Here is a 72,089-nt window from a genome sequence, read left to right on the forward strand (position 1 = left end):
CGTATGTCTGATAAATGATTATATGGGAAATTAGCTTCACACCATTCTTTGCTCGCTTCTTCTACTTTGTTCTTTCATAGCTATTATCTGCCTACTGACTCAATTCAACAGGAAAGTTTCTGTTATGCCATATGTTGAAGCAGAAACTCCTCCTAAAAATGCTGTTTCATGTTTTCAACGCTGTTATTTTAGGGATGAAAAGTATTTCATTGTGTGTATGTACCATAGTTTCTGTAGCCATTCTTCCACCGTTGGACATTGGGTTGTTTTTAATTAAATAGTCTATAGATTTTGGAGGATTTGACATAGAGAATTCAAGGCTATTGAGAATTAGTCTGGGTTAGCCATCAGAGATTTGAGACCACTGGGAGATCCTATGGAGAAAGGTGAAGCTTTCTACTCCCATAAAGAGTTACCGTCTTTGAAACGCGTAGGGGTAGTTCTACTCTGTGCTATAAGATCAGTCCGAATCAGAACTGACTCTATGGCAGATTATAATGAAAGCAAGAAGCAGCCCTGGTCGAGTAGTGATTGACACTGGGCTATTAACTGTAAGGACTGAAGGGGATTTCTCAATCTGCTTTATAGTGTCTCTGTGAGTTGGAATGCACTCGAGAGCAATTAGTTGATTTGTGCCTTGAGTTTACAGTTGGAGCACAATAAATATTTGTTGAGTCAATAAATAGAAGAAAATTTTATTCATAATTTAAATAGGAATCAGTGTGGATCAATTGTACTTCCTTGAGCAGCTAAGTAGCTGGATTACATTTGTTTAAAAAGCTTATTTTGGCCGTCATTATAGGAGATGACACAAGAAAGATAATTACACGCACTGTTGATGAGCTTATTTCCATCGGAGATTTCTGCTTGACTCGGCCACCTTTTGAATAGCACATGACCTATGCTTTCAAATGCAAAAACAAAAAGGAAACCCAGCTTTGCAAATACTATCAATTGGATCAAGCTGACATTTATGCCTTATGATATCTTGCTGAGTTATCACAGCATTTGCATTATATATAAGCAGTGAACCAAGAAGGGAAATCTTAGTATCCAGTACATTTGGCAGCAAAGCTAAGACAAATCTGTTCTACATTGATATTCAGGTTGACATGAGTGTGCCTGTGGCCATGCAATATGAAGTGCCCAAAGAGGACCCCTAATCCTATATATGTATATATAGGAGTTTGTTAAGGATATATACATATATCTATATCTCTCTCTCTATTTATATACCTACCTTACATAGTGTGCCACTACATCATAAATATGCTCTTCCATAGTGAGACCATTTTAAAAGAAACAAGAAGAAAAACATTTAACATGCATCTATCTGTTTTGATGAAGTTTGAAAAGTAAAAGTTTCAAAATAAAAAGTTTTCTTAAGTTTCATCTTACCTGACTTTCTTTGTGGTGATGCTTAATGTATGGGTAATCTACGTGTCCTGATTTCACTTTGGATATTATTAATATAATTTAAAGCATTAGCATCATGATATTAGCAGTAATTTGTGCCTCTGTTACTAATAAAAATATCTTTCACTGACATTTACATGAGGGCTCAAAGCACATATATTATTTCAAGTAGCCTCTATAAGGAAGCTGTTGTCTGGGGAGAAAATGTTATTATCTCTATTTTATGAGATATCAAATTATCATAGATACTGACCAATTCATCTAATAATTACAGAACTTATATTTTAAACACCATCATTGTTTTACTCCCTAACACATCTATTCCTCTCACTGATTTGCTACCACATAGGATCCCTTTTTCTTCTTTAATTTCTGGTCAAAGTTAAATTTTATCTTTGAGATACTGCACCTGTCCAATTTAATTACAGACTTAATTGAGAACCAAATTTGTCTAAAACAAAATGGATAAAATTATACTTTCTTTGTAACTTGGAAACAGAAAGACTACACTACACAACTTACTTATTCCTCCATATAAACATAAGCAATATCATATCACTTGATAACATTGATCACGTTTGTGATGATGAACTTAGAAACAAAAGAGATCTACTGGACTACATTCAAACTTTTTTATTTTCCTGGAAATCATCATTTTAACCTCTGTAATACTCTTAGCTTTATTTAAGTAGTTCAGTGCTGTTATAACTAGTAAAAAAGGCAAATAATTAAAATTCATTACATTGTTATTCTCCATTGAAAAGCACCTTTTTTCATCCTGGCCTCCCTCTATGTGAGGAATGTAAGTTCCATTATTGAATATTACCCATGGGTCACTAATAGCAATTTCACAGCGTATTGTCTTCTGTATAACTGGAAGTGTCCGTTTTCTCTTTCAGGCACTGAACAAATTGTAAAAACTGGGGAAAATGAACTCCTCATCCAATAATGATACCCTGACTGATGCAAATGGTTGTGCATTCAACTACCAACTGACAAGTTCATGGCTCACACCTACTCAGAAGTCTCCGAAGATGGCTGCTTGATTTGCTTCTGAAAGGCTCAAATCCAGCCCGAACTCCCTGCCATTGAGGCCACAATGACCCTATAGGACAGAGTCGAAGTACCCCATGAGTTTCTGAGACTGTAACTCTTTACAGAAGCAGAAAGCCCAACCAAGTGGCTGGTGATTGACAGCTGACTTTTCATACCCACTCTGCTGCCAGGGCTCCTTCTGAAAGGTGCCAACCTTACCCAGCCTAGGGAGCAGTTCTCCTTGTGCATGAGGCTAGCAGGAGTGAGACCGTGCCCGTTGGAGTCTCACACACACCACACTGAATGATAATGCACAGAGTCACGTCATGGACAAGCTAAACTACTTCTAAAGATGTAAAATTAATGTAGCAACAGTCAACACATTTATAAAGTAAATAATATAATTAGTAAAACATAATTTCTAAGAGAATTCTACTTGGCTCAGGAAACATTAAGAAAACAAATTCTGAGCATACGAATTTAAGGAGAAAGATACTTCTTGTCTAGTCTTAATGGCAGAAAAATCTAAATGTACTCTGAATATGAACGACAGGCTGTCTGAGTAGAATGATGCTTTTAAACATTCAAATCACATAATGATGTTCCTTATTCCAAGTCTGTGCATACTAAACCCATTTCTGATTGTAATTTAGCTTTTTCTGTCTAATGTACAGGTAGTGTATCTTAGTCATATTTGGGCCTTTAAAATAGCTTGCTGAAGGAATAAAATGTGCAGATCCTTCCTGAGTTCAAGCATTTAACACCTGTCTCTTGAGGCTTGGTTAATGGGAACCTGCTCCCATGAGACAAATCTATTCTTGATATGTTGATCTAGCCAGTCTGTGTGCTTGGGAAGACTAGAGAGCTGACTGCAGGCTGCTTCAGGGAGCACCCAGAACTAATGAGGACAAATGAGGCATCCTGGGGCCAACCGAGACCTTCTTTACAACCCATGTGCCCCAGGCAACTGTTGTTTAAATTCAATATTAATCATTTACTGTGTATCCAAAATCATGCTGATCCTTGATGAGAATTCAAAGTAAGAAAGCCTGGCCTTTTTTCAAAGGAACTTGGATCTAATTTTTGTTCTCTGAAAGTCAATGATTGAAAGTCTTACCTTTCTAACCACTTTTTTGGAGCTCATTTGGTCTTTTCCTGTTTGAAGTCAGCTTCGCTAGAGAAAGCTCTAAGCATAGTGTTGAGCTAAGAAGGTGTAGTGTATAGTTCTCTCAGACTGGCATAGAAATGAAGCACTAAAACTGAACAGAGAGGGGAGTTGAACAGTGATGCATTTACAACAAAGTCCTTACGTGGGTCCAAAAGAAGCTTGGGAGTTCCGTGGTCTTTTAGAATCACCCCAGAATTAAGCAACCCAAATGCATTTGTGCTTCTAGCTCAAGGGACATCTAGTGGGTGCTCCAGAACACCTGCTTTGCTCATTGCTTTGATGAGACCAGCATCTCTCCCAACTCAGGGCTTTCTCAGATGTTTTGCTAACCTTTTGCCTGGAAATAAATCCATCATGCTGTCACCCTCCTCTACTCTTCTTCAATTTGCTACCATTTTCCTAAATATTGTGGTTTATTTTTCAGACCATAATGGAAGTATGAAAGAACTTGAATTTGTGGAAATTCCCATTATATTGTATTTTCATTCCCCCCAAACTTTTTGAAGCATTGCTACACAAATTCAGCCAAAATAGCTTTCTCTGGGGGAAAAATGTCTAATTTATAAAAGCATCAAATGTATGATTACAGCTGCCTTAGGTGATGTTTGATTTGCTATAGGCCATCTTCATTTTACTGTAAGTGCGAAGAGCACAGAGATAGCTAATTTTCTCACACCTACAACTGGAACATCATAGATACCGAATGAATATATGTGAGAGGATGAATGGTTCTTCTTCTGTCTTGCAGTCCACAGCTGTTGCTGCTATTTCTCATTTGCTAGGTCTGTTACACTGCCATCGCTTTCACATCAGTGTGGTACTGGAAGCTAAGCCCCCACCACTATAAATACAAATGGCCACCCATGGTGTACAGGTTTCGGCCCAGATTCCAGACTGAGAGGATATGCAAACCTTGTGCTCTTCCAAAAATTAGCCAGCAAAACTGCATGAACCACAGCAGAAAAATATTAGACTTACTTTTTTTGATATTTAATCAAGAGTGATCAATTGATAAAAGAAGATGTCTTTCGTGATGAGTTAGAAGGTTCATATGGCATGGGGGGGTCTCTTGTAAAATTAATTGGCATTAGTCACGATAGAGACTCAATCTCTGCCAAAATCTTGAGGAGGATGCATTATCAGACAACATCAATTCTACTGTTTATAGGTCACCCTGAAGCAGAGTGGACTTGTTGGCAGCTAACAATATTAATTTTAATTATCTCTATATTCTTATACAACACCTACAAAGTTTCTAAACTTTTCACTTATTTTGATATTAATGTAATTTTAAGAATATAATATTAAAGAAAGTAGAAAAGTGCCCTGATTCTTTTACTTTATAACAGGGTAGGAAGGAAGCTTCCCCATTCTGTGTACTTGGAGAGATAGTTTCCTATGGAAACTTTTTGTAAATAAACACATGAAGTTTGGAAAGAATTTTTATCCTTATAAATCTGAAATATGGGACAGGACATGGACACTTCGATGTTCAAACATATTTCAAATTTGTACCCTATTGAAAATGATTAAAGGAATGAGGTTAAACTGTATATCAAATTTAAAAACAAAGCAACATCAAGGTAAAAAGAGAAGACAGTTCTGATTCTGCTCGTGGAAGACAGGAGAAAAGCCCCAGAAACACATGCACCAGTTGGGCCATCTATCCTAGGCTGTCCAGCAGAGACACCTAAAGAGAGAGAAATTTCAAAAAACAACTTTTAGTAAGGAGATTGTACACATGTGAAAGTGAATAGATAAAAATATGCATAGCAAGATCTTTTTGATAAAACAGCGTGTAAAATAGTGTATCGATCTCCATCTGAAAGGGACTGTGTCTAGACCAATTGATGGGAAACTTTCTGTACATTGTGCTAACATGTAGGACTGACTTCTTTTAGAAAATCTACAGATGACACTAAAATTATTCCTTGTGGTTCTTTGAATTAGAACTGGATTTCCATCTATGTGCTCTAGAGTTTGCATGAGTAATGCACATGCAGATGTTTCAAAAGAATACAATCCCACCAGTCACCTCTTCAAGAAATGAGAGTGTGTCAGTTGTGTGTGTCACACTGTAAAAATCATAAGTAATTTAGAAGTTGTCTGCATCTTCTCCTCCTGGGGTCTCTGATGTCCTATGCCACTCCGCACATGAGCACTGGACATTCGAGAGTTAGAGATAAATTTTGCATTGGCTTCTTCCCTCATGTTCTAATTAAATAATATGAAACATGTCATAGATGCCAAATATCAATTAGAGGAAAATAATAAACTGAAGAAAGTCACTAAGCAGCTAGATTTAATCAATAAGAAAATAGAGTATAGGAAAAGATGGTAATTTTCTTTCACACTGTAGCACTTTCTACTGTAGACTTCTAATGCTTAATTTAAAGGGTCTGGATTTGACTTTTACCTCAAATAAAATCATTTTAACCATATCCTCATTTATTTAAAATTTGTTCCCTAATGGAAAATATTAAATTATAAAACAGAATGTGCTTTAAATGTTACAACCTTCAAATACTTTGCCTACAACTGTGCAAGTGAATGATGTTCTCTAAGGCTGCACGGCAACGGGACCCAAAACAGTGTTTCAAAGACAGGAAGACAAAGATAATGCAATGGAATTAAGAGTGCAAAGAGTATTCTTGGTTTTCTCCACAAATTTGTGAATGAGCAAAAGTTCTTGTGAATCAAATACAAAAATAAGATGGCAAATTTCATGAATTTTATTTACTTAATAGAGAATTCTCTACAGTGAGTAATTGAAAACTAGCTTGGAATATAGACACAGAAACATCTTTTCCAATATTCATTTCACTATAAAATGGAAAATCAAGAAAACTTCTATTATATTAGCTTTATGTCTAGAACCTCATGAGGACAATAGCATTGGAGCAATATGTAACATTTTACATGAAACATATAGAGAAGAATAAAATATGTTATTAGTTGTAAATAATACAGGGAAACAAAGCAGTCTTCTGGGTGCTATGGGTTAAGTGTTGTACTGTTAACTTCATGATGGCAGTTAGAATCCATGGAGCTTCTGAGGGGAGGAAAGATGAGGCTGTCTGCTTCCTAGAGATTTACAGCCTCACAAATCCTCTCAAAGGGTGTCTCTGAGCCAGAATCAACTAGATGACAAAGGAATATAGAAACAAATAATATTTATCAAACAGACAAAGATCTTTTCACTTTGATAATCAAAAAGACAAGGTATTTATAAAACTTGATATAACTACCCAATGTATATTTTCAGAAGTAGCTCTGCACTGTGGAAATTTGTTTTTTTATTTGGGGGGGGTGCTTTAAAAAGCGGAGATATTCCTCCTTAATAATTGTATATATTTCAGATACAAATTATAAATATTATTCTATTAGAGAAACTATTTCAACTCAATCAGTTATGAATGTGAAGTAAGTTACAATAATATAGCAATTCAAGCAGCTTGAAAGGTAAATGAAATTATATTAAAATCTCACAGCTTGCATTCATTTAAAATTAATATTTATATAGTTTAGAAAACTAATAGCTCATCTTAAAATCTGTCACATCACTTATTATTTATGAGGTATTTGACAACTAGTGTTAAATTTTTATTAAATAAGAGATAATTCTTGAAAAAAGCCTCTGTACCAGTAAGTTAAAAACACAGCTACATCAGATTTAATCTACTTTTATGTTAAGTAAAATTTGAGTAGATCGATTTATGATTTTTAAATTAAAATGCAGGAAATTAACTTAGAGTTTTAAGTTTTCACATATGAAAAACTATATGCTGATATAAAAAAACGGTAGAATTCCATCATCCTCAAAATTTCCATGGAAGATCTATAAATTGTATTTACATTTGTTACATTACCAAGTTTTCATAATAGTTTTAATACATTTCAGATAAATATTCGTATAGTTTAGTATATTCATTGGATTTTTCTATTAAAAAGTAGTTTTTTCTTTTTCTAAACCACTATGCAAATTAGACATTTAAGTTAATGCAGATAACAGAGACAACAACATTTTGTTCGCGTGTTCTATTGATGCCCAAGGAGCTGCAGTGGGAGAGTGAGTTGAGCATTGGTCTGCTAACCACACAGCAGGCTGCTCAAACCCCCAGTCATTCCCATGTGGCAACCCACTTCTGTCAAGTTCACAGCAATCAAAAGCCCTGCGCTAGGCAGTGCTACTCTGTCTGTGAGGGTGCTATAAGGCAGAATTGCCTAAGCAACAGTGGGATTGTAACTTTTACTCAAATCTCTTTGTGCAGTACTTGAACACCATATACACTGTCAATTTGCATATATATACATATATATTCTTTCTGTTTTTATATACTTGCTAAGCATCTCTGTGAAATGACAATTGATATGATGTTTGTTGGGTTTGCCATCATGGTCACTATAATGATTGACTAGTTAAATTTAAATGTACTTTCCTCATATTTGATAAAATAACTAAAGCAATTCCTGATCTTTTTTTCATCATCAATATTTCAGTTACATTTATTCATCACTACAATAATTATTTTTAAAAACCTATCACAAATATATCTGAGGCCTTTGGGTCATATCTAAATGGAGCTAGATATTTCAAGTCCTTTTCCTTGACTGGTGATCTTTTTCAGTATCTTTGTTGACAAGGAACTTTTAAAAAGTCTTTATTATTGAATTGCTGCATTATTTCAAGAATAAAAAGCTCTCTTTTTTCCCAACAAAGCAATAAAAGAGTTGTGAAGCCTTCTAGTCTCCTTTGTTTATTTATTTATTTTTAGCTAACACTACTGACTCATCCCGGGCTCTTCCCGTTCCTTTTCTGTACCCCTGCTTAGATCTTAACTTCAAATGCTATTTCTCTCCTTGTAGGTTTTCCAAGCCTCAGTTAACTCTGAACAGTAGTGTTCCTGACATTACCCTTATTGGAATTTACCATCTCTACTTTGTTTGGACATTGGTTATGCGCCCCCTCCCCCCGTTCCAGAGTTTCTTGTTAAAATCTGAATTCAACAGAAAACGTTCTGCTAGGATGACTTTACTGAAGCTTTACATCATCCTCTTCCAGATCCTGCAACTAAATATTCATATGTGCATATGCTAACCACCAATTGTCCGTTTATTTTACTCTGGTAACTTGTATTTTACTGTGTTGCTGGGAGATATGCCACTAGCATTTCAAACACTAATAGGTCAATCATGATGAACAGGTGTCAGTAACACTCCTAGTACTTCAAGATAAATCTATTACATTTCTCTTTACCTATATAGGTCCTGCTGACCACACTTTTCTGGAATGCCTCACCATGAATCAGTTATTCACCTCCTCTCTTGTCAAATTTCATGTTATCTGACATTCACATTCACGATAGTAAAAAATTGACCATCTGATTATTTGGAACAATAAGAGCTTATGTATGACAGCAATAAATACCAAGATGTCTGGAATGGTTAATGTTGACTGTCAACTTACCTGGGTCATGATACTCAGTTGTTTGGCAGTTATATAATGATGCAATATGACAGTTGAGAAATCGTGAAATTTGGAATTTATATGATGATGTAATGTGACTATTATATAATAATAGAGTCAGTTTACATTTTGTATTCTATTATGGTCTTCTTCCAATTTCACACTACGTAAATTTTGGCATAACAACAACATCTCAGGAACCTAATCATGTTGATAAGTGAGGAAGGGGTGTATACAGTTTATTCACTTCGAAAAATCCTTCATAGATTGTATATACCATACCAATAGAGTATTTGCTTCTATTTCTGTGTAATTGGAACCTGTGTCAGTGAGAAATAAGATAGGCATTAGTCAGTCATTTGACATGTTAAGTACATATCAGACAAACGCACCAGGATTTTATCTTAAAATGTACTTACTTAAAATTTGACTTTCTTTTGACTTCTTGTATTTAACTAAAACATAGGAAGAAACAGTTATATCCTTGATAAAATTATTTATTATATGAATTATATGTTATGCTAAACATAAACAATTTCATCATATTTAATAGTTGGCTTCCTTACAGACACTGATATCAAAAATGTTCCTCTCATCAACCTCAAGACACTGGACTTAAAAAATATTAGTGTTATAATTTTATTTACATTATGCATTACATAAAATAAATCATTTTTGTTTTCTTTTTATCTGTATCCATGTTAAAAACCTAAAAAAAGAGCATAAGTCTAGGCATAGCCACATCAATTTTTCTGATTATATAGAAGAGGAAATGCTTATGCATTAACAATTTTAAGAGTACATTTAAATCATTATTCATTTATGGAATTGCATTAATTTCTGAATAATGTGACACATAGATGGATGATTCAAGGCACAGCAGAGTCTTCTAGAGTCATTTAGTTCCTCATTATATCAATCTGTCATTCACAGTTGCCACCCACAGACACAAGTCAATCTGAAACAGTCATTATTAAGTCAGATAATTGGATGGACATTATAAAATAGATACGACAATATTTTAGTTATTTTTGAGTATTACAATCCAAGAATCCCAAAGAAGAAAAACAATGACTTCTAGCTATTTAAGAATGTGAACTATGGAAAATGTAAAACAAAAGTGAACTTGTGTTTCTTCCATTTTTAAGCCATGAAAAATTTCTTTTTTATACTCAGGACAAATTTTACATTTGAAATGTCAGTCTGTATTTATATGTGTGCGTGTTTTCCCTTCACATTGTTGCAGGTAATCCTGACACCAACAAAAAGTTTTCCTCAAAATATCAGAAGACATTTGTCCTGGAAATAAAAAAAATTAATAGAGTCATTGCCTTAGAGTGAAATCATTCATTCTTCCATTAATGTTATAGGCATAGATTTAGATAGAGACGAAAATGTGTTACTTTCTGGGTTATTTAGGGAAAATAAAAAGTAAATATTTATAACAACAACAAAAGCTGACAGCCATTAAAAAAAAAACAAAAACTCATAGTGACCCTATATAGGATTTCCAAGATGGTTAGCTTTACAAGGCCAGACCGTCTCATCTTTCTCCCGTGCAGCAGCTGATGCTGATGTGCCAACGTTTCTACTAGGAGTCTATCATTTCCCAGAGAGAATCAGTCATCCTTTAGTTAGATTGATGTCAACTTGAACAGGTGTAGACATGTAGGGGTGGAGCCCAATCTGATGGTGCCTCCTTGGAGATGTTCCCTTTGGGTGAGAGATCTGGGAATGCCTACATTCTTGCTTTTTTGGCCTTCCTGCTCTCTGGGGCTCTGTGTCTGCCTCTAGGAGTGACCATTGTGGGCCATTGACTCTGGTGGTCAACCTCTGAGCTATCTGTGACCTGCCATGCTCCCACCAAACTTGGAGTCACGTGAATCTGTACTCGCCATTGTGCGATCTCCCTGCTTCCCACTTCACCCCTTGCTGTATCATTAGCCTGCAACTATGAGTCTGAGGAGGTTCTATCTAGCTTGAACCCATGGAATGAAATTGGATTGGACACGGATTCCTTCTTTATATGTGATTACCCCTTCACACAAAATTCTTTCTTATGCTTTTATGAGAGTCATTGGTTTTGATCCTCTGGACAACCCAACCTCACACAATTTGTTACCTTGGGAGTAGGGTTCTAGATAAACAAATCATGAAGACAGAGAGTGCAGGTTTGTCTGATTTCTGCTTCATGGCAGTCAGGGGAAGTTGCCTTTTCTTTCTCCTTTGGATGGCCAGACGAGGTCTGGGTAGGCCACACGGTTTACTCAGTGGCTTTCTGGAAAGGGCATAGAAAGTGAAACCTTGGATTCTTAGATGCTGTCCTTGGTTATTCCTACTTGTAAGAAATGTAATGCATGCTTGGTTTAAAGCTCAGGGAAGGAAAGAGACTTTCAGACTTTCCCAAGGTTAAAACCTTCTGCTTAGAGAAAAATAGCAAGCTAGGCCTGCTGGATTCAACTCCCAGGAAATTAAGACCATATAATATGAATGAGATAGTCTAGATAAGAAAGGATTGAATTTGAGTGTTTCACAAAGAATTGGGTTTAGTATCTGGCTATACTAGGATTATATTCATTTCTACTACCTACTGCTATTGACATAATATGTTTTAGAAATGAATGTTGGAAACTATCATTAGGGAAAATGAGTAAACCCACTCACCTTCAACCTTTACTATTAGATTTCCTAAAATGAGCAATAGGGATTGCCAGCAAGGAAAAGCTTTTTCTTTGAAGACAATGTAAAAGGCTTAGTAAAAGTGAGCCCATGCAAGACCTTAAGTGCCAGGATATTTGCATTTGAAAAACTGGGTTAGCCTGGGTAGACTAGAGAACCAAATCCATAGACACATATATATGTTCAGGAAACAGCTTTATATACAAGAGCAATTGAATATTGAGATACACCCCAGCTCAGTCTGGATCAAGTACATAAGTCCGGTATTAGCCCATATGTCCAATACCAATCTAGGAAGTCCTCTTCAGACTCACGCAACACATGCAATGACACCTAATGCAGGAAGATCACAAGTCAGTGGGTGGGAACTCTTGTGGATCCAGTGGCGTTGTAAGTATCTCAGCACTGGCAGGGGTCTCCACGTGTCTTCTCCAGCTCCAGAGGTCTGGCTCCCTCAGCCTCTCTCCATGTGTATTCTCCATATGGATATCTCAAAGGCAGTGAGCAGAGAGAGAGAGAAAGAGACTCTTGCCTCCAAGGAAGAAATAGAGCTATATTCTGATTGACAGGTTATATTCTACCCCTACACTCTTAATCCTCAAATTGACACCAAATTATGCAGCTACTACAAAAAATCATGCAACTAGAACTGTTTAGAGAGTGAAAGTTATGAAAAAAGAAAGAAAGAAAGGTGACTTTGGTCTTTTGAAGCTTGAACAATAAGTTTGGTCTGCAGATATACCTAAGCTGAAAAAAAATCTGTAACCATCAGAACTCTCCTCTACATTTGAAAGTTCAAGGGAGCCTGTTGAATGGTAGTGGGGGAAAGGAACCAATGAAAAGATGGATTGAGTATGGTCATGGACACCCATGGATCTGGTCCAAAGGGACTAGAGAAGAGATAAGGAAAGCTTGGCTGGTCTGAAGTTGAAGGAGTTGCACAGAACCTGACCTGATGGCATGACTCAGCCTGATGCTGCTGGAGTTCACTGAGAATTAGCGAAGGGTCAGTTGTTTGAAGCAGGAGGGGTCTTGGGAAATTCCTTAGCTTGCTCTAGCACCTATTGAACTAACTTGGAAAGGCTAGGACAGAATGGGCCAGAACGCAATCTGATAAAGAGAAAAGTAGGTGACCCTGTGAGTTGGTGCACATTGTTTGCTGACTTGATGGATGGCCTTCACTCTATTTGATTTTGCTTCTGGATACAGACCCACAAACTTCCAAATAGAGAGAATATTCTTCACATAAAAGAATATACTTGTATTCTGAGAGAACTAGTCTGATAGAAATGGGCAGTTTAAACATTGGATACCTCAATGGAGAGATAATGGCATAAAGTGGCTGACTTACAAACTTTCATGGAGAGAGGAAGATATTGATAAGATTATAGAATTCAAGTGTAACGGTTCACAAAATTGTTAGGCAGAGAATAATTTTGTTTTGTTCACTTATGGAATAGAAGATATAAATGAAGCTGGTGCCCCATCTATTTGTATGGCACATATTTTAGTTGAATGCTGTTAGGCATAAATATGATTTCATTATTATCCTTGTTTAGACTATGTATCATTACAGAGTTATACACAGGTGTTAAGTTGACAAGGGGAGGTCTGTCTGTGGCAGTTAGATTTTATTTCAACTTGTTGCTGTGTGAATGAACCTGAAGGAAAGGAGTATAACCTGTCCATCAAGTCACAGCCTGATGCTACCTCCTCAGGGTTGTGGCCAATTTATAAGAGAGACTCTGGGAACTTGTCCTTTCTGTTCCTGGGCCTCTGTGTCTGCCTCTCGAGGGAACCCATTGTGGGCCACTGATTCTGAGAGTCAATCTTGGAGCTATTTCACCCTTTCATGTTCCCACAAGACTTGGATCAAAAAGACTCTACACCCACTGGCATTAGATCTCCCTGCTTCCCATTCCACCTTTCTGCACCATGTGATTCAGCAGAGGATCCTTCCTAACAGCTGACCTAACAGCTGACTTACCTTAAGTTGGATTGGGCTGAGATGCCTTTTGACACAAAATTCCTCCTTGATATAGAGTTTTTTCTTATGCATATAGGAGTCACTTTTTTTCTTTAGGCACTCAGTCTAAAACATACACTTTGTTCATATAACTCACATATGAAGCCAGAAATGTAATGTGTAATGCAAAAATATATTAATTTGCATGGAAATGCAGTGGAGTGAATTATAGGTAAGAGCATAAATTTATGAACCAAACCATCCTCTGTAAAAATCCAAATTCCTCTTATTGTTATTTGTTACATAAAGAATATTCTTCCTGTACTTCAATTTAGTTTATAAATAATAATAATAATATTTAAATAGGAGCATCGATTTAAAAATATTTAGTATATATATATTGAACTCAATATTAGTTTATTAAATAAAATATAGATTTTATTTGAGTTCAAATTAAAATTGGGATGTTTTTATATCATTATATGTGTGTATGATGCATTTTTTGGTTGTCAGTAAAGGAAATTGTGGAACCTATTTTAGCTATATATACCTTAATATCTGCAGCCCAATAAAAGAACCAATTAAACTCATTTAATGTAAAATTATTTTATAAAATTAATGGCTGATATGTTTTTAACCAACATCTCGAGGACAAAGGTAACTTAAAATAAATATCTGTGGCATTTGTTTTTATAATCTTCTAGTTAAAAATAAAAATAATAAAAAATGCGATTGAATACAGCCTACTTCATTTCTACGTTTTCAGGCCTTGGTTCCATGCTTTATTTAAACCCTTTTTGAGGCTCTCTCAAGAGCTGCTGACATAGAACCCATTAATATTTGGCACCAATATGAGATTTCTATGACTTTAAGCCATTTCATAGATGAACTAGTATTTTGGTTTCAAAGTATGAAATAAAAAATAAAAGCAAGACAAAGTATTAGCAAGATGGAAGAACAGGCAGTTCCCAGTTCCCTCCTCCCTATGGACACATTGAAAAAAATTGGAGGATCAGTCAAAAATCATTTTTTTTTCAGAATTGTGGAAAATAATCAAATATTACAGCAACCAAGCACACAGAAACAAGAAAAAGGTAACTCAAAAACTGTGTGCAAACTTTGTGGCTTTTAATCTTACCCATGTCCCAGCTACTTCCCAATTTGGCATCCAACTTCTAAATTGCTGTTGTGAAATGTATTCCCTTATTCACAAATTACTGAGTTTATCTCTTGTGGCCTGCTTGGTGACTACCTGAAAAATGGACACATGTAATCCCCTATGAATCACCGATTTTGTAACACATTAAAAGAAAAAAAAAAAGACAATGCATTGGGGCAGAAGGGTTAGGAATTAACAGGAAAACAATGAATTCACAAATGCCTGTGACAAAATAATGCACTTGGACTGCACCACAAGATCATTAAGGACTGAGAGTAAAAGCCAGGGAGACAAGACTTTAGGGAAGTCAGACATTCTAAACAGCTTATATAGAAATGGGAATTTTAAAGCCACATGCAGAGCCAGGCAAAATGCCTATTAAAAAAGATGTAAGAAATTCTGAGCTTGGACTGATTTCTGGACTTAATGTATGCCTGACTCAATTTGTGAAAATTCATAGGAGTGTTTTGTTATGGTTGTTTTATAATGGTTTTGTTTTTATGTGTTTACTTGTTTGACTAGTTAGAGTGGATTTTGCTTTTTAGTTCCAAGTGTTCAAGAGATTATTTTCAAAGAATCACTCAGCACAGGAGCAGATGAAGGGGGAGGAGGAGAGAGTGGAGCATATCCTGGCCCACCAGGCCTTGAGAATGATGTTCCCAATTAGAGAAGTCAGTCCACAGAGAGGACCACATGGCCAGTGCCACTATGAGATATGACACCCTTCACTGACCCTCAGCCCTACAGAGGACAACATCATCGATACAGTGTGGGAATTACACCCAATCTGATCTCATCACACCGAGGCAAAACACTATGAGGGTGCAACAGAACAGCAAAAGAATGGAGCAACAAGGTCCCCAGGGAATGCTGAGGGTGGACTTTGGGACAAGGGCGTGGTGCCCCAACAGAGTGGACTGGATAACACTCCTAAAGGCCAACAAACAATCCTTTAACTACAAGCTTCTTTTTCTTGTTTTGTCTTAATTTTATTTTGTCATTAGTTTGTTGGGGGTTTTTGTTTGTTTTTTTTACATTTTATTAGGGGCTCATACAACTCTTGTCACAATCCATACATATACATACATCAATTGAATAAAGCACATCCGTGAATTCTTTGCCCTAATCATTTTCAAAGCATTTGCTCTCCACTTAAGCCCTGTGCATCAGGTACTCTTTCCCCCCCCCCCCAATCCCTCCCCACTCCCCCTCCCTCATGAGCCCTTGAGAATTTATAGATTGTTATTTTGTCATATCTTTCCCTATCCAGAGTTTCCCTTCACCCCCTTCTCTGCCGTCCGTCTCCCAGGGAGGAGGTCACATGTGGATCCTTGTACTTGGTTCACCCTTTCCAACCCACTCACCCTCTACTCTCCCAGTATCACCCCTCACACCCATGGTCCTGAAGGTATCATCCACCCTGGATTCCCTGTGCCTCCAGCTCCCATATGCACCAGTGTACAACCTCTGCCCTATCCAGTCCTGCAAGGTAGAATTCGGATCATGGTAGTTGGGGGGAGGAAGCATCCAGGATCTGGGGGAAAGCTGTGTTTATCATCGGTACTACATCACACCCTGACTGACCCATCTCCTCTCCTAAACCCCTCTATGAGGGGATCTCCAGTGGCCAACAAATGGGCTTTGGGTCTCCACTCTGCACTTCCCCCTTCATTCACTATATATATGTATATATATCATGCAAAATATATATGTATTTTGCATAATGCCTTATACCTGGTCCCTTTGGCACCTTGTGATCGCACAGGCTGGTGTGCTTCTTCCATGTGTGCTTTGTTGCTTCTGAGCTCGATGGCCGCTTGTTCACCTTCAAGCCTTAAAGACTCCAGACACTATCCCTTTTGATAGCTGGGCACCATCAGCTTTCTTCGCCACATTTGCTTCTGCCACCTTAATACTAAACCTATAAATATAGTCTTGTTTTTGTGCATGTTATTGTCTCCACAGGTCTGTTTAAATAAGATAGGCTGGATGAACAATCTGTAGTAGAAAACAACAGGACCGACTGTTCCGGGGGACATGGGAGATGGGGAAGTGGGAGGAAAGGAAATGGTGTTAACAAACCCAGGGACAAGGGAACAACTAGTGATCCAAATTGGTGGTGAAGAAGGTGTGGTAGGCCTGGTATGGCATGATCAAGGGTAATGTAACCAAGAGGAATTGCTGAAACCCTGGTGGGGACTGAGCATGATAGTGGGACAGGAGGAAAGTCAAAGGAAATAGAGGGAAGAGCTGGGAAGTAAAAGGAATTTATAGAGGTCTAGACAAAGACATGTACATATGCAAATGCATTTATATATGAGGATGGGGAAAGAGATCAATGTACATATATTTATAGGTTTAGTATTAAAGTAGCAGAAGGACATTGGGCCTCCACTCAAGTACTCCCTCAATGCAAGAATACTTTCTTCTATTAAATTGGCATTGTATGATGCTCACCTTCCAGACACTACCGCTGAAGACAAAGCGGGTGAATAAGCCAATGTGGTGAAGGAAGCTGATGGTGCCCAGTTATTAAAAAATATAGCATCTGGGGTCTTAAAGGCTTGAAGGTAAACAAGCGGCCATCTAGTTCAGAAGCATCAAAGCCCACATGGAAGAAGTACACCAGCCTGTGTGATCACAAAGTGCTGAAGGGATCAGTTATTAGGCATCATAGAACAAAAAATCATATCATTGTGTGCTCACCTCCATAATGCGATCACTGAAGACAAATGGGTGCATAATCAAATGTGGTGAAGAAAGGTGATGGTGCCTGGCTATCAAAAGATATAACATCTGGGTTCTTAAAGGCTAGGAGGTAACCAAGAGGCCATCTAGCTCAGAAGCAACAAATCCCACATGGAAGAAGCACTCCGGCCTGTGCGACCACAAGGTGTCAAAGAGATATATAAGGCATCATCAAACAAAAAATATTATCCTAGTGAATGAGGAGAGGAGTGTGGAGGGGAGACCCAGAGCCCATTTGTAGGCCACTGGAGATCCCCTTACAGAAGGGTCTCAGGGAGGAGATGAGCCAGTCAAGGTGTAATGTAGCAATGATAAAAATACAACTTTCCTCTAGTTCCTAAATGCTTCCTCCCCCATCACTATCATGGTCCCAGTTCTACCTTGCAAGTCTGGCTAGACCAGAGGATGTACTCTGGTACAGATAGGAACTGGAAACACAGGGAATCCACGGCAGATGATCCCTTCAAGACCAGTGGTGTGAGTGGTGATACTGGGAGGCTAGAGGGTGAGTGAGTTGGAAAGGGGGAACCGAACAAGGATCTACATGTGACCTTCTCCCTGGGTGACAGACAACAGAAAAGGGCCTGAAGGGAGCCATTGGACAGGGCAAGATATGACAAAATAATAATTTATAAATTACCATGGTTCATGAGGGAGAAGGCAGCGGGGAGGGAGGGGAAAAATGAGGACCTGATGCCAGGGGCTTAAGTGGAGAGCAAATATTTTGAGAATGATGAGGGCAATGAATGTACAAATGTTCTTCACACAATGGATGTATGAGTGGATTGTGATAAGAGTTGTATGAGCCCCTAATAAAACAATTTTAAAATCACTCAGAAATTCCAGGGCTAAAACTTGAAATCACTGACATGAAAATTACACAAGGGGCTCAAGAGTGCACCTGAGTAGACAGAGAAGGCGTTCGTAGACCTGGTAGGATCATAGAAATTATCTAAGAGCCAGAAAGAAAAGAGAAGAAAGAAATAGGGATCCATGAAATATCAGCAAGCAGATCAAAATATATTAGATGAGATTCTCTGAAGGGAAAAGGAGAGATAAAATTCAAGAAGACTGAAAAAAATTGAGTCAGAATTGACTTTATTGCTCCATTTTCGCCAGGTTTTTTGAAGAAGGTTTCCACATTTTTCTCCATGTACTAATTTTTGGTTAGTAGACAAGCTTTTAATCATTTAGTAGGTAACTGAGGCACTTCCTAGAAGTATTAATAATTTTATATTTCTGCATATGCATATGAAACATTCCTGAGGTTTTGTCAAAATAATCTTTTACAAAAATTCATATAAGACTAATCTCCATAAGGCAGAGATAAAAGATGTACCAATGTTCCACTTTTTCTAACATACTACACTACTCCCTTATCCCTGACAACCTCCACTGCTTCTCCCTCCAGTATTGTCCCTCAGGTCCAACGGTTCTTCAATTTGCTGCCAAGTCTTACAGAACTTGAAGGAATTCATTCCTATGATTGTGGGTGCTGGTACGCCCCAAATCCAAAGTTCAGAGGTCCATATTTCTCATCCTCAAGGTTTCAAAAGCTGGTAAAATCAGGTCAGGCTTCAACTCAAGTTGCCAAATGAGGCAGAAACAAGCCAAACACAGGTTTCTGAACCAGAAGCAAAGTATCTTCAAGTCAAAGCAAATCTACTTCCTTCTTTCTACAGATGCTCAATTTGGAAAGGCGAGGTTATGAAACGCCTTTGAGGTACGGTTTTTGCCTTTTCCAAACCAGTGTCCTACATTCTCGTACGCGTGCTCCTGTATCCATAGCACAACTGACTAGGCCTTCTGAACGGGGAACACAGTCACCAGTGTGTGGGATACAGTTTAAAATACACACAGAAGAGAGAATGATGGCTAGGAGGGCCTGGTTTCAGGCATTAACGACATATACAGTGTAAAGTAGATTTCTTTCCAAGTATTTTAATTCAATAAATATGAACTAGCATGATAGATAATTCCAAAAAGTGAGTCCACTTCTAATTAATCAATCCACACAATTATCTTAGATCTTTTTAGGGATACCTTTAATCTGAATTATAAAGAGATTATTTCATGTCAAAACACACACACACACACAAACACATCATTGCCTTATTTCTTAGTTGCCAGTTCTTTGCGTTTGTCTATGTGGTTTTAGAAGTAAGCATGGTGGTGTGGCTATCCAAACGGGAGACCTTCAGATGCGTGCTGTATGGTGGCCTGTCTTCTTGCACTCCTTCTAGCCACATGAAAGGCTTATGCTGCAGGTGACCACCGCCCCTTTCACTTGGGCTCTGCAGAGAGGGAAAATAAGTGAAAATGTATACCTGAGCTGCAGTCTGGAGTGAATATTAACTGAGCCCCACCCAGCCCACTTACAGAGACATGATTGGGGAGCAATTGTTCATTATTTTAATCTTATTATTATAGTAATTTTATATATGTATATAAGTACACATATGTATATATTCATTAAACACAGTGACTACAACAATGGGATCATGCATAAGAACAATTGTGAGGATGACACAGTATTGAACAGTGTTTCATTCACTTGTATATAGGATCGCCATGACTCAGACCAACATGATGACATCTAACAATGACAACATACATACCTTCGTAATATTCCTCATGAAGACGGCCAGGAATCAAATAGATTTAGACATCTAATAACAACTTTACTGACTCAGTCATTTTTTGTCCGTTAGGGAATAGAAGTCTCACTCCACACTTCCTTGAAAGCACTATTCATAACAGTTCTAATTTTTCAATTTTCAGATTCTCTTCATTCGTTCCCCATTTTATGACCATCTGTCTGAAATCTCACATTGAGACTAAGAGTTGACTGGGAAAATCAGTCACTTTCCTATATGGAATGGCCTTCTTTGGCAGCGTTTTAGTCTTTATCTCCCTCAGCTGAATCTACACATGGGATTGTTTTCCAAGGATCCTGACTCCAGTATCCACTGCTCCATATTAAACATATTATATCAGAAAAAAATCATGACAGGCTACATAGAACTGATTATGACTCCTGACATCAGAAAGAGATCCCAGGTAAGGTAGATAGTTTGCTTTGCTGAGACCATTCAGCATCAGAGTTGCTTAATTTGAATTGTTTCGGTTTTTTCTTTCAGATTTTTTAAAAAGTTTTTAAAAACATTTTATTAGGGACTCATACAACTCTTATCACAATCCATACATATATCAATTGTGTAAAGCACTTCTGTACATTCTTTGCCCTCATCATTTTCAAAGCATTGGCCCTCCACTTAAGCCCTTGGCATCAGGTCCTTTTTCCTTCCCCTCCCTCCCCGCTTACCCCTCCCTCATGAGCCCTTGATAATTTATAAATTATTATTTTGTCATATCTTGCCCTGTTCGACATCGCCCTTCACCCGCTTTTCTATTGACCATAGCCCAGGGAGGAGGTCACATGCAGATCCCTGCAATTGGTTCCCTCTTTCGAACCCACTCTCCCTCTACCCTCCCAGTATTGCCACTCACACCCCTGGTCCTGATCCTGAAGGTATTATCTGCCCTGGATTCCCAGTGCCTCCAGCTCCCATACGTACCAGTGTACATCCTCTGCTCTATCCAGACTTGCCTTGCAAGGTAGAATTCAGATCATGATAGTTGGAGAGGTGTGTGTGGGGGGAAGCATTTAAGGACTGGAGGAAAGCTGTATTCTTCATCAGTGCTACATCGCACCCTGACTGACTCATCTCCTCCCCTAGACCCCTCTGTAAGGGAATCACCATTGGCCAAAAATGGGCCTTGGGTCTCCACTCTGCACTTCCCCCTTCATTCACTATGGTAAGATTTTTTTTCTTATTCTGATGATGCCTTATACCTGATCCCTTCGACACCTCGTGATCGCACAGGCTGGTGTGCTTCTTTCATGTGGGCTTTGTTGCTTCGGAGCTAGATGGCTGCTTGTTTACCTTCAAGCCTTTAAGACCCCATACACTATCTCTTTTGATAGCCGGGCACCATCAACTTTCTTCACCACATGTGCTTGTTCACCCACTTTATCTTCAGTGGTTGTGTCGGAAAGGTGAGCATAATAGAATGCCAATTAATAGAAGAAAATATTCATGCATTGAGGGAGTACTTGAGTAGAGGCCCAATGTCCTTCTGCCACCTTAATATTAAACCTATAAATATAGGCACATAGATCTATTTCCCCATATATACATATTTGCATATGTACATGTCTTTGTCTAGACCTCTATAAATGCCCTTTGCCTCCCAGCTCTTTCCTCTATTTCCCTTGACTTTCCTCCTATCCCAGTATCATGCTCTGTTCCCCACTGGGTTTAAGCTATACTTCTCCTCTTTTGCATCAGGAATAAGTAGGTAAGAAAATGACTGACTGATGTTGCATCCATTGAAAGCATGTTACCCTGAGAGTTTCAACCTGCTGATCTGGTGGTTAGAAGCCAATACACGACCACTGCACAACCCTGGCTCCTTTAAGCAAAACCACTGGAACATATTTGAGGAGATTATAAAATATTTCTGGAAAAGAAAAGTAAGCCACTTTGTATGGAAGGACAACTAGAAATGCGGCTTACTGCACAGGATTGCATAAATGGTCAGGATTCTTCCTAGAATCCCCTACTTGAAAATAAAAGTAAGCCACACATTACAAGCAAGTTCTCTTTGAAAATTAATTTATTTTTGTGAGTGAATTTTTATTGAGAATGGAAGTTGTCAACTTCAATAGCAGCAAATGGAGAGTGAATAAGAAAACTCCCCATGGCCACAGATGTCCATGACCACAATATATTTGATCAGAGGCATTTCATTGTGTGACCCCAAAGTTTTTTACTAAGTAATGTATAATAATACTACAGCTCCTTCAAAAACTCAAGTAAGACTTCCTTTGTGGTTATTCAGTTATAGCCATACCAACCAGCTATCAATAAAGTAAGTTAACAAATCTTCTGAAGTCTCCTTGACTTCATTTCTCCTGTGATTCAGGAAAAATAGAAATCATTAAAAAGTCAACAAGCACTCATCGAATTATTACTAACTGCTGAACATTATACTGATATTAAAAACAGGTGGGGATGGAGCATGGTAGTAGGGCAGGAGGAAAGTCAAGGGAGATGGAGGAAGGAGCTGGGAGTCAAGGGGCATTTATGGAGGTTAGACAAAGACATGTACATGCAAAGACATGTACATGCAAATATATATGGATGGGGAAATAGATCTATGTGTCTATATTTATAGGTTTACTCTTAAGGTGGCGGAAAGACCTTGGGCCTCTACTCAAGCACTCCCTCAATGCATGAATACTTACTTTTATTAAATTGGCACTCTACGATGCTTACCCTCCTGACACAACTGCTGAAGCCAAAGTGGGTGAACAAGTAAATGTGGTGAAGAAAGTTGATGGTGCCCAGCTATCAAAAGAGAGAGTGTCTGGGGTCTTAAAGGCTTGAAGGGGAACAAGCAGCCATCGAGCTCAGAAGCAACAAAGCACACATGGAAGAAGCACACCAGCCTGTGCGATCACAAGGTGCCAAAGGGACCAGGTATAAGGCATCATCAAAATATATACCATAGTGAATGAGGGGGGAAGTGCAGAGTGGAGACCCAAAGCCCATTTGTCAGGTGAATGAAGGAGGAAGTGCAGAGTGGAGACCCAAGGCCCAAGTGTCGGCCACTGGAGATCCCCTCATAGAGGGGTCTAGGGGAGGAGATGAGTCAGTCAGGGTGCAATGTAGCACCGATGAAAAACACAGCTTTCCCCCAGATCCTGGATGCTTCCTCCCCCCAACTACCATGATCCGAATTCTACCTTGCAGGACTGGATAGAGCAGAGGTTGTACACTGGTGCATATAGGAGCCGGAGGCACAGGGAATCCAGGATGGATGATACCTTCAGGACCATGGGTGTGAGGGGCGATACTGGGAGAGTAGAGGGTGAGTGGGTTGGAAAGGGGGAACCGATTACAAGGATCTACATGTGACCTCCTCCCTGGGAGACGGACGGCAGAGAAGGGGGTAAGGGAGATTCTGGATAGGGCAAGATATGACAAAATAACAATGTATAAATTACCAAGGACACATGAGGGAGGGGGGAGCGTGGAGGGAAGGAAAAAAAAAAAAGAGGACCTGATGCAAAGGGCTTAAGTGGAGAGCAAATTCTTTGAGAATGATTGGGGCAGGGAATGTGCGGATGTGCTTTATACAATTGATGTATGTATATGTATGGATTGTGATAAGAGTTGTATGAGCCCCTAATAAAAGGTTAAAAATTAAACAAAAACATAAGTAAAGAAATCATCATTAAAGGTTATGAGGAGACTGACGTGAAAATAACCAGGATGGTACTGCTTGAAAAAAACCCTCTGAAAATAGAAACTGCTGGATCCACAGGAGAGCTGCATTGCCCAAATTGACAGGAAAGGGGAGAGCTACAGGAAAGAGCGGCTGAGAGGTGTCCTGTATTTCCTGAAAAGAACTCACCCTTTCCTACTTTGGTAGTTTCAAAGAGAGCATGGTTTTAACTTGGGATGTTTTTCATTTCTTCTATTGCAACTAGATTTCACACACTCATTTTGTGTGCTTGCTCTTACTTGATTCTCTGCTTTTGTCCTGCTCCAAGCCCTCCTTGACTTGGTGGGCTTTTCCTGCATGGCTGCATAGAACCTCGTTCAGACCGTTTAGTACTGAACTTCTGCTTCAATCAGGTTATGTGGTCAATGGCCTTCTAGAAATAAACATGTATGGAATTTGAAAATATAGATTCCTAGCCAAACCATTTTGATATTCTAGAAACTAAGTACCTAACGCATAAAGAATGTATTTATCTAACATTTGTAAACCACAGGAAGATAAAGGGAAAAGGAATTGGTATGAAAAATGAGCAAGTCATTATTTTTAATAAACCATGAAAACACTAATATATCACTGTATTACTACCATCTTACCCCCAAGAATTCAGTTTAATCATTTATTTCATTTTCCAACCTTTGAAATAGTGGTAATGCTAATAATAATTGTTCTTCCTTTATTTTTCAAAATCCTGAGTTTATTCAGAGGAAATAAAATTATCTTGAGCTGATTGGAAAATCTTATATAAATCTCAGTAGAGTGATATTATTAGGGTGTTATAATTATTTTTGCCAAAGGGCCTGAAATAATAAATCTTAGAATTGGTCAAATTTCCATAGATTGAATTAAAAATAATGAAAATTTATCTCCTAGGCTTCAAACTCAAGGCTTCTTGATTTGAAAAAAGAAACCAAGGGACTCATGACAGCACCAACTACTAAAACAGGTCAGCTATTTTCATGGCAACACTGTGTTCCATTCTCACTGTAGAAGCCACAGCGCTCATGATTCTGTGTCCTGAGTTCCTCTGCACTCTGATTCATCTCCCTGCTGGAGGATTTTGCCTTTGGTCCAGTTTGTTAGTCTGGATAAATAGAGAAACAAATCCACAGAAACTCATATGAATAAGAGAGAGTTTTATATAAAGGGTAGGTGCACATCAAGACAACATCCCAACCCAGTGCTGCGAAGCCACAAGGCCAACATTAACCCATATATCCAACAACAATCCACAGTCCTCCTCCATCTCACAAAACATATGCAATGACGCCATCTTCAGGAGGAAAGCCGAGTCAGTGAATGTGTAAGCATCTCAGCACTGGCAGGGGTCTCCACACAGGCACTCAAGCACCCAGGGCTGCATCAGGGTAGGTCCGTGTGGCTTCCTCTCAGGGATGTTTTATAGGAAGGGAGTCATTCCAGCTGAAGCAGGAAACTGGCCAAGGCAGCTGCACCCTGGTCTGACCATCAGAAAGCAAGAGACCTGAGAACTCGAAAGGCAAGGCTCACCGATCCATTTATCTCCCAGTCCTTCAATTAACCCCACATGTGTTTATCGGCCAGGTTGGCACAATAAACTTTAACTACATCATCCAGTATTAATATGAATTTGCATGATAAAGTGATGATGTTCTCTTCCATCCCTTATTTCAGGAAACGAGATAAAGGTTAGTGAAAGTTTATGTTATTCAGCTACATCCTAATGAAATTGCCAGAAGTAAATGAGCCAAAAGTGTGGATGGCTTTTGGCTAAATGGGTAATGTGAGAAGACCCATCTCCATGTATTTAGGACACACTTCTATACCATCCGTGGGATTTCTCCCAATGTCTGTGTAAGAGACACATCTTTTGGTGTGAATATAATAAGTGATTATTTATATTTGGTGATAAGAATAAACAAAATACTTGAAGGGATTTTGTCATATGTTCTTACTGGTAGGGTTCACATAAATTATATAAAACGGATGCATCATTTAAAGGTTTGAAATAATTTCCACAACAGAGCTAATCTTCATTTTATAATACAGACTAAAATATGATCTTATTAGCTATTTTCAAGTACATTTCCACCCTTGGCTCCCCTGTGGGTGTGAAGTGAAACAGCACTCCATGGTGTTTTTGAGGCCAAAACCTTTTGGAAGCAGATCACAAACTGAACTTCAAAGGAATATTTGGGTGGGTTTGAACAGCCCATCAGTCTCTTAGTAATCTGGTGTTTATCAATTTGTGTAAATTTGGGATTATGATTAGGAACAAGAGTGGGAAAACCGATGTCTTCTACATTCTCACGAATACAAAGCAACAAACTGTTCTTTTTACAAAAATATTTTATTAAAATGAAGAAATATTTTCATCAACACAAAGGATGACAAGTTTCATTAATCTACCATCCTAAGTACTTAGAAACATTAGAATTGTGTTAAGTTGCATTCTCTAGAGGAGCAAAACCATTTACCCTTTCATGTGTGTGTATAGAAAGAGATTTACACGAAGAAATGGTTTATGCAGTCGTAGAAATAAAGAAGTCTAGCCCCGTTCAGAGCCCATATGTCAGACATAACTAGCTGGAGGCTTCTCCCGACTCATTTAGCTGTAGGAGCTGACAAATAAGATGCAGGAAGACAAAGCAGGAAAGCACGGGCAGGTGAATATAGAGCTGAATGAGTAAGAGGCCAGTCAATGAACCTAAGGTCAGCAGTCAGCTAATGGCTCCTGGGATAAGCAAGGGATGCCAAGGGGGAATCTATGAGCCAGATGCACGGTTCCAGGTGTACCTGCAGGTGACGGAGCAGGAAATAGCTCTCCTCTGCCCAGCATCGCTCTTCCATAAAAGGCAGTGCCACCAGTCGGAGACCTGATGAACAGGTTGGGCTCCACCTCTATTTCCAACCAGGTCTGTCGAGTTGATATTAAGTCTAACAGTCCCCAAAATGATTCTGTATTTTGAGAATTTATATTTTAATAGTAGCTACTGAATAATTACTGAATGTGTGACCGGCTTTAACCTTAGTGACTTATGTAAATACTGTTTACTCATATTAGTTTTCTAGCCTTACCATTAGTTGTGCCCAAATATATATTTCAAACTAACCTGTCTCAGAATCAGCAGATAAATTACAATTTTAGGCATTCGCACCTGATAATAATGATTTATAAGTTGGATAACAAACATGATTTATCTTGTCTCAAAGTTTTCCTTAAATTAAGCCTGTTCCTATTATCTATTAGTAGATAATCTACTCCATAACTGAATAGCTCCACACAGTGACAAATTTTGTTTTCCTCTAGAACCTGCCATTTCAGCAGGCCTCAGTGGCCAAAGCTTATCCCTGCTCCCCGTGGCATCCGAAGCTCTGGGCCAGTGTACTCCATCATCAGAGAATCACTGGGCATGTCTCTGGTACTTCAGGATGCTCCATAATCTGCACTTGCCACCAGAATGACCCACATGCAGCCTTTCTATGTCGTAACCTGGCTTCCTCATGTCACGTGACTTGATCCAAGGGAAAAGCCCCCATGAGAAACAGAATCATGCCAGGCTGAATTGTTTTCTGTGACCTACCTTGAGAAGTCATAAAGTGTCACTTCTGTCACATTCCATGTATTAGGAGAGAGATATTCGAACTACCCTACACAAAGCCACTCACTGTTATTGATTTCAACCCATGGTAGTCTTACATATGTAGAGTAAAATTGAATTATTTTTCTCTTTACTGTGTAATAATTCTGAATTGTTTTAAGTTGTTATCATTTTCTTTTATTTTTAAGTCATTTTATTGGGGACTCATACCACTCTTATCACAATCCATTCATTCATTGTGTCAAGCATATTTGTACATTTGTTGCCATCACCATTCTCAAAACATGTTCTTTCTACTTGAGCCTTTGGTATCAGCTCCTCATTCTTCCCCTTCCTTCTCCCGCCATCCCTCCCTCATGAACCCTTGATAATGTATAAATTATTATTATTTTTCATGTCTTATACTGTCCGATGTCTCACTTCACCCACTCTTCTGTTGTTCATCACCCAGGGAGGGGATTATATGTGATTGGTTTCCCTTTTATCCCCCCTACCTTTCCCTGACCCTCCTGGTATTGCTACTCTCTCTTATTATTAGTCCTGAGGGATTTATCTGTCCTGTTTTCCCTGTGTCTCCAGCTCTTGTCTGTACCAGTGTACATCCTCTGGTCTAGCCAGATTTGTAAGGTAGAATTAGGATCATGATAGTGAGGTGGGAGGAAGCATTAAAATACCAGAGGAAAGTTGTATGTTTCATCGGTGCTATACTGCACCTGGACTGGTTTGTCTCCTCCCTGCGACTCTTCTATAAGGGGATGTCAGTTGCCTACAGAAGGGCTTTGAGTCTCCACTCTGCACTCCCCCTCATTCACAATGATATGATGTTCTTTGAGGCCTGATACCTAAACCTAGGGACACCTCATGATACAACTCAGTGGCATGAAGCAGGGAACCAATAGAGAGGTCTAAGGGGCTGACCCAATCCCAACTACATGGACAGCCCCACTCTGCAGAAGAATTCACTTCAGAGGACAGCACTGAAGCTACAGCTCAGGGAGAGGGACAAGTCAGAATAGAGCACACAGGAACAAATGAAGGGAGAGCAAGAGAGAGTAGAGCACATCCTGCCCCCCCCCATCCCTGAGGAGGAGAAAAATTGAATTTCATAGTGTTTTCAAAATGGTTACATTTTGGAAATTATTTGCTAGACCTCTTTCCCCCCAAACTTTCCAAATACCACAAGGTGTCTTTGAACTACAAAGTTTGGGGTTCTTAGTCAAACATGAGTATAACCTATACTCAAGGGGAAGGGAATTAGCCTTCATGTTCTAAGAGCATGTGTGGTGTGTGTATATATATATATATATACATATATTTACATATATATATAATCTTTGGAAAATATAAACTACAACAATGCCACAATGCCTTTAGCATCATTTTAATCCATTGACTTACTCTAAATATACCTCTACCTTATACATTTTTTAACCTTATTTTTCAATCATTCCGGAGATGGAAAGAAAATTGACCTAGTGTCAATTAGCTAGGGTGAGGAGGAATTGTTTTCAAGATATATTTAATAAAATTATTTGTTTTGTATTAACATTATAAGCGAATTGTTTAACATCTATTGCAAAAGGGCACCAATAAGTGGAACCTAAGAATTAAATTCAGAAGTAGTCCAAAACAATTTCCAGGCTTGAATAGATCAATCATTGTTCTTTGCAGACACATTTTTAGGTGGTACATTTTAAAAAGCTTTACATAAGTGTCTTCTGAGGCTAATGAGGAAGTTGCACTCATGCTGCCATTATTTTCTCTGGAACATTTCAAACCAGCAGTCTCTGCCTCCTTATCACCTGTAGCTGTGGCAAAAGACGGCTTCCATATAAATGAATGAGAGAAGGTATCATAAAAGATTGATTTCAGCTGCCCCAGTTTTCTTATTTATTTCCAACACTCTGCCCATTTACCATGAGCTTCTTCACATTTCAGCAACAGCTCGTCGTCTTTGAGGACAAATTGTGCTATTTACTTCTGTCCTCGGAGAAAACGAATGGTTTAGTGGGTGAGATGCCCAGAACAATAAGGAAAACTTGTGCTGTGTGTTCCCAACAGAATAAATTGATCTTCTGTAAATCACTCCCAGCTCAGTCATGACAGGTCCCAGAACTGCACAGACTTATTTTCTTTTCCCTCGACACAACTTCAAAGCCTTTCACAAGAAAAATCAACAGTGTGATGTTATGCAGGTATGTAGACTCACCACAAAGTCATGGAAGCAGAATATTTATAATAACCAGAATATTTCATCATATTTTATACAACGTAATGCATACATACCCACATGCGCATGGAATTTTAACTTTAATGGCAAAACACTTTAAGTAAAGTAAGTACAAGTAAATATGTCAGAAGAAATTTATGTCCTCCTTAGAAAAATCAGAACAAATTAATTATAAAGTATAATCAAGTATTTTGGTATGTGTTATGATAGTTTTAGTTGCTCAATATTATAGCAGGGTGTAGGGAATTTTTAAATTATATTATCATTTGCAACCTTTATGATTTAGTGGATCCATGTTGACCAACTGACTGCAACATCTTCAAAAAACATCAGATGTTCCAAGGGAGCTAATCCTAGAAAGGCTTATATTCTCAGAATCCGACAGGTGCAATTCAACCCTGTCCTAGAAGGTTGCAATGAACCAAAACAGAATTCACGGTAGTGAATTTGAAGCTGGATTTTTGAACCCAGTTATATATGTTACATAACATATAATGTTTAAAATATTTTTCTATGCTATGCTTTAATCTAACTCATATTCTAGTATTAATTATTTACATGAATGATAACATTGTTACCCTTTTCCCCCCGAAAGTAAGACATCCCCCGAAAATAAAACCTACTTACAGTTTTGGCTCTCACTGAAATATAAGGCATCCCCTGAAAATAAGACCGCCCGGAAAATAAGACTCCCAGAAGCTACCGTAACTCTGTACTCTGGACCATAGTGACGGGCGCTGCACAAGTCACTGTTGGCCGCAGCGCAGCCGGAGCTGACAGGAAGTGCGAGGTCTCTTTTAATAAAACAATAAAACAATAAACAATAAATGTGTACTGTCTTCTTCTTCATGAAAAATTAAGACATGTCCGGAAAATAAGACCTAGTGCATCTTTGGGAGCAAAAATTAATATAAGACACTGTCTTCTTTTCGGGGAAACAGGGTGCCTACCATCAAGTTGGTTCCAACCCAAAGGGACCCTATGCACAGCCGAAACCATGCCCAGTCCCGCACCATCCTCACAATTGTCCCTATACCAGCACCCATCCTTGCAGCCCCTGTATCAACCCATCTCCTGGAGAGTTGACTCTTTTCACCGCCCCTGCACTTTACCAAGCAATGATGTCTCTCAAGGGACTAGGTTCTCCTGACAATATACCCAAAGAATGTAAGACAAAGCCTTGGCTTTCTTGTCGCTAATGAGCATTCTGACCATTCTTCCAAGACAGATAAGTTTGTCCTTTCCGCAGTCCATAGTACTTTCAATATTTACGCCCAGCTTCACATACAAATGCAATGATTCTAATCAGTCGTTATGCGCTGTCCGACTTTCACATGTATATGAAGCCATGGAAAATAACATAGATTGGGTCAGGTACACTTTAGTCTTCGAAGACTTAAAAAATCCTTGCTTTTCAATACTCTAAAGAACGCTTGTACAGCAGATTTACCTAATGCAACTTGTCTTTTTAGCTCTTGACTTAAAATATCATATAATTTTATTGATCTGAAATTCACCTGTCATATATTTCCATACTTATGACCCTTTTAAAAAGAGCTGTAATACATCATTACAATCAATTCGAGGGCTCCCTCTCCTGTCCTGATCGCTTGGCTTTTCTTCCATGAGCATTGAGTGGATCCATTGAGTGAAATCTTTGACAACTTCAAGCTCAAGAGAGCATTTATCATGATGCCATCTAGTGGTTCAGTTGTGAGGATGCTGGTCTTTACAGTGAGTTGGAAGGCATCCTGAAGGCTGTCATTCTTAATCTTCATCAGGAAGTGCTTCAAGGTCTTTTTATTTTCAGTAAGCAAGGCTGTGTCGGTTGAATATCTCAGGTTGTTAAAAAGGCTTCCTGTAATTCTGATGCCACATGATTCTTCACCTAATTAAGCTTGTCTGATGATTTGCATAGCACACGGGTGGAATAAGTATGGTGCGAGACGAAAACCCTGACACAAACTTTCCCTCCTTTTAAACCAAGCAGTATTCCCTTGTTCCATTTCCACGACTACCTCTTGATCCACGTACAAGTTCCACTTGAGTACAGTGAAATATTCTGGATCTCCAATTCTTCTCAAAGTTATCCATAGTTTGTTATGATTCAGACACTCAAATGCCTTGGCATAGTAAATATCTTCTGACATCAGCAATGATATCCCTGGTCCCAAGTCCTCTTCAGAATCTGGCCTGAACCTCTGGCAGCTCCCTGTCAAGGTACTGATGCAACCTTTGTTGGATGATCTTCAGCAACATTTTACTGGCATGTGATATAAATGATATTGTTCTATAAATTGATCATTCTGGTGGATCGCCTGTCTTTGGAATGGGTACAGATATGGATCTCCTCCAGTCAGTGGCCAAATGGATTTCTTCCAGATTCCCTGGCATAGAGAAGTGCTTCCAGTGTTCCATAAGTTAACCTGAATGCGCGCCAATTATAGTGATACTGAAGGGAGATTTAATAGAGGAGTATATACCTCAATGTAAAACTCAATTTCCACTCAATATTTGCTTTTTTAATACATGACTTCTACTGCTTCTAAGTTCTTAAATTACACTATAATCATAAAATATATAAGATTTTCAGAAAGGAGAGTCAACTATTTATTATGCCAAACATATTTGACAAAAAAATACATATTCAAAAGTTTTGTTGTCACAAGTGTTATTTGTTGATAATTTTATTCTCATTGAACAGTTTAAGAGATGAAGCAACTCTTATTTACCCCATCTTTCTCTATATCCAACAAAATACTCTTTTCAATTACACAAATATAAGTGACAATTAAGTGCAGTTAAAAGATAAAATGAACCCTGGCTTTCTAAAACAATGAGCAAAGAGAAGAAATGTGCTCAGTAATATTATCTCAATGATCAAAAATCAGCAACAATATATGTGGTATGAATTTCACATGGGATATTTTAGTTGTATGTTTTTTCACTTTGAATTATAAAATGATCTATTTACCTCCCCTCTATATTTTTGCTGAATACCTCTTCTCAAAGACATTTCTTTAGTAAATCCAATTTTATAAAGCCCATCATGATGTGATTTGACAGACTAACACAGTTCTTGATATTATCAAAAGTATTACAATGATTTTCACGTAGAGTGGTTAAAAAACCCTTATTGATTATTTTGAAAATTTCTTTTTTAGTTATTTATTTTTATATTCTCTCTGTGTTAGAGAAGGATCTCTAGAGAAAGGAAACCAGAAAACTTATGAATATATATATTATACGTATATTTATACAATGAGAAGGAGTATGACAGCTAATTAGTCCACACAGCAGTACAGAGGCTAAGTTCAACTCACTTCTTGAAACAATTACTATAATATACTGGAAGTTCTTCAACTTATGTGGGCTGCCTGGTTCAAGGTCAAAAGCAGACAACAGAGTCTTCACTCAGGCAAGCTGCCCACAGGGAGCAAGCAGCATGGTAGATAATTTTCACCCCGTAGACCCATCCATAGAGCCCCAAAACATCTTAGCAGCTTACACTACGTTCTTGTTGCTGTCACGTTCTTTGGTGTTAGTTCTGACTCACAGAAAACCTATGTACAACCCGAAAAGCACAGCTGGGTCCTGTGAAGTTGTCATAATTGCTGTTATTTCAGAGTCCCTCTTGGAGTCAGTGGGTCAATCCACATGCTCCAGAAGTGTCCTCATTACTGCTGGCCTCTTCCTTTTCCAAACATGTCTTTTCCCAGGGCTCTTCTAGTAACATGCCCCAACTACATGAGACAAAGCCTCACCAGCCACGCTCACGGCTAAGGAGAATCACCACTGTACTTCTGCCTAGACTATTGAAATCAGATGTGAATACACACATTTAATAGTTTCCCAAATCTATAATCCAGGCTTTTCCAAGAATGTGTTAATTATATATAAATTATATTATATTAATATTTAAGTCAATTTATTTTACATATGAATTAGCTCTTGTAGAACCATATAGAACTTCTATTAATGCCTATGTAAAATTCTCTGTGACATTCTAAAGCAAGTTTGTTTGTTTGTTTGTTTGTTTGTTTGTTTGTTTTGATCAGGTGAATGTAATTGCAAAATATTATTGCTTTAGTTGACTCATTGATTTCACCCAAGAGAGCATATCATGTCAGAAATAAAAAGAGTTTAAAAAGAATAATAAATGAATCTTTACTCATCTAACATACATGTCTGTTCTGAATATAATCTATAATGTGTATCATGCTGCATTTCAAGTAATAAAATAGAAAGCTTTGCTCCTTGACAGTATACTTCATGAGCTTTGTCACATCTGTTATATCGTTTCTGGTGGAATTATGAAAAGTGGCTTTAAGTTTATCATACTAAATGACATTATTTTATAAAGGACTGTGTTATTTGGTGTAGAAGAATAGGAGGAATTGTAGGCTTTATCTAACAAATATATCAATATTCATTATATAAGTTTAAACCTCCATATAGGGAAGTATTACAAAAAGAAGAAATTTTCTACCTCAGTTCATGTTTTATTTTATATAAAAGAAAAATAATGCCTCTAAGGTTGAAAAGTACCCATGGTTATAGCAGATGGAAAATTGAAAAGTTTACAAATGATATAAAGCTCTTAAGTCTATAAAAATAAGCTAGTAAAAAAGTTTTTCTAAACATAATTCAGAACTTTTCTGGAACAGTTCAAACTCAAGTTATGTTGCTCCATCCAAAATATGCATGTATTCAACTTATTTTTATTTATAAAATGTAAAATATCCTAAACTATGATTTCATCTGATACAACCATTCTTATCTACCTAGCTCTGTTTCTCAGAATTTTCTTTATTCAAAACTTTGTCCAGTTGCTTAATAAGCAATTTTAGTGATGTTATCAACTTGTAGGTTAAAGTATTCTTAGGTGGAATATCAACAAAATTGCTTAATGTGTAAAACTGTTTCCAAAGTAACATTTTTTCAATCCACATATATCATAAGCGCCTTAAAGACAACAATGGTGAAATATTGTCTCCCACACTTTGGACATGCTATCAGGAGAGACGAGTCCTTGGAGAAAGATATCATGCTTGGTAAAGTGGAGGGGCAGCGGAAAAGAAGGCGCTTGAGAAGAGGGATTGGCATAGTGGCTGGAACAATGGCTCTAATATAAAAATAGTAGTGAGGATGGTGTGGGCCAAGCATTGCTTCTTTCTGTTGTCCATGTTGTCCACATTATAGCAGTAGTGGAAAGTTCCATTTGGCTCTTCCAGCCAAAGTCTCTAACTCCCCTACCAATTGTACATTCTACTTGATGAGATCAAAATTTAGAATGATATGATATATGTACTAAATCCCATCTAATAATAAAAATAAAGATAAAAATAATAAAAGTTTTGTCAAAAAGACCTTTCTCTGAATGGGTCTAGTGGGAAGGTGGGAGAAGATACTGATAGTATTTCCCTGTGCATAATTGTCAACAGCACCTTGCTGTGTATAAATGGGCCCTCTGAGAAGCAGGAGGAGGGATCTCATTACCAGGAAGAGCCAGGAGTGGAGCATGTCCTCTGGACCCAAGTTATCTACACAGTGAACCACCTGCATCCAGATGAGAGCTATACCATCAGAGAAGCAGTAGCAGAACCAGGAGCTAGAGCATGGAACAGGGTCATGAACTTCCCATCCCATGGAGCAAGTTAAGATGACTGCTTTTGTGTAGAAGGCTGGTTTGTTGTGTAGGGTACTTCTGGGCACCTAAATGAGGAAGTTGGACTTGTTGACCCACGACAGTGGTGCTGAGTGCTTTTGGACTAAGGCTTACTGAAGTGGGGGTCTTCTGCCCCACTTTGCTGACCCATGGAGTGTGAGCTGGATGCCTTCAGGGTGAGGCTTACAAGCAGAGTGATCTGCCATTTATTAGCAGACCTGAAACTTTATAGCATGTCCTGGTAAACTACTAGCCCTAGCATTTCTCACACACATTACAACTTGTTAACATCCTCACTAAACCTTTTAATCATGAATTTTAATTGAGTTTTTATGCAGTCATTACAATGGATATTGGAACCCAGAGAGATCAAGTAAAAAATATTAATTAAGACCACTCAATAATGAGTTGGAACCAATTCAAGATCACCTAACCACAAGGCTTAAGTATGGTAATAAATAAGGAATGGGTGCATAATTGTCAGAATCAATGAATTAACACCCTTGAAATAGCATTAAATTACTAAATAAAGCATATTTTAGGGCAGTCAGAAAATGTCCCTTTTTATGAATATTGAAATTAAGGTTTATGAATTAAGAAGAAGTAACAACCAGAGGGTGTCTAGATATCTAAATTCAGTGCTGTTTAATGAAGTATAAAGTAACTGGGAAGAGAGGAGAGAGGTGCATATAGGAATGCCACACCTTAATTACTAACTCCTTTCACCTGTACATACTTTCAACCACTTCTCCTAATCTATTTAAATTGTTCTAATTCTATTACCTGAATACTAAATAAATATTCACAAAATAATATTCAAAGAGCACTTTCCTAAAGCTATGAGTTGGAGACTGCCAGTATATCCAAAGTTTATTGTTTTGTTTGTTCCTGTTAGTCTCGTGAAAAGTCTTAGATAAAAGACACGCGCATGCGCACATGTGTGTGTGTGTGTGTGTGTGTGTGTGTGTGTGTGTGTGTGTGTGTTGTGGCTTAAATGTAGTCAACCATTGTTTATTAGTCAAGAAATGATCAGTAAAAATAAGGTAGATGCTGGTGCCAGAGGAAGACATTTTAAATGACTTGGTGAAGTTATTCTTATTCACCTTGAAAACGAGAAGTACAGAGAAGGCATGGTGTCTCCAGAGAATATGTAGCAACAACCATGAAATAAAAAGGAGAGCTGTAAACACCAATCAACACAGGGAGCACAGAAATCAGTTTACGGTCATATCTGTCAAGAGATATGACATGAGCCATAATTTCTAACGTAATATTGAGTAGAAAGGTCCACATTTCTACTTTCTAACTTATATGGTGTCTCCTGTTCCAAAGTTAAAGTAGGTAAAAGTAGTCTATTAAGTGATTAATGGGAGTAAACATTCCTAATTGTACTGATTACACTTCTAAAACATGTCGAATCAATAACAGCGAGAGCCGGTGGTGAAAAACTTTCACAAAGGTGCTAGTCACGCTCTCCCCTAGGGCGGCTGTTTTTAAACTCCCTGATCAAAAACAGCCCATTGGCTTACTCTGTACAAGACAGAGGATGCAAATCATTTATTCTGAGGCACTTGCCTTCCAGTGTGCGCCTCACAGCCTGTGGGAGAATGTTTGTGCCAATAGCAGCCCTTACCCTTTGAAGAACAGGGACTGCTAATATCATCGACTTTTCCCGGTGATGGCATCTCACATTACACAAGCTCTTCTCAAGGTCGTTCAATCCATTAGTTGCCGGGTTACACCGCCCAGTTACAAAGTGTTTCATGCTTTAGAAAGTCAGGTTTTTCTGACTCTTTTGCCTTTCTCTTACTACTACACTAAAATATCATTGAACCAAAAAAAATGTTTTGAGGTCCGTTTCTTTTCATGAGGAGTATTATATATTTATTCAAAATCATCTGGTTTGAACTTGACTCTATCTTATTAAGTTCTGCATAAAGATCTTGTCTGTACTCTACAGAGCCCAAGATGAAGTGCTCTTCTATTGAGTAGATTTAGCGAACACACTACAGATAACGTGCCATACTTTAACCTAATATTTGGCATCTGGGAATAATCAGTAAAAATATGACAAAGGTATTGCCAATGAGATCAATTATGATCAAACATCATAACATGTGACTGGTTAGTGGGGAAGAGGTATGTCATAAAACTAACGCATCAAACCTAAATGTGGTAAAGTAAAATCAACAACCTGAAGAAGCAGTCAGTTTACATTTATTTCTGATTGATTATCCATTTTATTTTCCAGGACTTACTTAGTTTACAGTGTCCCAAAGTCTGGCTTATTTGTTCCATGTAGATGACAAGTGCTTCAGTACATTGTATGGATCAAAGTATTCAGTAATTTCACCTAAAAATTTCTTTGCATTTTTTCCCTCATAAGCTTTCCAAATCGATGTTTTCTAACATTTTATGATTTCCCCTGAATATAATTTTATTAATTATTCACTTCATTTATCTTTTACATTTTTAGTTCATCTAGTAAACCTTTTTCAAAATTCAGCGTTTCTGGGTTTGCTTTTTTTAAGTTTTGCTATTATACATGAATCATTGAAGCTTGATAGCCAAAGTTGCCCATTATCTCTTGGTTCCTAAATTCTCACTTACTGGTTTCTCTCCCTACCATTTTATTAAATGCTTCTTTTAAAGATAGCCAATGATTCATCTTCTTAGTACATTGACTACTAGCAGGCACTGACACTAATGATCATTCTAGTCTACCCTAGTTCAATAAATAACAATTATGTATAATCAGGTCCCTTGAACTGTGTCATCCACAAGATCACTAGTTCTGCCTCCTTACATAGATGCTCAGGTTTCTTTGGTGATTTACAACTTCAGGCTAGTGAAATCTTTTTGAAAAATTAGGAATATACATATTATTTATTTGGAAAACTGATTCATTTTCTCCCTTCAAAACTGGCATTCCTTGGTGGAAATCTCTAATTCTCTCAGGTCAGCTTTTTAAAAGAGATTAAGATAATAAAAAATTCTGTTCTGTTTACTCTAAAATATTAATAATTTTCCTAGGAATATATAACATACGTTACAATTTTCCATGCCCTGCCTTAACTATTTTTATTTGATGTCAACTTTTTTTAAAAAAGACTCCAAAATTTCTTTTAAATATTTGAATTGCTTGTTTTAAATAGATGATGCATTTATAAAAATATTATCCTAAAATTAACATAATTTATGTAAATGTAACATGCCTTCTAAGCTATTGGTTTAAGTAATAACTGCATTGGTCATTCACAAATTAGGATATATTACCTAAAAGTTTAACCAATATTTAAAGAGGCAGACCCACTCTTCCCTTTAAACATAAACTATAAGGTAACATGTGCACAGGTAGAATACGGCAAATTCTATTTCTCGATTGCATAACATAATAATACCTTAGCCCATTTTGATTATACATAAACATAGACACTTTGAAAATGAAGATTTCTACATCCAAAGTAAGTTACGGACCTGGAAACCCCTAGGAGCAGCCTAATCAGTTCTATTGGGTCACTGTGGTTCTGAACCAGATTAACTCAGTGTTTTGAGTCATTTTGATTTTCAAAACTAACAGTTATGAACATCCAAGAATATTTGCTATTAAGAGTTTGTGATTGATTAATCTTTCTCCCGCCCAGCCTGCTTGTCTTTGCAGTTTTAAGAAAATGGGTTGCTCAGACCTATAGCATTCACAGTGTTTGGCTTAACTGAGCTGACTCTGATGGTGTCATTTAGCATTTTTAAAATACCCATGTTGAAACAAGAAACCTACATAATCAATTTGTAAATCAGTCTTCATTATTCCAAATTTAAATTAAGAAAATAAAGCCTAAAGGATATTAAAACTAAAAACCTGTTTCTTAGTCATACACTTTCCACAGGGGATTGATATTCTATGAATTTCTTTAGGGCATGATTGCCTTAATTTAAATTTGAAAAAATGAAGGATGAGTTCTTCCAATTACATAGAGTATTTGCAGAATTCAACATTTATTGCTTTCCCTTCGTGGAATATAATTAAAATCCCTAAACACAGATCTAATTATCATATATTTTTGTTTTCATTCTTTCTTTTCCTGATTTTTAAAAAATCATTTTATTGGGGGCTAATGCAACTTATCACAATGCATACATACATCCACTCTATGTCAAGCACATTTGTACATTTGTTGCCCTCATCAGTCTCAAAACATTTGCTGTAGATTTTAGTAATGAGCCCTTTGCCAATGTGTCATTACTAAAAATCCTCTCCCAGTCTGTGGGTTGTCTTGTCACCCTCTTGGTGAAGTCTTTCAAGGTGCACAGGTACTTTATTCTTATTAGATCCCATTTGTCGATTTCCAGTTCACCTGTGTGTGTACCCTTCCCTATTGCAGTGAGCCTATGAGCTCCCTGGGCCAGTGCTCTGAGGTTAGTCCCAATTCCCTCCTTAATGGTCCTAATGGTGGGGTTTAACTTCTAGGTCTGTGATCCACCTTGAGTTTATTCTTGTGCATGGGGTGAAGGAAACGTCTTGTTTCATCTTTCTACATGTGGATATCCATTGTTTCCAGCACCACTTGTTAAAGAGGGCATCCGCTTCCCACTTGATGTTTTTGGGACCCTTGTCAAAGATCAGTTATCTATATGCTGATGATTTTACTCTTGGGCTTTCTATTCTTTTCCACTGGTCTGAGTGTCTGTCGTTGTGCCAGTACCACGCTATTTTGACCACTGTAGCTGTGTAATAGGCATTAAAATTGGGTAAGGCGAGTCCTCCAACTGTGTCCTTCTTCTTGAGGAGTTCTCTGCTAATTCTGGGTTTCTTCCCTCTCCATATGAAATTGGTGGTCAGTTTTCCAATTCTTTAAAGAAGGTTGATGGTATTTGACTTGGTATAGCATTGAACCTGTAAAGTGCTTTAGGTAGGACTGTTATCTTCACTGTGTTGAGCCTACCAATGCATGAGCAGGGGAGGGTCATCCATTTGTGGAGGTCGCTTTTGGTTTCCTGTAATAGAGTTTTATAATTATGCTTATATAGGTCTTTAGTATTTTTGTTAAATATATTCCTAGGTGATGAGGACCCAATGCCCATCTGTAGGCAGCTGGACATCCCTTGCAGAGGGGTAGTGGAGAGGAGATGAGTCACTCAGGGTTCAGTGTAGCAACGATGAAACTCAAAACCTGCCTCTAGTTCTTGAATGCTTCCTCCCCTCCTAATTATCATGATCCCAATTCCACCTTGCAAACCTGGTTAGACCAGAGGATGCATAGCAGTGCAGTAGGGATCTGGAAACATGGAATCTAGGATGGATAAACCCCTCAGGACCAGCAGTGGGAGTGGAGACACCGGGAGGGAAGGAGATGTAGAAAGGGGGAACCGAACTCGGGGATCTACATGTAACCTCTTCTCTGGGAGATGGGCAATGGGAAGGTGGGTGAGGGGAGATGCTGGGCAGTGTAAGATAAGATAAAATAATTATTTATAAACTATTAAGGGTTCAGGGGGAAGAGGAAAACGAGCTGATTCCAGGAACCCAAGTGGAAGGTGAATTTTGAGAAAGACGAAGGCAATGAATGTATAAAGGTACTTTAATCAATTGATGTATGTATGGATTGTGATAAGAGTTGTATGAGCCCCAATAAAAATATTTATTAAATTTTTTAAAAAGGAAAAAAAACCATTTGCTTTCTACTTATGCCCTTGGTATCAGCTCCTCATTTTTACCCTCCCTCCCCACTCTCCCCTCCATTATGAACCCTTGATACTTTATAAATTATTATTATTTTGTCATGTCTTACACTGTCCGTGTCTCCCTCTCTTCACCCACTTTTCTGTTGTCCACCCTCCAGGGAGGAGGCTATATGTAGATCCTTATAATTTGTTCCCCCTTTCTACCCAACCCTTCCAGTATTGCCTCTCTCACCACTGGTCCTGAAGGGATCATCTGTCCTGGATTCCCTGTGTTTCTGGTTGCTATCTGTACCAGTGTACATCCTCTGGTCTAGCCAAATTTGTAAGGTAGAATTGGAATCATGATAGTGGGGAGGAGGAAGCACTTAGGAACTAAAGAAAAGTTGTATGTTTCATCATTGCTACACTGCACCCTGACTGGATCATCTCCTCCCCATGACCCTTCTGTAAGGGGGTGTCCTGTTACCTACAGATGGGCTTTGGGTCCCCACTCTATACTCCCCTCATTTATAATGATATAATTTTTTGTTCTTTGATGTCTGATACCTGATCCCTTCAACAAACTTAAGGATGGGAAGTTTAACAAAGTTAGCAATAAATAACATTATTTTTACTCACATTCTAAGTTTTCCTTAAAATGTTGCCATTATGCAAATGCCATCTTTTCTAACAAATGTTATCGAAATTAGGCAGATACATGTCGCTTATAATTAGTACTCTATATCATCTAAGGGTAGTTATGGTAACAACTTATTTAAGAGGAATTGTTATCAAAGTAGTCAAAGGTGTAGGAGATTAAAGATGTCTCAAATAGCCAACACTTTTACGATGTTATTTTGCTCCATTTTCTTCTCACTCTTCCCTTAAATGTATTCTTTTTTCTCCTTGGGGTCTGATTTTGCTGTAACATCTCACAGAAACTGACAAAATATTAAGGAAATGTCTAACATGGTTGTGGGCACTGGTTACAAATCCGATAGTCAGGCAGTAGCAAGCCAAACACATAGGCTAGAGCCAGACATCAAAAATATCTGAAAGTTTTTTATCTAAAAAACTGTCAGAAAATAGAGGAATGACTTTGATGGTGATGTGGTTTTGTGTTTACATTTCCCCCAAGGAAACTATGGATCATGTCTTAAGTCACACCCCACTAGTAAAATGGAGTCTAAAAATGCCCCCAAGGGAAAAACAATGTGACTTAGTTCATATCTTCTGCTAAATTCCAAACTCACTGCTATCAAATCGAATTCTTACCCATAACACAATATAGTATTTCTAAAACCAAAAATGTCTTACAGCAGACAACTTCATTGTTCTCCTGCAGAGAGGATCTTGCTTTTGAACCTCGGACCATGCACTTATCAGCCCAGTGTGTGACAGCAACACCAGGGCTCCCTATATTTCTTTAGCAGACTCAGTGCCATCATGTCGATTCTGACTGATAGTGATTCTGACTGTAGGGCAGTGTAGATCTGTGCCTGGGGCTTCTGAGATGGTTACTCTTTATAGCAGTAGAAATTCTTGTCCTTCTCCTGGGGAGCGACTAGTGTCAAATCTTACCCCTACCCTAATCCTCTCCATTCATATAGTAGAGAACACCTTCCATAAAAAGGATTTTAGTCACAGGCATAAAGTCCGCAATTATAATACATCTCACCAGGAATTATGGCTAGAAGGGTCATATTAATGGACAAGAGCTCAATGGTATAAGTTATTGGAAACATATCCTATTTTGGTGATTAAAAGTCAAAAGTAAAATTGAAAGTTAGAAAGGATAGTGTCAGAAAGTAGGTGAGAATCCAGACAATCAATATGCATGAATAATAGCCCATATGAAAACACCTGTAAAATAACAGGAATTCCAAAACAAGCATGTAGGAAAACCGAGTAGGCCAACATCACAACATCACTGGGGTATGAGGCAGACACTTAGTTGTGGTGCTCAATAAGAGGAGCCTGAGTATGAGATAAAAGAATCGACCACATGAATAAGCCACAAGCCAAACTGTTCAAATAGCAGAAAAATTTAGTATGTCCTTAGGCTCCATTGAGTCGGTTTCAACCCTATGCACAGCCCTATATGCAACTGAAGGAAACACTATATAGTCCAGGCTATCCACACAGTTATTCCTATGCCTGAGCCCATTGTTACAGCCACCGTATCAATCCATCTCATTGAAGGCTTTCCTCATTTTTGCTGCCTCTTGAATTTATCAAGCATGATGTCCTTTATAAGCGACTGATCTCATCTGACAACATGCTCAAAGTATGTAAGACAACTTCCTTGTCTCTTAGGGTCACTCTAGATGTACTTATTCACAGATATATTTGTTTATCCTTTTAGCAGTTAATGGTACTTTCAATATTCTTCTCCAATACCGTAATTCAAGTGCATTGATTGTTCTTCAGTCTTTATGTAATTTCTAACTTTCAAATGCATACGTCGCAATGGAAAACACCATGATTTGGGTTGGGCACACATTAGTCCTTAAAGTAAAACCCTAGCTTGTCAATACAGTAGATTTACCTAATACAACTCATCGTTTGATTTCTTGACGGCTGCTTATAAGAACATTGATTGTGGATCCAAGCAAGAAAAAAATCCTTGACAACTTCAATCTTTTCTCCATTTATTATGTTACCTATTTGGCCAATTGTGAGGACTGTGGTCTGTTATAGGCAGGTTTATGGTGTCAACCTGGCCAGTGAACACATGTGGGATTAATTGAAGGGCGGAGAGATAAATGGCTTGGAGAGCCTTGCCTTTCTTGTCTCTTGCTCTTCGATGATCAGACCAGTTGTATTAGCTGTCTCATGGAAGTGAGTTGAACTAAGCCATTTGTACTGCTCTATAGACTGATTAACTGTTTACTTCTTATGTTGTATATATCTATCTATATAAACAATATATAAATTCATAAGTGTCCTGTTTTGTTTCTCTAGCGAACCCTGTCTAACATATGGTCTAATTCACATGGAGTTGTAATACATACTGGAGGCTGCGATCCCAGATCTTCATCAGCAGTGAGTGCTTCAAGTCCTCCTCCTTTTAAGCAAGTCAATGTTGTGTCATCTGTATATCTCAGATTATTAATAAGCCTTTCTCCAATCTGATGCCACATTTTTCTTCAGCCTCTCATATTATTTGCTCAGCATACAGATTGAATAAGTATGATGGGGAAATATAGTCCTGTATCATACATTTCCTGATTTTAACCCAGATAGCATTTCTGTGTTGTATTTTCCCAAATGGCCTCCTCTGGATTCATGTAGAAGTTCTTCATGAACACAATGAAATATTCTGGAATTCCATTCTTGCCAAGCTTATCCATAATTTACTATGGTACACACAGTCAAATGCCTTGTAATAGCCAATGAAACACAAGTAAATATCTTTCTGTTATTCTCTGCTTTCATGGAAGATTCAGCTGGCATCACCATTAATAACCCTTGCTCCCATCCTCTTGTGACTGCCGCCTGAACTTCTACCAGTTCCCTTTCAAAACACTGCTGGATCCATTGTTGGAATCTTAAGTAAAAATTTACTCCCATACCATATCAATGATATTGTTTTATAATTTGAGCAGTCCATTGGGTCGTCTTTCTTTGGAATGAGCACAAATGTGGATATTGTCCTGTCAGTTAGTCAAGTAGCTGTTTTCCAAATTTTCTGCCTTAGAGGACTGAGGACTTCCAATGCTTCATCAGCTTGTTGACACATTTCTATTGGTATTCTATCAATTCCTGAAGTTTTGCTTTTGGCCAACAATCTCAGTGCCGCTTCAATTACTTCCTTTAGAGTCATTGGTTCTTGTTCATATGCTGCCTCCTGAAAAGGTAGAATGTCCACTTGTTCTTTTTGGTACCGTGACTCTATTCCTTCCATCATCTCTTGGTGTTTCCTGCATCATTCAGTATTTTGCCCATAGAATCTTTCAAGATTGCAACTCCAGGCTTGATGATGTTCTTGAGTTCTTTTAGTCTGCGATATGCTGAACACATCTTCCCTTTTAGTTTCCTCATTTTAAAGCCTTTGCACATTTCATTACAATATTAGACTTTGTCTTGTTTAGGTGCCCTTTGAAATTTTCTATCCAGAGCTTTGAAGTCATCATTTCTTCTTTTTATTTAGCTACTCTGTGATTAAGAGCAAGCTTCAGAGTGGCTTCTGACATACACTGTGATCTTTTCATTCTTCATCTCTTTTATTTTTTTTTCTTTTTTTTCGTGTCAGATGGGTAATGTGCCCACGTCGTAACAAGCATTAAGGGAGGCACATGTCACACAGACGCGTGAGGACCCAATCATCATGTTTATGAACCGGAAAAGGATCGCTTCATCTCTTTTAAATGACCCTTTGCTTTCGCCGTGGATGAAATTATTGAGGTCTTCCCACAACTCATAAAATATTCTGTCATTAGTGTTCTATGCATCAAATTTATTCTTGAGATGTTTTGGTAATTCAGGTGAGATAGAGTGAAGATCATATTTTGCCTCTTGCAGGGTTGTTTCGATTTTCACCAATTTCATCCTTAAGTTACATATGAGCAATCAATGGTCTGTAATTGATGGTCAGCATAACTACAAACAAACAAGTGAAACTGGAAACACTGTATTTTCAATTAGTAATTGATTAGGCCTTAACCATAGTGGTAGCCTAATTTGTCTCTTTCATTCCATTTCAGAAGGAATCCATCAGCAAAATCTGTTAGTTCTACTTCTAAAATATATTGATAACCATATACCTTTTCACAACCTAAGTCTAAGTTTTCATCTCTCATTCAAATCGTTGGACCTCCTAAGATATCTCCATGCTTCTAGCATTGTTCCTTGGAAGTTTCCATGTATCATTTTAAAGCATTTGCATAAAACCAATCCTCTCCCACCCCTTTGCCTTATCACCTATTCTCCCTTTTCTTTCATTCATTAACTATTGTGTCTCTCTACTCTTCATTATTCCAAAACATTTTAAATAAACATTTAATAAGTATCAGAATGACTCATACACTTAATCTCTTCAAATTTCTGACCTCATGTTATATCATTACTATGACCTCACTTGCCCAAAATATATAAAGTCAAAACCTTTTGCCATCTTGGCATTGGTTCTTCTTACACCAAGGAGGGATTAAAATTTTCTTTTCCCAATTGTTCACTCTTTTTCCATGTAAGATGATTATATACTTTGATTTGGCCACTTTATGCCATGCAATTTGCCATTCACTCTGTGGGAGGAGTATATGTACTTACCCAAACCATTAACAACAAGCTTCATTACAGGACTTAGGTAGCCAATGAAATGAGAATAGAACTTGTATGATTGGATTAGAGTAGACGTTTTCAGAGTCATTTTATATGTTTCCCAGTCTCTTGAACTTTTGAATCTGTCATGATAATGGTTTGCCTCAGGTTGAGATTGTTCTTTTTCCACAAACTGTGCTGTCGTTACTGTTGTTAAGTGCCATGGACTTGGTTCTGTCCCATAGTGGCCCTCTGCATAACAGAATGAAATGCCTTCTGGTCCGGCACCATCCTCACAATTGTCCGTATACTAAGGAAACTGTCAGCCAGTGTCACTAGAGTGGCTATAGAACACGATAAAATGAAAAGCAAAATAAACATTTAGAACAAAGACATAGCCTCATAATACCGTTTTACATATTGTATATTTTGGTCTTGACATACATGTATCATTTTTCTCATAGACCATAACTCCTAGGAGAGAAAGAGCTTGGTTTATTGTTTTCCTTTTAATCTTAACCTATTGCATGCTCATGATCTGGAATCGTGTTTGATCTATAGTGAGTTCTCATTAGAAGTTTCCATAATGTAAGAAGAAAAGAACAAATTAATAAAAGGTATGCTTGTTTGAAAGACTAATACAGACAGTGCTTATTATGTGTCCAACTAATAATATTTTCAAATATTATTAGTGTCCAACTAATAATATTTTCAAATATTATTAGTTATTAGAAGTCTTTTAAATTGCATTAGTTACCCTATTATAAAGGTAAGAGTTTGCACCTACTATGTGCTTAATACAACATTTTAGAACGCAATTAATTTGATACTTACCATAAGCTAGTGTCAGAAATTAAGGAATATCAATCATTTTAAATTTATTAATGGGTTTCTAAAATAATGTGAATTTTAAATCTATCCATATATCATGAAATATATACTTTAATTCATTCAAGCTGTATACTGATAATTTGAATTCTAACAAACCCCTGAAGGATCATGAACTCTCAGTCTCTTAGACATTAACAATTAGGATTAGATTTTATTCACTGTGTCAATAAAAATGTACTGAGCAGTAGCTGTGTTCTGGCACCACAGGAACTGAGGGAAGAAAATTGAAAGATGATTATGAATGCATATATACTGTCATTATATTAGATAAGCTAGTTGGAAAACTCAAGGACAAATAATATATGCATGAAAGTATTACTATTAGTATTATTATTTTGTCTCTTGATACAGATAATAAAATAAAATACGTAGCAATTTTTCTATTTCTGTATCATATTTTAATTTAAATAACAATATAAATATCCAGCATTTCAATAAACATAATTAATATATTAGCAGATAAGAAAATGTATTCCAAATTTAAAACATTTAAGTAGTTTTCATTGGTCAAAGGATTAAAAAAATAAACTAATGAAAGAAAAGGAATTACAGAAACAGATTCACTCTTGATTTGTAACAAAGCTGAAATTTGGGGGCATTGGAGAAAATGGTAGTAACAGGCAGCTAGATGAGCGTCAAATGGGGTTCTCTCCCACAAAGGGCACTGCTAGCAGAATTTGACTGGCAGGGCCACAATAAAGAGGTTGCAGGAAAATCAGGCACACTGATTTAGACACCTATGGGAAAATCCAAACTGGGCACGCACAGACCCAGGTCGACTAGGCTCTAGTGGGAGGTTTACTTGGGCCCTCAGACTAGGCCCCAGCTGCATGACATCACAGAGGTGCACCTAAACTCAGCCAATAAGGTTGGCCAGTACCCTCAACCAGTTCTCCGCAGCCAGTGCGCATGGGAGGGAATAAAAGCAGGCCTCCAGGCAGGCAACTCTCTCTTCTCTTGCTTGAGTCTTCTCATGTAGGTTGGAAGGTAAGGGCACACACGTGCCTTCTTGGGGTACAAAATCATTCTCTGGCTCTCTGGCCTCTTTCCCTTGGTTCTGCACCCACAATTTGCACTCCTGGTCTGATACTCCTTCCACATGTTTTCCCAAGCTTCCCTAAAGTGGCTGAAGTGTCCATTTTCAGTCGTGAACTTTCCTTTGGCCCCCATCGTGCGGCCTTGCACACTTTCCAGGGACAATGTGAACTTTCTGAGGCTGTAATACCTGAAACATCCCTTTCCCTCATAAAGCTGCATTTACAAAAGCGCTTCTGCCATGTGTGTCTCCCAGCATTGTGAAGCAAGAACTGAGGTAAACCACCCCAGAAACCTAACAGTGTCGCTATTTGTGTTTTGATTCAGTTTTGCAGGGATTTTTATGAGATATAAATTCCATTTTGTCAGTTACTTTCATTAAGGACTTCAAATATTTTGTTTATTTTCATTCAGTATGTTTACTAAGCTATATGTATGTATGGTTTTCCTTTTTTATGTGGTGTTCACAGCAAATAATCATCTGGAACAATCTTCACTTAAAACCAATATAATAAAAGAGAAATTTTCCTGAACTCTTGCCTAAGTGAAATGTCTGAGCTAAATTCATATTTCTGCTGTATAGACTAAGATAATAGTTACCGATTACTTCACTTTAGGCTCCTTGCCTGAATAGCAACCAAGGTTAAATTTCCTGAGGTTCAGTCACTATAGGAAAGGGATGTACCCTATGTAACCAATAGGGGGTCTTAACACTAATACATGCTTGTGAAATGGCCATAAATTATATCCCTTTCTTTATAGGGATATAAAAAACAATGCCTCAGGGGGAAAACCTGAAGCCGGTATGGAAACGCTCCATGTGACTACAACAGTTTCACTTGAACGTGTCTTCTCAAAAGAAAGGAACGTTGTGTACATTCTTATTATCTGGGTGCCAAGTATCCGCAGGAAGTATTTTACATCAAACTAAATGTTTTTATAACCTGTTCTGGAAGACATGAAGTGCCTGTGTTTATACATCTCTGTGCCCAAACTTTGTCCATTAACCTTTAGAACCAATTTTTATAGCCCACTTCAGCATCAGAATCTAATGGAAGCATCCTCCCTGTTTTACTTGTCTCCCCCTCTTCTGACCTCAACGCATGTTTAGCCCAACAGTAATTTTTGTTGTAATTTCCCCATTTTACCTTATAACCATCACTCCCCAAGACAGTCTTGAAACAATATCTACGTTTACACTTGTATGAGCCAATGATTTCCTCCATTTAAATGCATCTTCAATGCTGAGTAAACTTTTTGAATTTTGTTTTCCGATCTGAGTGCTATTTCACTGACAATTTCAATCCTGAGTTTCCTAACTCCCATTTACTTTTATCAAATATTCCTCCCAGAAACTACTAGTTCTATTTATAGACTTATATAGCACCTTTTTTTAAATCATTGTTTTATCCAGAGAACCAATACTACTCGCATATTTGTGATGACCAACAATTTACCTGAAAAGGTTTACTTTAGTTTATCAAAGAAAATCTCAGTTATTTTAATTTTATGCTTATTTAAAAGTTTTCCAATTTGTCCATAGGATTTACTTACTACAGAATGTTGATGACTTGTTAATGTCTTCCCTATAATTGGATGCCAATTTACAAGATAGTGTTTTCATACTACATCATTAAGCCACAATGCTATAAGATCACAAGGAATCGAAGTAAAAACTACAATTGTCTTTACCATTGCTGAACTATGGAGGACATACAATTTTTGCACAAGGAGTTTCCATAGCTATAAAAAGGCACTACTTGGTTTTTATCTTTCCCTATTCCTATCACTAAAAGGTAACTGATGGTATTTCTGGGGTTTGTGGCTAGAGTCCCTAGATGTCAAATGTATGCCACATATCCCAAATATTACGTAAGTAAAGGTGACTGAACCTGTTCCAATTGCCTGTGGAGGGCATTTAGTCTGTATGTAAATAAAAGAGGCCTGATGGTGTAGTGGGTACATGTTGGGCTTCTAACCACAAGGTTAGCAATTGGAAACAACCAGCCTCTCTGCAAGAAAGAGATGAGCCTTTAGATTTCCATTAAAAGTTACAGTCCTGAACCACACAGAGTATGTCACTCTGTCCCATTGGGTCTCTGAGTCACAATTGACGTTATGGAAGTAACTTTGGGTTGGGTTTGGTCTTACTAGCACCACGTGTCCGTCAGTTGGTGGCACTCTGATGACCTGCATGTTACTGTGATGATGAAAGCTATATTACTAGTATTTCAAATATAAGCAGGGTCACCCATGGTGAAGAGGTTTCAGCAAAGCTTCAAAATTAAAAGACTGTAAAGAAACAATGTTGTACAATTCTGAAGGATTAGGCACTGAAAATGAACGAATAGAAGCAGAACATTGTCAGATATCACGCTTAAATTTGAGTCACTTAAGTTGGCAGGCACCCAGAATACCAGTCGGAGCGATACTGCTTCCTCAAAGTGGAGTTGACCGTGATGGCTGCTGATGAGGCAGGACTCAACGTGAGAAGAATCAACTGCAAGCATTCATTGATATTCACAATGTGGATTGTGAATGTAGGAGGAGCTCGTCATCGAAAATGAAGTGGAAATCACAGGATTTATATCATAGGTCTTAGTGAGCTTAAATCACCAGACACTGACTAATCATATTCAAGTCAGATATTCATATTCTGGGAATGACAATTGAAGAGGAATGGTGTTTCACATTGAAAAAAAATTCAAGATCAATCATGAAGTACCATGCGGTCTGTACAGCAAGATAGGATAATATACAGCTATCTATATGCCTACAAGGAAGTACAGTTAATAAAACTATTACTCAAATTTACAAATTACGGTTATACAAATTTCCAAAAGCCAGTTATCTGTGATGAATAAATTGAGGAACTGTGTCAATTATTTTCATTAGAAAACATCAACCATACAATCACTATACATTTTAATTATCAGCTATTGAAATGTGAAAATTAAAAAATAGGAAAGAGCACTGGTTGAAAAATATAGGCTTGATGACAGAATCAAACCTGGAGATCACATGATAAAAATTGGCAAGATTAACGACTTCTTACTTACAACTACATTTCTTCAACAACAAAAATGAAATGGTAATTATACAAGTGAAATTTACCAGATAGGATATAAAAGAAGCAAACTGATTATATCAGAGGGAAGAAACCATGGTTAACCTCAATATCATCAGTCAAAACAAGGATTAACTGTGGAACAGACCATAAATTGTTCATATGCTCAAGTTGAAGTTGAAAAATAAGAAACCCCCCAAAATCTTTAGTCTCTTGCCTGAATATAGGCAACATTGCAAGAACAGGTTTGATGCATTGCATATGAAGGACCGGAGACTTTACAAATTGTAGGATGATGTCAAGAACATCTTCCATGAAGAAAGTCGAAGTTCATTAAAAAGAACTAAAAGAAAGGAAGAAATGACATGGATGCTAAAAAACTCTTGAAGCTTGGTCTTAAACATAGGGCAACCAAATCCCATGGACAAAATGCGGAAATAAAAGAGCTTAACAGAAAACGTCCAAGGGTAGCTTTCAAGACAAAGAAGAACAGTACAATGAAATGCACACAGACTGGAAGTAGAAAGCTAAAGAAGGAAGACCATGCTCAGCATATGGCAAGCTGAAAGGAGTGAAGGAAAAAATAAGCCTGACTTCCATACGGAAGGATTCTAATATCAAAATATTGAATGATGTGAGAAATATCAGAATCCATCAGAAATAATATACATTTTACAAAAGAATAATAAATAAATGGATAGATGTTCAACCATTTCCATTGGTAGCACATTATCAAAAGCCTGAGGTATTGAAGGAAGAATGTCAGGCTGCTCTGAAGACCTTAGTGAGAAATAAGTGCAGGGAAGGACATGGAGGGTGTATCTGACCTCACCTGGCTTCCTTACTGCCACAAGGCAGGAGCCAAACATGCCTTCAGTCTCTATCTTTCTTTACCATGTTCTAGTAATTCTTCTAATAACACTCTGCCTCTATCCTGGGTTTGATCATTTGTTGCAACGACCCTACAGAACTCATTTAAACTAGCCATTAAAAGGTTTAACCAGGGAGTTAACATGTTATCATTAATCAGGGGTAGGAAGCAGTGAGGAAATAGTCTTTCGTCCACAGAAATATGCCTTCTCAGACAGCAACGAAATCTCAATCCCTCAGCCATGTGGTCCCTTGGCTTCTGCCTTCTTGGAGCAAGAAGCCTGCCTGTTAACCTCTCTCATCATCCCACGGTCCTGACAATGCTCCTCTTACTCTGTCCCACAGGCTGTGTCACCATCCCGGGTGCCTCGTATGTAGGCTCCACCACTGCAGATATTGCTCTGGAAAATGCTCTTCTGATGACCCCGGCCGCTCTCCGTTCTCTCTTCTGATTTATGTGAGTAGCCAGGTGTAGTAGATAAGACTGACCAATCCCCTCTATTAGTTTTCCATGCACCCCATTTAGATAGTCCCACACCAAAAGAGCCATATTAACAAATTTCACTCCATCAGATAGATGGATAGATAGATGGAATATCAAGTGATATTCCATAGATAGATGGAATATCAAGTGATATGTTTTAATAATCCAATGAAAGTTTAGAATTCCTCACTTATCTATGCCATGTAATTTGGAAGACCTGGTCAACAGACTAGAAGATGCATATTTGTGGCCATTGCAAAGAATAGTGACCCAACTGAAATTATGGAAATTAACAAGATCATTAAAAACTCATGCAAATAAAATCATGGTGAAATAAATCAAAAACTTGTAGTGGTAGAGCAGAGAGCTGCCAGAAATAAAGCTAGCTCTTGCTTTTGAGGTTGTCCAATAATTGCCAATGTAACATACGTGCTTATTTTCATTCTTTATTTTATTTTTGGTGACATGTATTAGTCCTGCAGACATAATTTTACCTTAGTGAGCGAACTTTATTGGAAATGTTGCTTTGTTTCTAATCCTCAGTGCTTTCTTAAACAGAGTTCAATTACCTAAGTTTCACATGACAACAGGTTGAGAATTTGAGATATTTGGTTGCTGACTAGAGAAGTTACTGTGTACCAACAAATGTATAAGTGAATATTCAGGCTATTTCAGTCTAAAACACTGTCCTACATATATAAAAATGACATTGATAGTAAAATACATAGAGAATGCTGTTTTTCAACAACACAACAGGTGACTACACACATGGACTTCCCAGATGGATTTACACAGAAATAAAATTGACTATCTCTGTGGGAAGGGGTGGTTGTGAAGGATATTGTGATACTGGAGAAGAATATTGAAAATACCATGGACTGCTAAAAAAACAGGCAGATCTATCTTGGAAGAAGTAATGCCAATATTCTCCTTAGAGAAAAGTGAGATGTCACCACTGAGACACAGAACAGAGATGGAATTGAGACAAAGAACATGAGGTCAAGAGTGGCTTTATTAGGGTAGGTAAAGAGCTCCCAAGAGGGAAGGGAGAGCAGAGAGAGGGACAGGAACATCCTGAGATCCGGGGCAGGTTCCGAGACTCAATGAATTAGGTCAGGGAAATCCCACTTGGCAGTGATGCAGTGGAACTTATATAGGGTCTGAACCAAGGACATGTGTGTTGCTAAGAGGAAGGGAGGCCCTTAGTCCTGGAGCTGCATGGCCTTAAGTCAGGATGTCTGTGAGTGAATTATCTTGCTAGTTCCAAACTTTGTTTGGAGAGATAAGCTCCTAGGAATGCTGGAAGCAGGGGTTTTGAAGTCCGGCAAGTCATCCATCCCTCTGAGAGGCTGGAGGAAGGGGCGGTGTGGTCTATACACAGCCCAAACAATAAGGATGACAAAACCCATCTTACATATTTTGGACATGTTAGCAGGAGAGACCAGTCCCTGGAGAAGGACATCATGCTTGGTAAAGTGAAGGGGCAGCAAAAATGAGGAAGGCCCTCAAGGAGACGGATTGACACAGTGACTGTGACAGTGGGCTCAGGCTGAGGAACGACAGTGAGGATGGTGCAGGACTGGGCTGTGTTCGGTTGTGCACAGGGTCACTACGGGTTAAAATAAACCCTGTGGCACTCAACAACGACATGCTATGTTAGCACAAGGTATACGTTAGTGTTGCAGAGTGTTTCGCTTTCAGGAGCAATTCTCTTCAACAAACCACATCAACTGAGTTTATCAAGGTTCTCAAAATGATAGCAGGATGATTGGTGCATGTTTATTTGGACTTTATGTATGGAATTGGAGCCCTGATAGTATAGTGGGTTACAAATTGGACTGTCAATCATGAAGTGAGCCATTTGAAACTGCCAGGCACTGGGGAGCAGGGGGGCAGGGGTGGATAGACAGGGCTTTCTATTCCTATAAAGATTTACAGTCTCAGAACCCCCAGAGGTAGTTCTATACTGTCCTATGGTTGCTGTCAGAATTGGCTCAGAGACTTTTTGGCATCATGGTAACAATTGTTGGGCTGTAACCACAAAGTTATCAGTTCAAATCCACCAACCACAATACAGAACAAAGATGAATCTATCTGTTCCTAGAAAGACCTACAGTCTTAGAAAATTTAAGGATTAACTGTATTCTGCCCTATCAGATCACTAACAGTCAGGATCAACTTGATAACAGTGAAGTGTGGGGATGGTAACAGAGGGGACTCTGACATCTTCAAGAATTAGGGCTAAAGATGGATCTTTGGTTGCTAGCCTTCTATAGGCTTCCTGGCTCCCCTTTGAGATTATAGTAGTCAAAATTCAGGGTCATCAGTCTGAAAATGCTCCCACAAAGAGGAACTCAAGCTAAATGTTTTAGCTGACACTGATAAATGCCATAAGCCACTTAGGACATTTTTCAGACTGGAAGAAATGAAAAAAAATTACCTCTTAAAATTTCCAAACTCTAAAGGCATTATTCCATGTTAAAGTAAGCCTACTTAGACCAAAATCATGCCTTTGCAATCTTTCCCATTTTTCTCATTGTTTAAAAGTCAACAAATAATAGTCATTAGACATTGAACAATTAATAAGAATTGGCAATAAAATGAATATTAGCATGACCCAAATATTGGATAGTATATGATATCTGTTAATAGAGAGGAATTTCAGAAATGTCATGAAAAATTCCATGATCTTTTAATTCCATATGTCTCCACACTTTAATTAAGCACTATTTAAGGTCTAATTTGCCTGCCAGTTTTCATGTTTCCCTACTCTAATATGCTGGGCTAACATGAGGGGCATGCCAGATAAACCCATAATTGTTTTTTTTTGAAAAGTCTTTTGTTTTGTTTTGATTTTGTTGCAGCTGACAATTTGTATGATTCAATCACAACTCTCCTTAAAGAAAACACCATGTTTATCATGATGAGAGGTTCTAGCAGAGATCTCTATGGCCTTTCCTATATACATGGCTCTACTGGACTCTATCCACAGCAGATACTGTCTTCATCATGGTTGTCCATCTAGCAGATTTCATGATCTAATGATTGATGATCCAAAAGAGTATCCCGTAATTTGTCGGATCTAGATTACTATTAAACTGAAACTTGTGAATCTGAGAAGGAATCATGAAAATAAGTGGCTGTGAAATTAATGAAGATACTTATTTATGAGAAGGACCAGATGATTCTAAACCTGTTGTCATGAAATAATTAAAAATACTTTGTGGATCACTTGTTATCTAAACCTGTTTTCATAAATATTTACAGATTCTCTGTTGATCACTTTGTATGAAAAGGAACATTTGGATTAGATTAAGACCATAGGGATTGCCTAAAAATATTTTTGGAAATACTTTTCAATAGCTGTGGATAAATGGATTCTTCTCTAATTTAATCCAAGTAACCCTTAATGACATCTCTTGAAAATTATGTATAAGGGGTACCCACCCCCAAAAAAACCCCAGAATTTCTTTTTTCAAAGCTATGTATTAAAAATTTTTACCAAAAAAACAAACATATCTTATCATCTTCAAAGTACTCTCCATTATACTTAATACATTTTTCAAATCTGCAATTCCATTCTTTGAAACATTCTTCAAACTCAACTGTTTGGATGATTGACAGGACCTCCCTCATTTTTTTTCTTTATGTCCTTTAATATCCTTCTTCATTCACAGAAACAAAAAGAAGTCAGATGGAGATAGGCCAGGTGAGTGAGGTGCATGGGACAAGAGAGGCATGTTGTTTTCTGTCAAAAACTGGCCTGCTGAGATGGCTGTGTGAGCAGGTCCATTTTCATGGTGGCAAAACCAGTCCCCTGTCTGCCACAATCAGGCCTTTTTTATTCCACCCTGTTACATAATCTTTTCAGAACCTCAGAAGCTTTATGAACAGTCTGACCTGGTGGAATGAACTTCAAATGCACCACCAGTCCACATTTTCATATGTCCAGGAAGCTAACAAACGTCCTAAATGAGGTTTGTCATCGATCGACATTTCACATTTTTTTTGAAACAAGGCAACCACTTGTACACTTGAATTTTTACAAAATCACTGTCCTTGTAAGCTGTGTTCAACATCACAACAGTTTCTGCAGCATTTTTCCTGAGCAGGAAACAAAATTTCACAGCCACACACTGCTCTTTTAAATCAGCCATCAAAAAAGAAGAAGAAGTTTGAGCAAAACTATTTTCATGAAAAATTCATTGTGACCAGAAAGAACCTTCACAGGTGACGGCTCTGAGTGCAGTAACTCAGAACAAATTGCTAAATGCTCACGTAGCAAGAAAAATGCACACTACGAACACTCTGCTCAGCAGAGCTTTTTCCCATTGGGGAATGGGGGAGGGGGTGAGGGGAGGTGTGGTAGCCCCCTCATATAACCTACAGGTCCTTTGTTCAAATGGCAAATAGATTTTAAACACATAAAACCCATCAATGGTTTTGAATGTATTTTATTATGATTTGCAGGTATTCACATGAGGCTGTCTTTTCTTTGGCTGCAACGTCATAGGCCCTATTTTAGCCTGAAAGCTGATTGAAGATCTCATTACTACATAGAGAGCAATAGCTATCCTCTGCAGTAAAAGAAAAACCCATTTAACAGGGCAAGGAACTAGCTCGATTTCCACTGTTTCCCCCACTTTTTTTTTCTTTTCTAGAAAGGCCATGGTCTTTATCATCCTCAGTCATCTGGGCTTGTGGATTTAAAAAAAATAGGATTGGCAATAATTGTATTACCCATGGGATTAAGTAGGTTGCAAAGAGCCCTGGTGGGGTAGTGGTTACATGTTTGCCTGTGATCCTCATGGTCATCGGTACAAAACACCAGCAGCTCTGCAGGAGAACGACTGGGCTTTCAATTCCCATAAACAGTTATAATCTTAGACACCTGCAGGGGTTGCTATGAGTCAGGAGTGACTCGATGGCAGTGAGTTTGGTTTTTACAAGTTGGTTGCCAGCAATCCTGTTAATATTGGTGCTTTTAAGAACTATTCCTTTGACTATCATAAATTAATTTCTTCTGAGAGTTTCATATGCCACTCTGTGACATTACACTGTATACTGACTATTATAATTCAGATTTACTACAAACAACTTTATTAAAATATTATCAATCTTTGATTCACGATGCTAAAAATCATACTAAATTTCTTAAATAGGCTCTTAATAATTGTGCTAGGCTGGGTTCTCTAGGGAAGCAAACCTATGTTTATATGTGCATGTAAATAGGAAAAAAATCCTTATGAAGAAATGGCTCACATAGTTGTAGAAGGATCTAAATCCAGTCTGGTTCAGTTTGGCGTATGGGTCATAATTTAATTGAAAGATTTTTTTTTTCTGACTTTTCTAGTTACAGAGGCAGATGAAGCAGGAATAGGAAGCTGAAGCAGGAAGCCCACAGGCTGGTGGGTGCAAAGTCAAATGAATCCAAGATTCGTAATCTGGTGATGGCTCCTAGGTTTGTCAGGCAATATAATTGGATATCAATGGACCACATGCAAACTCTAGATCCAGCAAAAGTGACAAGCCTTTCTACCCAGTCTGCTTAAAATGCCATGGACAACACTCCACGGAGATCTTCCTTCAATTGCATCCAGGGTGTGACCTGATCAAGGAGGCTGCACTCTATCAAACTGCTGATGCTCACACAGTTGAGTACATTAAGTCAGACCCCAACAGGAGTTGGTTATGTTGTATAGATCACAAAATTGTATAAAATAGTCAGTGTCACCAGTTTTTTCTTCCTTGGAGAAGAACTAGCAAGTTTTTCCCGAGTAGTTTGCCACCACAAGAGAGTGAGCAACACACACAGAACCTCAGGGCAAAATAGTATGACCAGACAGTCATCAGAGTAAAGTACACTTCCGTCGTCAGGTGGTCACCTCGTGATTTGAGGAAACCCATGACATCTAGGAATATGGCATTGGATTTTATAGGGATTAGGAGGCAAAATCCCATTGGCTCACCTCAGTCTCTATTCTGCCACCCTTCACCCACTTTTCTGTTGTTTGTCCCCCTGGGAGGGGGTTATATATTGATCCTTGTGATTGACTCCCCTTATTTCCCCCACACCTTCTCCTTATCCTCCTGCTATCTCTATTTTCATTGTTTGCCCTGATAGGTTTATCTATCCTGAATTCCCTGTGCTGAAGGCTCTTAGCTATAGCAGTGTGCATGTTCTGGTTTAATCCAATTTGTAAGGTGGAATTGAAGTCATGATAGTGGGGGAGGAAGCATTAAAGAACTAGAGGAAAGATAAGGGAAGGCTCTATTTTAAAGGGACTAGTTTACAATCAACATAAATTTGGACAAAACTGTCAATAGATCCTGAATTTAAGAAAGGAAGTGGTAGAATTTTCATCGACAACAGAATAATAAATATAACATGGAGAAAATAGATACAAACTTGGCAAATTGATCAAAATGAATATCACTGATGAAGAGCAAAAGAGCATCATGTGACTTCAGATATAATACTTGGGAATGATATAAGACCAGCTCGATCTTATTCCAATGTACATAATCTAAAACTAAGAAATTATAGAAACCCAAATTGAGCAGCATAAATAATAGTTGAGGAACTGTCCCAGATGGAAAGTAAAAAGAGAGAGTCATGAAAAGGCAGCATAATTCTAAACTGGACATTCACCTTTATAAGAAATATACAAAGAACATTATTAATAAAATGGCAATATTTTGTATGGATTGCAAATAAGAGAAAGCTACTTCATCAGTTTTAAATTTCCTGATGTGATAGCTGAACTCTGGTTATGTAAGAGTTCTGGTGTAGTGCATTATGCATTGGGCTACTAACTTCCAAGTCAGCAGCTCAAAACCAGTCAGTTGCTTGTGGGAGAAAGATGAGGCTTTCTGCTCCCTTAGAATTTACAGCCTCAGAATCCCTAAGGGGCAGGTCTACTATGCTGTATATAAGTTCCCTATGAGTCCGAATTTGATTTTTATATGGACTGTAGTTATGTAACAAAATATACTAATTTTCAGAAAATATATAATGAAAAATTTAGGCTTAAGAAGACATGTGCAATTTCTGTGGCCATTTGAATTTCTTATTAGACTCAAATACATAGTCAGATCAAAATACTCTCATAGCTTTGCATCATGCTTTTAGGAAACATATAGGACAGCTTACTAGCAGAGGAGTGTTGCTTGGTGCCAAAACAAAAATGCCATGTAGAACAAAATGCAACTCTGCCCCATCTAGCATCATCCTCAAAATGGTTATGTTTTAACCCATTGTTGGAACCACTGTGTTAATCAATCATTCAGGATCTTCCTAGCTAGAATTTTGCTATTTTCCAGATGTCCTGGTTGCAGTCCAATATTTCAAAGGTTAGGAGACAAAATCCAAATCTAAAGGGTCCTTGAGCTGATCTGGTTTAAAAGTCTCAAGCCCTGCAGACACTGTGAAATCCAGTAATAAGGACATAAACTATGTCTCACAAGTCTAACAATGTCTGCAAGTGATATGCCACTTATAAGACAGAGCACCTTCAGGAGAGTCCAAGATGGAGTTTGCTACCAAATATTCATGTGGCTTTTCAATTAAAACATCTGTTAACAAAGCAACTAATAATATGGGTGATGTTTTAACATGTATCAGGTTAATCAGAGGAACAGAGCTACAAAGTTACCAACGATCAAAGTCACATGCACATAAGAGCAACAATTTTACTAGCTCACTGATTATAGAAATCAAGTCTCCAGTGGTTCATTAACAATAGTAGTTATTATAATACTAGTATATGTGTTGGTGACTGTGTGCATGTAAAAAGATAAGCAATGAGAAAATAGATGTGGCAAAATCGCAATTGGTGAATCATAACAAAGGTTCTATTGATCATATTTGTTTGGTTATTGATTTTTTGGTAGGCTTTATAGTATTTCATGGTAAAAACTCAAAAATGAAATAGAATAGGAAAAAATGTATATGCATTGTTTAAAACACACCTTTAAAATATTTTTGACAGTTTTGTTTCAAACCAGATATATATGTAGATATTTGGGAGAAATTAATTTCCTTTTACTGTGCAACGTATACTTTCTCTTTGGATCTTTAAAATATTTCCCTTTTTGGTAAATCGTGGATAAAAGAGAAATTATAATCCCCTAATTCAACTTGAAAAAGAATGCCATTCAAAGAATGATAACATATCCTTTAAATTACCTACATCTTTTTTCCCCTCCTGTATTCTTAACATGGTAAATAGGAGCACAATTTAATAATGTAGAGGATAAATAATAGGACTGATTCTTGCCTTTCCAAATTGCTGCAAAAAGATTCCTTTAAGCTTGCTGCCTGCGTTCACCATATCATCTGATATGCTGTACACTTTCAGAGTCCAAAGGTGCAGTCCGCTTTATTTGTCATGTAGAAAAATTTGAACTGCCCTTAAATCTGTTTAAGGAAACAAGAATGGAAGCGTATTTCAAGTAGAGAGAGTCTTCAGCATTGGGTTGTCATGAAGTGAGTTGAAATTGTTGCACCTTTATTGTCCTTACATACTCTATACTGATCACATGTAAGGAAACTGTGATGTAGGAAGAAATAAATGTTTTAAAGATGCAGCATTTAAAGTTTATTTAATATTGTGCAAGTATTTAATGATCTCACGTAAACATGTTGATGATGTATATTGCATTATGGATGAATATCTGAAATAATTGAACTTCATGGTTTGATAGCATTTTCGACTTTAAGAGAATTCATTAGAAATTTGTTCAGTAAGTAATTACTAATGTATATTCCTTTTCAATGTCATAAATTATTTAATAAAAACAAGCAACTCTCCTAAGGTAAGATTTTTATAGATAAGTAACACTAAAGATGAATCTAAAGTGTTATTCAGATAAAAACTCATTCTTTTTAATTTATGGAATAATATTCCAATTTTAATTTTGTGCATATGTACTTCTGATTTTATCAATATAGGACTATACAACAGCAGTATGCAATATCCATTCTACTCACTGTCACTGACTTCATGTGAACTTCCCTGATAGGGATGCCCTATGAATTTCCAAGACTATGTTGACTGGAATATTACTCTATACATTAAAAATAATAGTTTTCTTATATGAATAATATTTTATCTCCACCTTTGGACTTTCTTATCTATACAAACCCTACCTTAGGAGAATTATTAAAATGAGTCTTTCTCCAGCAGAGCTGCTGGTGGTTTTGAACTGCCACCATGCAAATCACAGCCAAACACATAGCCACTACATGATCAGGGATCCTCGCTATGTAATGTAGCACATGTTGAAACTAATCTTCCCAAACATGGAAAAATCTCCCTCCACTGTTTCTTGCAGTAGTGTGTCCTTCTTCTATATTTTTATAGCCTGGCACTTATTCAATAAAATTAGCATATATTTTTTCTATCTTTTCAGGTAAGTCTTCTATAAGCTCACACTTATTACATTACATTCAAATGTATTTCAATTTAATAAAGAGCATTAATTTATGGAAATAATTTGTTTTGGATACAGTGAGTACTATGTGAACATGAATATTATAAAATCATAATAATTGAAGTATAATATCTTTTTAAATTATCAACAAACTTCTATCTCAAATACACAGCAATAGAGTCTGATAAGTACTTAAATACAAGGACTTTACTGTAAAATGTGTTCTAGGAAGCAGGAATAATGAAGTGGCCTAATGCAAAAAAGGAGTCAATGCAATACAGAAATGTGTAAAAGGGTTGGACATAGCTTACTTGTTCATTCTTCCAGCACCAGATAAAGCATCAGATTAAATACCGCTCACGACTTAACCACAGAAAGAAAGTCCAAAGTCCTTGTGCCCATAACTTCACTAATTTAAGTAATACAAAGCTTTTTTTTCAATTGCTTTGCTTCAAAGACAACAGGAATGCCCGAGATTAGGATGTAAGAGAAGTTACAACTGATTTGTGGGCTAACATTAAAAATATGTGATAAAAAGTCTCCAATAATACAGAAGAGGGGTTCCATATAAACCCTGCATACATCTAGGAGTCATTTGTACTATCTACATCTAATTTATCACAGAACTCCCACTAAGGAGGAGATATACTTTAGTATCTGAAACTATTTTAACAAAAGATAATAGAATAATTACATATCAATGTTGGGAAAGGCAAGCTCCCCACAAGTGACCTTGGGTCTGATAGGTGTAATTGTACAGTTGGGATATATAAAGGTTATGTTGTACATAACAATTCAGGACAATTCAGATTCTGGTAAAAAGCAAAATAGTTTATTGGAAAGGGATAGGAAGGAAAGAGGAGACCTGTGCAGGGACCAGTTCTCCAAGCAGAGAGAGAGAGAGAGAGAGAGAGAGAGAGAGGCCCCATTTGCTTACAGACTTGGACTTTTATGGGGTGGGGTAAACAATGGGGCTTTGCAGCTGTGCAAGCAAGCAGGAACAGAAGCAGAACTTGTGGTTAGCTTTAACATTCTTGAAATTTTTCCGGGATCGCGGTGGGTGCCCTGTTTCCAGGGCCTTATCATGGCTGTTAATCCTTGATAAATGACGGGTGGGGGAGGCTTCAGGGAATTTCCGCAGTTTGGTTACAAAATGGTTTCACTTGGGCTAACTATCACAGTTACAATAAAGTCATAGAGAACATGAGTGATAGAAGAGAGATGGAAATAATGGAGTCAGACACATTTCATGGTAGCATGCTCGCCTCAGCCTCACTGGTGGTCCAAGTGGAGAGAGACCAGAGGGCAGGAGAGTTGGGGAAGGGAATGCGGAAAGGGGCAATGGAACAGGGGAGTGAGGGAGTGGGAACCATGGGAAAGCACTAGTGTGAGAGCAGTGAGGGAGAGGTCTAGCCGACTCTCTTCAGTGCTAATCAAGGTTTATATATCTTTTGGAGGGATGTGCAAGCCCCTAATTACAGGTAAAGACATACATCACAGAAAGGGGTTGTGCTATAAGTTATAAAGCAAGGAGGGGTACAATCTAGGGATATACACGCAATATGAAGGCTGTGGGCACACATGTAACAAGATGGGCGGGTCCTAGATTCAGGATGGCAGCCTAACTGTGGATGTCACTGAGCAGTTCTGACCTGTTCTCTGGCTCTCTATGTAAACCATTATCAGTAGGGTGTGAACCTCACCTACAGGGACCAGACTGATGGCCCAAGCCTTTAGGGAGAAGTATCCCATTGTCTTTAACACCAAGGAGTAGGCTCCACCTGTGGTGGGACCAGACTTTAGTGTGGAAACTGACTGCCTACAAGGAAAATGTCTCTAAGCATCTGACCTCCTACCATATGCTGGCAAATAGCCTCAAATGTTTATCATATCTTAGGGGAGTCAAAGCTGGGGCAAATGTCTCATTATAATCCCACATTAATGTACTTGTCTTTTTAACAGAAAAAGTGACTTGAGCCTTTGCCCAACTTTAAATATGAACTACATCTATGTATCTGCTATATTCAATAGAATTATAACATAAATAATCAATGACTGACATTTAGAGTCTTTATCTGGGAAGTAACTATATGCATCTAAGGACACATTTTCTCTACAATCAAGTCAAGATGTGAAAGGAACCCGTCCTAAGAAGACCTTAACAAATATTCCTTTCACAAGAATCATAGGGATATAGAAACAAGTTGCAGGGGTGGTGACTGGAGACCTTGGTGCCAACTAAATAGCCAAGAAATTAAAAATGTTTCATTTGAGCAAGCATTTTTTTAAGGAAGGGGTTTTGTGACCAAGCCCAGTACCAGATATTCCCCTAAGAATGTTTTACAGCTCATACAATTTTTACAACTCATTCCAGATAACATGTATTGTAATTATCTTGTCAGTATCTTGTACACTATCTACACAAACTACTTTAATTAGTGCCTATAATTAATGCCAACATTCTTTCTATATGTATGTGTTTGGCTGGACTCTCTAAAGAAGCACTGATACTTATATAGCTAGAGTGAGAGAGAAATCTATATCAAGAAAATGTCTCACATATTTGTAGAATCTGGAAGCTTAGTTTGTTCAAAGTCTGTGGGTAAGATGTTAAGCTGAAGGCTTCTCTTAGCTCATATAACTTTGGGGGCTGGTGAATCTGAGAGTGGGAGAACACCACAGGCTGGTGTCTACAGAAGTGGATGAATCCAATGGCAGCAGATCAGAGGGTAGGCTGGCAAATGGCTCCCGGGATTGGCAGAAAGTATGGCAGACCATTGGCTGAAATCCAAAGGACTGAACACTGAGGAGCTAGATGCAGGAGGTAGACCCAGCAGACAAAAGCATGCTTTTTAAGTAGCAAGGGTGCAACACCCTCCAATAAACTTCTTTTTAACCACATTGGGACTTTGAACTGGGTGATGGGGTTGTATTTCAGTGTAAGAGTGGAACAGATTGGCTTCTCAGAGCAGATTGCATTATGGAACTGATTATATTGTATGAAGTTGCATCATTACTAGGATAGAAGATTCATAGGCATCTAGGCATCAACTGCCAAAAGAGAACTATGGAAACAATGGTCTATAATTCTGCCTGGTTTTTATTGAGTTATCCTGAGGATCCTGACCCAGTCGTATTGCCAAAAAACCTAAATGTTATAGCATGTATCCAAGGTAGTGAAATCCTCATTTCATTTGACCCTTCTACTGGTGATAGATCCCAAGTGAAAACTATTCAATCGATGATTTAGTTATCCTGATTTAATTCTATGTTTCTCCCTTTTTTTAACATCCTTTTTAAGGGACTCGCTAGTTTACATTTGTATAATATAGTAATTTCCCTCATTTCAAGGATTTTTCTTTTACACTGAATTATGTTTCAATACATTTGGAGTAAGTATTTCTCTCCAAAATTATTGGCGTACTTCACAGGATCTAAAGGCATTCTTTGTCTACCTCAAACTTCAGGGAATTGTGGACTGGATCAAGTGCCAACAACTGAATTTTTTGCATCCATCTTTATGGGACCTTAGCATCCACTAAGAATTGTAGACCCCATCTTGAAACTAACCCACCCCAGAACCCACTAAGTTGTTTCTCAAATTGAGCAAAACCGAGTCTTTGGCACATCCTTCTAAATATTTTTCTTCCCTGATTCTGTTTGTAATCTGATGATTGTTTTGAAACTTTTATTGTTGTGTTTTTCAGTGACCAGAGAGCTTACGCCTTACTTAGGAGTAAGCAATACTGAATCACTGAAAGGTCCTAACCTGTGATTCAGTGAAAATCAAAAGTAGTTTTTCAGAGTGACATGTGTCTGTAAGACAAGCAAATATAATGATGGCCTGCTAATTGATGAAACAGTGAAAAAAGGAGCCTCAGTGGTGCAGTGGTAATGTGTTGTTCTGCTAACCACAAGATAAGCAGTTCAAAACCACCAGCCACTCTAGAGAAGAAAGGTAGGCTTCCTACTCCACTAAAGAGTTAAAGTTTCAGAAAATTTTTTTCTTTCCAATTGAATTAAAATAGAATGTGTACTGAATTAAGAAGAGTCAATAAGAAGATTTATTTTGATGGAATTTTTGATTCAATGTTGAGGCAAAACCAAAATACATCTTTATTCTTTGAGATATAATTTTCCATTCAAACAATACAAATTAAAGATTACAATGCTAGTTGATTCATCTGGCTCCTTTACTTCTCTTCCACTTATTCTTTCTCCCTCTGTTCTTCTGGAAGCGTCTTCTCTTTATTCCTCCTTCATTGCTTACCCTGATTTTACACATGAACCAATGGTGGGAAGGAAAGAGCTGGTAGATCTTCAGTATCACTTTGAGAATAAGGTGCTAGTGCTCCTTGTAAATAAATATAAGATTCAAAATAAGGATGATGGAAGGGATACAGCAAGGGCAAGGTAACCGAGGGAAATTACTGAAACCCATATGAAGGTTGAGAATGATAGTGGGACAAGGGGAAAGTAAAAGGAAATAGAGGAAAGAACTAGGTGACAAAGGATATGTATAGAGGTGTAAATACTAGAATGTACATATGTAAATATATTTATATAAGAGTGTGGGGAAACAGATCTATGTGCACATATTTATAGGTTTAGTATTAAGGCAGCAGATGGACATTGGACCTCCACTCAAGCACTTACTCAGTGCAAGAACACATTGTTCTATTAAATTGGCATTCCGGGATGCACACCTTCCCAACATGATTTCTGAAGAAAAATATGTGCATAAGCAAATGTAGTGAAGAAAGCTGAGGGTGCCTGGCTATCAAAAGATACAGTGTCTGGGGTATTAAAGGCTTGAAGATAAACAAGCAGCCATCTAGTTCAGAAGTAACAAAGCCCACATGGAAGAAACACACCAGAAATAAAGCCCACATGGAAGAAACACGCATCATATATGACCATGAGCTGTCGAAGGGATCAGGGATCAATCATCAAGGAACAAAAAAATATCATTGTAAATGTGAGTGAGTGCAGAGTGGAGACTCAAAGCCCATTGATTGCCAACCAGACTCCCCCTTACTGAAGGGTTGTGTGGAGGAGATGAGCCAGTCAGGTTGCAGAGAAGCAACAATGAAATATATAACTTTCTTCTAGTTCTTAAATGCTTCCTCCCCCCATTATCATGATCCCAATTCTACCTTACAAATCTGGTTAGACCAGAGGATGTACATAGGTACAGATAGCAACAGGAAACACAGGGAATCCAGGACAGATGACTCCTTCAGGACCAGTGTTGAGAGTGGCGATGCCTGGAGGGTGGAGAGAATGTAGGGTAGAAAGGGGGAACCGATTACAAGAATCTATGTATAGCCTCCTCCCTGGGGGATGGACAGCAGAGAAAAAGGTGGGGGAAATGTCGGAGAGTGTAACATATGGCAAAATAATAATTTATGAATGATGAAGGGTTCATGAGGTAGGGGGGAGTGGGGAGGGAGGGGGAAAATGAGCAGCAGATATTAAGGGCTCAAGTAGAATGCAAATGTTTTGAGAATGATGATGGCAACAAATATACATATGAACTTGACACAATGGATGGATGTATGGATTGTGATAAGAATTGTACGAGCCCCCAATAAAATGATTTTTTTAAATGATTAAAGAAAAATAAGGATGAGACTGTGTTAGTCCGGGTTCACTAGAAACACAAAACCAGTGACACTCATATATATCAAAGAATAATTATATATTGAGAAAACAATTCAACCCAGTCCAAATCAAGTCCACAAGTCCTATATTAGCCCATAAGTCCAATATGAGTCCATAAATCCGTTTTCATATGCACACAGCATATGAAATGATACAAAATGTAGGAAGATCACAGGTCCATGAATGAAAAGTCTTATGGATGGTTGAAGCATCTCAAAGCTCTGGCAGGTCTCAGCCAGGGACCTTGTCAACAGGAAGGTGAAGCAGAAAGAGAGGCTCTCACAGGGCTCATCAAGCTTCCACATGGCTTGTCAACAGGTAGACCAAGGCAGAGAGAGAGAACAAGTTCCCAGAATTCCCCTGAGAAGGTCACACCCACAGGAGGTTTCATCAGAGAGTGACTGGATTGACAGACTAGACTCCACCCCAACACTTATTTATCAAGTTGACGTGAAATTATGTAACTATGACAGACTCGGTTCAAAATGCCCTTCAAAATAAAAGCACACCAATGTTAGTTATCTGGGGTCACTATTCTTCATTAGAAGGACTCAGCTCTCAATTTTGTTGGAAGTAGTTGCTGAAGTTTTGTGCCTACTTTAGAAGCAGGATAAGATACCGAAGGCCTACAGAATCAAAGCAGACCATTGTCGAAGGTAAGGTCAGGGTAAGGCCCCAGTGGATTGGAGGTCACTTGAAATAGAACTGAGGAGGCACTATTCTTTGAGATGAGTAGACCATAGTGACCTGAGTCTAGTAAAGCCTGTGAGAGTGGAGCCTTGAACCTCTCCATTTGCTGATGGGGAACAACTCAATATAAAGAGGAAGTGCTGCAAAATCTGTTAATGATCAAAACTTGGAATGTAAGAAGTAAGAATCTAGGAATATTGGGAGTGATCCAAAATTAAATAGAATGTATAAAAATCGACATCATAAGCATAAGTGAGCAGAAATAGACTATTTTCCATTTGAATTAGAGAATAATATGATTTACTATACAAGAACATACTGAATGGTTTAAACTCAGGAATGGTGTGAATCCTCCCACCATGCTTGTTCAATCTGTGTGCTGAGCAAATCATCAGAGGAACTGGATTATATGAAAAAGAATGCAGCACTGAGTTTGGAGGAACTTTATTAACAATCTGCAGTATGCAGATTACACAACATTGCCTGATGAAAGTGAAGAAGAATTAAACAACTTGCTGATGAAGATCAAGGATTGCAGCCTTCAGTGTGGATTGTAACCCATTGCAAAGGAAACCAAGAAGCTCACAACTGGACCAATAGGTAACACAATGATAGATGGAGCAAAGGTTGATGTTGTAATGGATTTTGTCTTTCTTGGATCTGCAATCAATGGAAGCAGCAGTCAAGAGATCCAAAGATAAGTTGCACTAGGTGAATCCCCTTTACAAGACTTCTTTAGAGTATTGAGAGGCAAGTATGTTCTTTGGAGACTAAGATGTGCTTGACCCAAGCCATGATATTCCCCATTGCCTCACATGCATGTAAAGTGGGAAGATTGAAAAGAGTGGATACATGTGCGTTGTGATGCTGGAGAAGAATACTGAAAGTACCATAGACTGCCAAAAGGACAAACTCATCTGTGTTGGAAGAAGTAAGGACAGTGTTCCTTAGAGGCAAAGATGGCAAGACTTCATCTTACATATTTTGAACATCTTGTCAGGAGAGAACAGTCCCTGGGGAAGGACATCTTGTTTGGTAAAGCGGAGGGGCAGCTAAAAAAAGGAAGGTCCTCAAGGAAATGGACTGACCCAGTGATGGCACGGACGGACTCAGGTGTAGGCACAATCGTGAGGATGACCCAGGACCATGCAGTGTTTCTTTCTGTTGTGCAGAGGGTGGCTGAGGGTGAGAATCAATTCCATAGCACCTAACAACATTGCATCTAATGCCTCTTGAATAGAGGAATGACTTCTTATTCTTCTGGTTCAGCTCAGTGGTTATTATTTGTAATCTTTTTGGTTGCACAACGACTCTTACTCTTCTTTTTCATTGTGCTCTAAAGTTCAACAATTCTTAAAATTCTGTTTTAAATTTCAGTGTGATATTAGAAGGAATATATCCCTCCCCCCCCCATGGGTTACCAGAGAACATTTTATTACTGCCCAGCTGATGCATGAAGGGACTTTAAAAAGTACATGAATTAGTTCATTGAAAGGTAATGGAATTACCATGCAATTATTGAAGACCACTCATACGTTCCCTCCCTCACTTCGTTCTTCTTCGTATTCTTTTATTTTTCCTTCTTCATTGAATTAAAGCAAGTTATTTGTTTAAGCAATCTAAATTCTCATTATTCATGGATCAGACAAAGAACATAAAGAAAACTCAATCCAAAGATCTGTGAGTTCATTAGAAACAAAAAACATACTTCTCAGCCATTATTTTTACTTTTATATTATCCCAGACTTTCACAGGTGTTGGGGGTCATAATCTGCACTGTGCACATTACCTAATGTAGTAATTTTGAAAATAAAATAAAATGATATTAATAAAATACTTGGAAAAATTCATCATCTTGCTTAAGGTTCTAGGGGAGAATCAAAAATTGAAAACACTTACCTAAACCAAATCTGAACATTTTAATACACTCACCCATAGAAAACTTAAGGTTAGGCTTTGAGTGTCCTCTCAATTTTTATAGCTTATCTGCTGCTTTAAAGTAGGAAATAAAAATAAAAATGGGAAAGCAGTAAATTTGACAGACTTAGGAAGTCTTGAACTCCTAATGAAAGACAGGTTACTTCTTGAACCCAAGCTGTTCTTTTCAGTGCATTTTCTCTATTGAGTTATGAATGCTTTCAAAAGTTTAGCACCTTTAGTAATGCTTCTTGAAGTAATTTTTTCTAACTAAACTTGTTTATAATAAGAAATAATAATTATTACCTCCTGGAATCAACCCCAGCCCATTCCCTCAGGAATTAATCTGGCATGTAAATAAGAGAAATGCTGAAATTTTAATAAATAAATGAATTACAGTGGAAATTCCAGGGGCCTGAGGTGCAGGTTCACCTACTTATCATTCCCTAAAGTTGAGAATTCAGCCATATGAGCATCTTAGCAATAATCAAGCTTTAAAAGCATGACCATCAGAATATTCTTTTCAGCAAGACAACCAAGGAAAGGAATGGACCAAACTAGTGAGGCATTTAGTATCTGACTTTCACAGTGAGTTGGATTCTCCCTTTAGGAAACCAAATGTCAGCTGTGGAAATGTCAACTTGTTTGTTATTTCATAATAAATAAGAAGATGGCATCATGATTCATGGAGTGGGTGACTAAGAATTTAACAAGGTAAAGGCTGATCCTCTCAGGGTTGATGGTACCTTAGTTTTTTATTTAATATTAGGGAACTTATAGAAGGAAAAGCAGCTTTCTGGAAAACCAGACCTGAAATTTCTGCATTTCAGAGCACAACCTTGATTCGGGGATATTTGTAATTCATCACTCTAGCTTGACCAATTGGAAGGAATCCAAATATGATCAAAGGATCAGAGGTCTTTGGAGCTGCTTTTAAGATTGTTTAGGACGTACATTCTAAGGTGCTTTACTTTTTTCCTTGAAATAAAACATTTATTGATATATTTTCCATGGAAAAGGATCACATAAGGTAAGGTATATAATTTTTAAAAACATGATTAGGGGAGGGGGGGAAAAACATGATTAATTGACTTCAAAAGGGATAAAATTTCTAGAAAAAAGTCATTTAACTGGGTGCCTTTGCATGTATACATAAATATGAATGTAAATAGCCTTAAGAGCATCTAAGCTATCTTAAGAGCATCATTTCCCACCTTTGGGAAATTCTGCTTCAAACATATATTATACACTATTTCACATACATATTTAATTAACGCCATTTCTGGAGCAGATACTGACTTGTCTCTTGCTCCACGCCCTCTTCTGAATCCAGTCTGCATTTCTGGCAGCTCCTTGTCATGACACTGCTGCAACCCTTGTAGGACAATCTGGCAACACTTACTTGTGTGCGATAACAGTGATATTGTTCTATACTTTGATCATTCTGTTTTGTAATGGGTGCAAATGCGAATTTATGGCTCTCTTCCAGTCAGCTGGCCAAGTAACTGTCTTCCAAATGTCCTGCCATTGAGGAGTGAATTCTTCCAGGCTTTCTTCAACTTCCTGAAGCATTTCAATTGATATTTAATCAATCCCTAAGGCTTATTTATTTCTTTGGGCTACTTCTGCCTTTAGCACTACTGGT

At 37.9% G+C, this 72,089-nt stretch overlaps 1 non-coding gene across 1 annotated transcript; it reads right to left on the reverse strand.

The window, feature by feature from the left end:
* Window positions 1-45,378: 45,378 nt before the first annotated feature.
* LOC142447775 (small nucleolar RNA U13) lies at window positions 45,379-45,482 on the reverse strand. The gene has a single exon (XR_012784427.1). It is a non-coding gene; the product is annotated as a small nucleolar RNA U13 (small nucleolar RNA).
* Window positions 45,483-72,089: the final 26,607 nt, after the last annotated feature.

Source organism: Tenrec ecaudatus, chromosome 4 (genome assembly GCF_050624435.1).
Source record: "Tenrec ecaudatus isolate mTenEca1 chromosome 4, mTenEca1.hap1, whole genome shotgun sequence".
Classification (NCBI taxonomy): Eukaryota; Metazoa; Chordata; class Mammalia; order Afrosoricida; family Tenrecidae; genus Tenrec; species Tenrec ecaudatus.